At 47.0% G+C, this 69,097-nt stretch overlaps 2 protein-coding genes and 1 pseudogene across 2 annotated transcripts; 2 read left to right on the forward strand and 1 right to left on the reverse strand.

The window, feature by feature from the left end:
* Nucleotides 1–27,441: 27,441 nt before the first annotated feature.
* On the forward strand, nt 27,442–27,979 carry LOC129071068 (ADP-ribosylation factor 1-like; annotated as a pseudogene).
* A 5,977-nt stretch (nt 27,980–33,956) lies between these two features.
* Nucleotides 33,957–34,581, reverse strand: LOC129071098 (putative uncharacterized protein WWC2-AS2). Its single transcript, XM_054574229.1, has 2 exons — nt 34,143–34,581; nt 33,957–34,045 (listed from the first exon to the last, which is right to left on the reverse strand). The coding sequence occupies exons 1-2, from the start codon at nt 34,579–34,581 to the stop codon at nt 33,957–33,959; spliced, it is 528 nt and encodes a 175-aa protein (XP_054430204.1).
* A 127-nt stretch (nt 34,582–34,708) lies between these two features.
* NALF2 (NALCN channel auxiliary factor 2) lies at nt 34,709–60,604 on the forward strand. Its single transcript, XM_054574205.1, has 3 exons — nt 34,709–35,569; nt 59,602–59,773; nt 60,177–60,604. Exons 1-3 carry the CDS (start codon nt 34,709–34,711, stop codon nt 60,560–60,562), a joined length of 1,419 nt encoding a protein of 472 aa, XP_054430180.1. The 3' UTR covers nt 60,563–60,604.
* The last annotated feature ends 8,493 nt before the right edge of the window (nt 60,605–69,097 follow it).

Consider the following 69,097-nt stretch of genomic DNA (forward strand, 5'->3'; position numbering starts at 1 on the left):
GATAGGCCCTGACTGAAGTAACTTGGGAAATGAGTTGTATGCACATACACTTGCAATCTAGTTGATAAAGTTTGTTTCCCATGGGGGGATGGGTTAATGGTTCTGATGGAGCTATACATGAATACTGGAATTAAACAATTAAATAAATAGATGGCAGATGGTGGGAAGCAGATTTCTCACTGTTGGCATGGAAATTTACAGATAAAGAAGGGGAAGAAGCTAAAATGATCTATGTGGTAATAGATTAGAGTTGGAGGCATCATGCTCATGTTTTACTTAATATAGGTACAGATTGTTACCTATATCACATACAGTTACTATAGTTATATGTATACGAACAGGTTAATATACACACACATATACTGTTATTTCTTTGCTCTGTCAGCTAAGAGGACTTAGAAGCAATGAGACCACAGGAGCAAAGAACACAGCTAGCATCCAGATCTTGGTTTCTAATACCATTCTACAATAAAATGAATGAGGGCTCCTTGGATAAAAAGCTGATTCTAGGACTGGGGCAAGAAATATACAAGATAAGCCTGAAATCTTATAGTGCCAAAAAGTAAAAAAGTGATTAAACTCTCTCTCTCTTTCTTTCTTTCTCTCTCTCTCTCTCTCTCTCTCTCACTCTCTCTCTCTCTCTCTCTCTCTGTCTCTCTCTCTGATGGGAATATATCCAAAGGAGCACAGAAGCCAACTGAAAGTGCTCCTGGTGGACAAAGTTAGAACAATTTGAGCAACAAAATAAATTAGTATTGGATTATAAACCAAAGTATAAAATGAATTTCCATAAGTACATACTGATATAAATAAATAACTAAATAAATTAGCCTTGGATGGCGTGGCTCAATGGATTGAGCACTAGCCTGCAAATCAAAGGGTTGTCGGTTCGATTCCCCGTTGGGGCACATGCCTGGGTTGCGGGCCAGGTCCCCAGTGGAGGGCACGCAAGAGGCAACCACACATGATGTTTCTCTCTCTCCCTCTCTTTCTCCCTCCCTTCCCCTTTCTAAAAATAAAGAAATAAAATCTTTTAAAAAATTAATATATGGAGAAAAGAAATCTCTTGAGCAGAAAAATTCCAAGTAATTTATGTAGATACTCTGCCCTCAAGTGGAGCAAGCAAGTTTACACTGAGAGAGATCTGATAAATAAAGAGCACCTCAGCAAAGTCAACATCAACAGATATAAATCATATTGATAGTATGTATCCTTGATATGCTGTGATGAAAATGGCACTTAAATTCTGTTCTGCCCTGGCTGGTGTGATTCAGTGGATTGAGCGCCAGCCTACAAACTGAAAGGTCACCGGTTCAATTCCCAGTCAGGGCACATGCCTGGGTGGTGGGCCAGGTCCCCAGGAGCGGGCAAATGAAAGGTGGCCCATCAATGTTTCTCTCACACACTGATGCTTCTCTCCCTCTCTTTCTCCCTCTGTTACCTCTCTCTCTAAAAATAAATAAATAAAATCTTTAAAAAAAAATCTGTTCTTCCTCCCAATAATCCATAACTCCAGTATTATCTTATTGCTTCTCTAAGAAAAACATCTGACAATTTCCAATGGCAGGCCACCCTACAAAACCCCTGACCAGTCCTCCAAATTATCAAGGAAAGTATGAGAAACTACCAAAGCAAAAAGAAGCCAAAAGAGTCATGACAACTTCCTGTACTGTAGTGTCCTGAAAGGGATCCTGGAACAGAAAAAGGACATTAGATTAAACAAAGGGAATCCGAAGAAACTGTGGACTTCGGTTAATAACAATGTATCACTCTTGGTTCTTTAACTATAAAAAAATATGTACCATACTAATGGAATATGTTAATAATAATGGGAACTGGGTGCAGGGTATTTGGAAAATCTCTGTAATATCTTCTCAATTTTTCTGTAAGTTTAAACCTAAAGTCTTCAAAATCAAGTCTATTTTCCATTGCAATTCATCTTGAGGTGGTGAACACACAATACAGTGTACAGATAATGTGTGGTAAAATTGCGCATCTGAAGCCTGGATAATTTGGTTAACCAGTGTCATCCCAATAAATTCAATAAAAAGAAAATATATAAAGATGAATAAAGTCTTTTAAAGTATCAATAAATGCCCTGGCTGGTGGGGCTCAGTGGATTCAGTGCTAGCCTGTGAACCAAAGGGTCACCACTTTGATCCCCACTTTAGGGCACACGCCTGGGTTATGGGCCAGGTCCCAGGTTGGGCACGTGTGAAAGGCAACCCGATCCATATTTCTTTTGCACATTGATGTTTCTCTCCCTCTCTTTCTGCCTCCCTTACCCTCTCTAAAAATAAATAAATAAAATCTTTTAAAAATAATAAAATAGCCCTAGCTAGTGTTGCTCAGTGGATTGAGCACCAGCCTGCAAACCAAAGGGTCGCTGGTTCAATTCCCAGTGTAGGGCATATGCCTGGGTTGCAGGCCAGGTCCCCAGCTGGGGGCACGTGAAATGCAACCACACATTGATGTTTCTCTCCCTATCTTTCTCCCTCTCTTTCCCTCTCTAAAAATAAATAAATAAAATCTTTTTAAAATTAAAAAAAATTAAAATAGTAAAATAAAATAAAATATTTGATAAACCAAAAGGTGACAAAGTCCATCTTATCATGGTTTTTACTTGCATTTTTTTGATTAAAGGTGATGTTGAACAGCTTTTCATAAGTTTATTGTCCATGTATATTTTTCTTTCATGACTTTCCTGTTCTCATCCTTTGTCCATTTTGCTGCTGGAGCATTTTCTTTTTGTTAATAGGTTGTTAGATGAAGGAAATTAACCTTTGTCTGTCATATGTGCTCTTTTCCAGCTTCTCCTGTGTCTTTCAATCTTGTTTATGATATTTTCTGCTGTATAGAAATTTTTGGTTTTTATATAGTCAAACCTGTCAATCTTCTCTTTATGGTTTGTGCATTTCAGATGATGCTTAAAAAGGCCTCTGCTACTCTGAGATTATAACAATGTTCATTCATATTTCCTTCTACTGGTTTTATGGTTTTATTTTTTCACATTTTATATAATTATACCAAAAATATATATGGTATAAAAAGTAAGGCATTCATCCAGCTCTATTTCTTTTGTCCCAATAGCACTTTTTGAATACTTCTTTCTTTAGTAAATTGCAATGACTCTTTGATAACATAATAAATTCCATATTTGGGTTTATTTCTGGATTTTCTATTTTGATTTTACTGATCTATCTCTCCTAGGATAGTTCTACAGTGTTTTAATTATTGTAGCTTTGTAATCAATTTTAATATCTGTTAAGGAAAATCCTCTCTTGTTAATTTTTGTTTTCAGAATTCCCCTGCTATTCCTTAACATTTATTCTTCAAGAAAACTTTAGAATAATTTTTGTAAAGTTCCAAAAAATAAGAATAACTTTCTTATTTTTTAGAACTCCCAAAACTTTTGGAATTTTCACTGGGAATGTTTTTAACTTATAGGTGAATCATGTAAGAATGGGCAGCTTTTACAATATTGAGTCTTCCTATCGAAGAAAAAAGTATGTTTCTCTATTTGTCAAAATCTTTTATATTCTTCAGTAGAGTTTTATACTTTCCTTCATATGTGTCTCACTCATTTTTTGTTAAATTTACATTCCTAGGTATTTATAATTTTCTTCACATGAGTCTTGAAATTCTGTAAAATATATATTCCCAAATATTCTATGCCTGCTATTGTTATTGGCAATTAAGCATTTTTTCACCATTACATTTTTTAAATATTTACTAATGATATATGAATCTATTGAGGCACAAATAAATGCATGAGTTTGCATAAATATGTACATATGTATTAATACACACATACAGATACACACACACTCCAATGAAACAGAGGCCTCCAAGAGTTGGGGTGGGGGTGCTTTTTCCCTAGAGGATCAAAGCTCCTGTTTCTTTCTTCTCTGAGCATTTTTCTCCAGCTGAGGGCAATTATCTCAAGTAGGAGGGAGAACTATTAGTAATCAAGAGTACCAGTGTAGTGGTTAACAGAAAGGTCTCTGTGGTCAGACTGCCTGGAATCAAGTTCAAGCTCCACCACTTCTTAACTGCATGACATTGGATGAGTAACTTGATATCTCAGTGCTGCAGTTCTCCCATACATAAAATGACAATGATACTAATAGCACAGACTTCAGGGGATTGTTCAACATTAGGTGAATTAATATAGACAAAGTATTCAAAACAGTGACTTGGAATAGTAAATACTACATATTACTAAAATAACTGTGAGCATCCCCTTTCTCAGTCCTCCACCATTCATACCATAAAACATCGTTGTTTTTCTCAAATTTGTTGTATATAAGGTTTTTTTTTTGTATATAAGGTTTTAATATATTGAATACAGTCAGTGTGCATTGTAAGTTTATATTGAGTCAATTGATTCTACCTAAAATGTTACCTGCATATATAGCCCATGAAAATGGAAAACAAATGGATTTACAATAATCTTTGGCTGTTTTGTATTCTGAAAGTATACACCTACCCTTTTAAACCAAATGCATCTGGAAAAAAAAAAAACATTTCCAGAACATGTAGTTTAGATTTTACATATAATCTCACAATTTCATTACTAAAACATAATACTGAGATTTTTTTTAAAGGGAGGACTTCCATCTTTCTGCTGCATAGTATTCCATTGTGCAAATGTGCCACAGTTTTTTGATCCACTCATCTCCTGATGGGCACCTGGGCTGTTTCCAACATTTAGCTATTGTAAATAGTGCTACTACGAACACGTGGGTGCATAAGTTTTTTTGTATTGGTGTTTTGGGATTCTTAGGATACATTCCCAGAAGTGGAATCACTGGGTCATAAGGCAGTTCCATTTTTAATTTTTTGAGGAAATTTCATACTGCTTTCCAGAGTGGCTGCAATGGTCTGAATTCCCACCAACGGTGCACTAGGGTTCCCTTTTTTCTACATCCTCACCAGCACTTTTTTGTTGATCTACCTTTTGTGATAGCATGGATGGAACTGGAGACTATTATGCTAGGTGAAATAAGCAAGTTGGTGAAAGACAAATACCATGTGACCTCACTTGTAACTGGAATCTAATGAACAAAGTAAACCAACCAGAAAAATAAAACCAGAGACATGGAAATATGGAACAGACTAATAGCTGTAGGTGGGTGGGGGGAGGAAGAAGGGTAATGGTGAAAGGAAGGGGAACGGATTAGTCAAAGAACATGTATGAGTGACTCATGGACATGGACAACAGGGAGGGGATTGACTGTGGGCTAGAGGGGTGGGCTGGGTGGAGGGGAGGAAAGGGAAAAAAAGAAATTGGGCAACTGTAATAGAATAAACAACTTTTAAAAGTTCTAGAATAAGCAAAAGTCACCTATGCTGAAAAAAATCATAGTGGTGCCTCTGGTGGATGAATAAGGATTGAGTAGGACAGGACGCATGAGGAAACTTACTAGGGTGATAAAAATATTCTACACCTTGTTAGGAGTTTGGGTTATACAGGTCTATGCTTTTGTCAAAGTTCATTGAATGGTACTCTTAAGATGTGTGCATTATACCTTTTATAAGTTTTAACCTAAAGGAAAGAAACATGAGCAAATATTAAACCCTAGTTAAAAATGCATGCTGTAGTGCTTAGGGGTGAAATATACTGATGTTTGTAATTACTTTGAAATGCATCCAAAATGAGATAGGTTGATCAACAGAGATGTGATAAAGTAAACATAAAAAGATGTTTATTGCATAATATAGGTGATAAGTACAATGAACATTGTACTTATTCTTTCAAAATTTTGATATTTTTTAATAAAAATATTGGAGAAATTTCTGTAGACTAAAAACCTCTCTGCGCTATGAAATTTTTGGTGACATAAATACTTATTGGGTACTGGAAAAAATAAAATAAAATAAAATTTTTTTAAAAGGGGGAAAGGGAAGAAATAAAATGTATCTAACAAATTATTTAAAAGAGGGCTAATGGAATTCAGTGGGCCCCCCCCTTCCAATTTTTGTGTTCTAAACAATCATCCCATCAAGACATGTCATTAAAAAGTGCTAATTATATAACATAGTTTTTAAATCACAGCAATCTAAAATACCTAAGATAAAAAGAGTAATTGAGCTCATGCTAGGTGATGTATAATGTCTTTCTAGGCAACCAGACAACCAGAACCACTAAGCATAGAGTGAGAGTGTTGGGGAGGAAAGGGGTGGGGAGACATGTCCCCTCTCTCAAACCAGAGTTGTGGAGGCAATGTTACACATCCATCCTGGTGAATTCAATGACCGGAAAGTTTTAAGGCCTCGTTATGCTGGTTGCAGCTCATGCCAACAATCCATCATAGACATTAAGCTGAAGTCTATACCCAATCTTGCTCAGTAGAGGCCTAGGCGCCAACTCAGAGGGCTTCAAAATCTTTTTTTTTTGTTTTTGTTTTTGTTTTTTACATTTTTTAATTATATTTTATTGTTTGTGTTATTATAGTCATCCCCACTTTTTCCCCCTTTGCCCACCTCTACCCAGCAAACCCCCAGGCAATACCCATACATTGTCCATGTCCTTGAGTCATGTGTGTATGTTCTTTGCCTTATCCCTTCATCTCCTTTCATCCAGTTCCCCCTTCTGCCTCCCCTCCAGCAACTGTCAGTCTGTTCCATGTATCCGTGCCTCTGTTCTATTTTGTTCATTAGTTTATTTTGTTCATTAGATTCTACATATCAGTGAGATCATATGGTATTTGTCTTTCTCTGACTGGCTTATTTCACTTACCATAATATTTTCCAAGTCCATCCATGCTGTCCCAAAAGGTAAGATTCCTTTTTTTTTTTACTGCTGCCTAGTATTCCATTGTGTAAACGTACCTGTTCCACTAGGACAAGTTATATTTTTCACAATTTAGCAAAACAATGTGGCCCACGTAGGTTCATTTCTCCTCCCAGATGGAACAAGAGTCCCAATGACAACCCCTGATGACCACCGCAACACTGGTATGGGGGATCAATGGAAATCACCTCTGCCAATAAGTGGCCAGAGCAAGCCTCTCCTTCCACACCAGGTCCAAGACTCCTATCCCCCAAAGAGAGACAATAATAGGTGATGCAGACAGCATCAGCAGCAGGTCCCCCACCATAATGAATGACCTTAAAAAATCCCTAAAACCAAGTGACCTAGACTTGGAAACCTTTTTCCCCATGGCCCTGAGACTCCCCTGCCCCAGCCACAAACATGGGGCATGGCAGCTCAGGGGCACTAACAAGGAAAACCACAGTGTAACAAGCTGTCTGGTACTGAAGGTAATCTCAGTTTCCTTTAGAGAGGGTGGGGGAGGGCAGGTCCTGCCATAAGAAGTGTCTGACCAGAAAGCAATCCCCTTCTCCCAGAGAGCCAGAGACTTAACCTCCACAACAGGTGGCAGGCACCCCCAGTGGCAAGGGGGATCCTACAACAGCAAGCGGCTTGGGCTAGGAAGCAGCCTTCATCCTTGTGGGCAGAGTATCCCTTTCCCCATGTATAGTTGCACCAGGCAGCCAAGCATGAAAAAAGTGCTTCTGCCCCCTCAGAGGTCAGCAGAAACCCAAGCAGCACCAGATTAACCAAACAGATGAAAAGAGAATAGTGAAAGCTATGAAAATTAAATTATCATTGAAAGCAGAGCCTACAAAAGTAGGCCAGGACCTGTGTACTGTACCTAAACAGGATGATGGTCTGCTAAATAAAAGATTTAAATAGGACTCAGAGTCTCTTAACATAATAGCAAAAATGTCCAAGATACAATAAAAAAAAAAATCTGACTCTTCATAAGAAGAACCAGAGCCAGGAAAATCACATGAGTAAGAGAAAACAATCAAATAACACCAATACTGAGATAAATATGATGTAGGAACTATCTGTCAAGAATCATAAGACAGCCATCATAAAAGTGCTTCAACAGCAGTTACAAATTGATCAGAAACAAATGAAAAAATAGAAAATCACAACAAAGAAATGGAAGTTATTAAAATGGAGATTATAGAGCTAGGAAAATGTAATTAAGAAATGAAAAACTTGTCACATAGGCTCACTAGTAGAGTGGAGAAGACAGAGGATAAAATCAGTCCATTTGAGGACTAGTCAGTAGAATCTACTCTATCTGAAAAACAGAGACAAAAACAGTTTTAAAAAAATGAAGGGAGTCTCAGATGCCTGAGGGACAATAACAAAATCCAACATTCTTCTCAACAGAGTCCCAAAATGAGAGTGGAACTAAAAGAATATTTGAAGAAGTAATGTCTCAACAGTTATTAACATTGGTGAAATAAAAAATACCTAGACACAAGAAGCTGAGAGAAACCCATAAAAGATAAACTCAAGTAAATCCAAACCAAGGCACATCATAAGTAAACACCAAAGCACAGTCCATAAATGAAAAATTTGATAAATAAACTTCATCAGAGTTAAAAAAATTTTGCTCTGCATAACACTCTTTTAAGAAGGTAAAGAAACCAACTAAGGCTGAGAAAATTATTTGCAAACCACATATCTGGCAAAGAATTTGTATCTAGAATATGTGAAGAACTCTCAAAACTCAATAGGAAAAAAACAAACAATCCAATTAGAACATGTGCAAAAAATATGAATAGACATTTTACTACAGATTATATACAAGTGGCAAATAAGCACATCAAAATATGTTCAACATTATTAGTCATTAGGGAAATGCTAATAAAAACATATCTATCAGAATGGCTAAAATAAAAAATAATTACAACACCACATGCTGGCAAGGATGCAGAATAACTGAATCACTCATACATTGCTGGTAGGAATGTAAAATGGTAAAATTACTCTGGAGAGCAGATGGACAGTTTCTTTAAATACTAACATACAATCTTCTGGTCACAATGGCAGGGTAGGTAAAGGTGGCATTCAGAACCGCCCACAACCACATCAAAACTACAACTACACTAGAGAACAACCATGATTCAAAACTGCCTGAAATCTAGCTGAACAGAAGTCCTATAACTAAGGATGTAAATAAGTTACCTGGACTCTGGTAGGAGCGGCAGGGACATGGAATGGGTTGGTCCCAAGCCCACACGTGGCAGTTATCAATCAGGAGAGATATCTCAGCTGCAGAGGTCTCCCTTGAGGAGCATGAGGTCCCAGCCCCACACCAGGCCCCTCAGCCCAGGGTTCCAGAGCCAGGAAGAAAAGTCCCCATAACTTCTGGCTGTAAAAACAAGTGGGGATTGTGGCTCAGTGAGACAAAGAGCTCCTGTAATCCCAGGCATTCATCTTAAAGTACCTGCGCATGGACTTACTCAGACTTACTTCCTCTGAGCTCCAGCACTGGGGCAGCAGCTTAAAAGGCACCAGGAACATATAAGGAGGAACTAAATTGTCTGGCTTCAGGACAAGGGCTGAAGGGGCAGCTTTCTCCCAGACAGAAGTGCTGGCAAAGACCGTTGTTCCCTTGCTGAGCTCTCCCCTGACAGAGCCTAAAGGCAGGCACCATATCTAAGTCTCCAACAACCTGGCTATTACTGTTTGCCCCACCCTGGTGATTTCCTTAAACCCTGCCCCACCCAACTTGTGAGTTCAACCCAAGCTGTTTCCAGTGGTTTTTCCATACAAACTGCCTCTCTTGGATCATGCTTCAGACTTTCCTAAAATCTCTCAAACAAGCAACATCTGGCCTTTGCTTACTCCGTACCCCTTGTAAGTGGCCTCAGGCCAACACTAGTGGTAATTGGTCTCAGGTAATAGCTTGCCCTCTTCCAGATACCTACAAGCCCAGCACAAGTAGCAGCCATCTGCAGATCACTCTGTAGTTCATGCTGCATGGCCCTGGGCAGGACACAAGCAGTGGCTGACTTTGCCCTTTACCTCAGGGGAGGCCTAAGAGCCAGTGCACTGGTGGACACTTTCAGACCATGCCAAATACAACCCAACCACTCCACTGAAGGAGCAGACTCAGCTGGCACCAAAGACCCACTGAAGTGAGCCCTTCCCCATAGGGTTGGCCCTTGCACAGCAGCTCCTCCATTATAATCAGTCAATCCTTGCAGCCAATTAGCCTGGGGGTCAGTTCCTTCCAGGGACACCAACAGCAATCAAGGTTCAAGTACAACAGGATGGTGTAGAAAGCCCACATGGAGGGGTGCATCTGGAGTGCTCAGCTCAGGTGACTGGGGAGACTATGCCACTGGGCCCTACAGGGCACCTACTATATAAGGCTACTCTACCAAGACCGGGAGATGTAGCAGCTCTACTTAATACACATAAACAAACACAGGGAAGCAGCCAAAATAAGGAGACAAAGAACAGGACCCAAATAAAAGAACAGGAGAATTCCCCAGGAAAAGAACTAAATGAAATGGAGGAAAGCAGTCTACCAGATAAAAAGTTCAAAGCACTGGTTATAAGGCTGCTCAAGGAACTTAGCGAGAACTTCAACAACATAAAAAAGGGGCATGAAAAATGTAAAAAAGAACCAGTCAGAAATTTAAAAGAAAATACACTGACTGAAATGAAGAATACCTTACAGGGAATCAACACTAGAGTAGATGAAGCAAAGGATCAAATCAGTAATTTGGACAATAGGAAAGCAAAAAACACCGTATCAGAACTACAAAAAAAAAGAAACCAAACAAACCCAAAAGAGGATAGTGTAAGGAGCCTCTGGGACAACTTCAAGGGTACCAATATTTGCATCATGGGAGTGCTTGAAGGAGAAGAGGGTGAGCAAGGGATTGAGAACCTATTTAAAGAAACAACGACAGCAAACTTCCCTAACCTGGTGAAGGAATTAGATATACAAGTACAGGAAGTGCAGAGTCCCAAGCAAGATGAACCCAAGGAAGCCCACACCAAGACACATCATAATTAAAATGCCAAAGGTTAAAGAGAAGGGAATCTTAAAAGCAGCAAGAGAAAAGCAGTTAGGTATCTATAAGGGAGCTCTCATAAGACTGTCAGGTGATTTCTCAACAGAAACTGCAGGCTAGAAGGGATTGGCACAAAATATTCAAAGTGATGAAAAGCAACTAAGATTACTCTACCCAGCAAAGCTTACCACTTAGAATCAAAGGACAGATAAAGAGCTTCCCAGACAAGAAAAAGCTAAAGGAGTTCATCACCACCAAACCAGTATTACAAGAAATGTTAAAGAGCCTTCTTAAGAAGGAGGAGGAAAAGGAGAAAAAGGATGAGGAGGAGGAGGAGGAGGAAAAGGAGGAGGAAGAGAAGGAATAAAAAATATAAATAAACTGGCAATAAATACGTATCTATCAACAATTACTTTAAATGAAAATGGTTTAAAGCTCCAATCAAAACACATATGGTAGCTGAATGGATAACAAAACAAGACCTTTACATATGCTAGACAGGAGACTCACTTCAGATCAAAAGACATAGACTGAAAGTAAAGAAATGGGAAAAGATATGCCATGAAAGTAAAAATGGGGGAAAAGCTGGGGCAGCAATACTTATAACAGACAAAATAGACTTTAAATTAAGGCTATAAGAAGAGACAAAGAAGGACACAGCAATTCCACTTCTGGATATTTATCCAAAGAAACCCTAAACACTAAATCAAAAAGATATATACATCTGTATGTTCATTGCAGCTTTGTTTACAATAGCTAACATATGGAAGCAACCTAAGTGTCCATCAATAGATGAATGGATAAAGAACAAGTGGTGCATGTACTATACAATGGAATATGATTCAGCCATAAAAAAAGAATGAAATCTTGCCATCTGCAACAACATGGATGGACCCAGAGGGTCTTGCCAAGTGAAGTAAGTTATACAGAGACGAATGCCAGATGATTTCACTTATATGTGGAATTTAAAAAAAATAAATGAACAAGCAGAACAGAAACAGACTCATAGATAGAGACATTTTGATGGTTGTCAGAGGAGAGGGGGTTGGATGGGTGGGTGGAAAAGGTGAAGGGATTTAGAAGTACAAATTGGTAGTTGCAGAATTGTCATGGGGATGTAAAGTACAGCATAAGGAATATAGTCAATGATTTTGTATAACTATATATGGTTTCAGGTGGGTACTAGATTTATTGGGACAATCACTTAATAAGTTATATAATGTCTAATCATGGGGCTGTACACATGAAAGTGATATAGTATTGCACATTAACCATAATTTTAAAATAAAAATAAATAAATAGGCAAAGGAAAACCAAAAAAAAAAAAGCTAGTTAAATTCAAATAAGGTCTTGACTTTAGTTAACAGAGATATACCAGTGTTATTTTTATTTTTAGTTTTGACAATGTAGCACCATGGTGTAACATTAGGGGTAACAAATTGACTGATAGGTATATGGGAACTGTCTATACTATCTTTGCAATAGCCCCACTCTCCCCATTCCCTCTAGCCCCGCCTTGCTGAGCTCACACCCTTAGGAACAGCCACCTGCCTGGACACTTGGTGTAAAGGTCCAGGTAGACTTGGGGTATGAGAGACCGAGTTGTGTGGCTCTGCAGTGGTTAGGGGCATCCCTTCCACTTCCCATGAGCCTGAACAGCACACCTGCCTTGGGAGATCCACTAGCCCCACCCTTCCAAATCCCAGTGGCCATGCTCTGCTAAGCTAAGGCTCTCAAGAACATCCAGTAAAACTGGGGACACACTGATTTGTGTGGCTCTAGGGCTAGGACCATTTTTCCCTCACATGCCTGACTGGTACCACTGTTTGTGTGCAAAGCTCTTCCTTAACACAGCCAAATATTGGTCTGTTTGGGCATGATAAACTCTCCTGGCCTCACCCTGATGATTCCTGAGATCTCACCCACCACAAAGGTCCTAGGGCACCCTGAGAGTGGCAGCTGACCTTGGTATATGTACGCTGAGACTTTTGCTGGGTGGTCTCAGACACAACACTGGCACCAAGTTTGAACCTGTATCAGTCTGGGGAACACTACTCACCTCTACATGGTGACTCAATGAGAACCTACCTCATGCAACTCAAGTACCACCAAAGGCTTTTCCAGTGACTGAACCTAACATGCAGCCAGCAGGTGAAGGTGAATCTCAGGGTGCTCTGGTCTTTTTGCTGAACTGACTGCAAGTTCAGTGCTGGTGGAAGCCAGCCTTGGTGTGCATCTAGGCCCTCCCACGCACACCCTGCCCCAGCAGAGGCAGCCGCAAACTGTGGATCACTTTGTAGTTCCAGACAGGTAGCCAAAGGCCAGTCACAGGCAATGTCTGACATTGATATGCATAGGAGTCCCTCCCAAGAGGCTCCAGAACCAATATACCCAGTGGTGGGCTTCAGACAACATCAGAGCAGGGTCCAATTAGCTTCACAAGCAGCACATGGAAAGGGAGATAATGACCCTGCTGAGGTGAGTTTCACTTTGCATGGTCAGCACCTGCACAGCAGCTTGCACACTGTGATTGGAGTTGATCCTCACAGTCAGCTAGCCTGAGGGTAGACCCCATGCACAAAGGGGCCAACAGCAATCAAGACTCAACTACAACAGGAGGGCTCACATAATCCACACAAATAACATTCCTGGAACACCTTCATTTGGTCCTCAGGGAAACTGCTACTGAGCCCCACTGGACACCTACTACATAAGGACACCATATCAAGACTGAGAGACAGAGTAGATCTACCTAAAATACAGAAACAAATACAAGAAAGGACAGCCGCAATAAGTAGACAAAGAAACAAGCCCCAAATGAAAGAACAGGAGAAATCCCCAGAACAAGAACTAATGAAACAGAGGCAAGCAATCTACCAGATATAGAATTCCAAACATTGGCTATAAGGATGCTCAAGGAAATTAGGGGAGCAGGAGAATCAGTATCCAGGTTTGCCCTATTATCCAAAATATTCAGTTTTCTAAAAATATTACAGGATGTGCAAACCAAGGGGAAATGTGACCCATAAATTGTAAATAAAGCAGGCAAAACAAATGGCTCTAGGGAGGCCTAAATAACAGACTTAGCAGACAAACTTCAAAACAGCTATTGTAGATATGTTCAAAGAACTGAATTAAACTACAATTTAAAAGTAAAGTAAGCAGCCCAGGCTGGTGTGGCTCAGTGGATTGAGTGCTGGAGTGCAAAGAAAAGGGTTGCCAGTTTGATTCCCTGCCAGTGAGAGCACAGGCCTGGGTTGTGGGCCAGGTCCCCAGTAGGGGGTGCGCAAGAGGCAACCACATATTGATGTTTCTCTCCCTCTCTTTCTTCCTCCCTTCCCCTCTCTCTAAAAATAAATAAATAAAATATTTTTTAAACCCCAGGGAATTGTACATTTATATGGGTAAATTGTATGGTATACAAATTATATCTCAATAAAGCTGTTACTAAAAAAGGAATAAAGTTTCTGATATACTCAACAACATGTAGAGTATAAAAAAAACATTTTATGACCAAAAGAAGTAGAACCTAAAAGAGTATATACTGTGTTATTCCATTTATATGAGATTTTAGAACAGGAAAACTAATGTTTGGTAACAGAAAATATATTTATGGTTGTCTATGGGGGTGAAGGATTAACAGAAAATGGAAATGAGAGAACTTTCAAGTGTGATAGAAATGTTTTATATCTTGATTTAGAATTGTAGAAATACAGTGTACACATTCATGAAAACTCATTGAGTTGCACATTTAAGATACATGCATTTCACTGTATGTGAATTTTATTTCAATTAAGAGTGTACAGGAGACAGGAGAAAGTAAGAGAGGGAGGGAGAGAAAGGGGAAGGATCAGATAACAGCTATTTATAATGTAGAACCTAGAAATTTGGAATCTGATAAGATACAAAGGATCAGAAAGAGGAAGGGATCTAAAACAACAAAACGTGGTAGGGTGATATTCCATGAGTCCTGACTTTAGCCCTGGAAGATATGGCTCAGTTGGTTGGAGTGTAGTCACTGTCGTTCCCAGTCAGGGCACATACCCAGGATGCGGGTTCAGACTTTGAGGTGAGAGCTTGAGGATCTTAGGAGACTTCAAGCTGGTGATTTAGAGGCTGAGCACACTCAGAGAAATCATCCCATTCCCAGTGTCTTGAATGCCCTCTTTTCTCCATTCATTTCCCACATCCCTAGAAGAGATCTGACGTAGGTAATCTGGATACAGGCCAGTGGGCAGCAGCACCTCCTAGTCATGGCCTGAACCTCACCTGTCTCGGGACTTGGCTGAAAGTGTCCTGCCACTGTCCAGAGAAAGAGCCACGTTCCTGGCAACGCTGCAGAAAGGGTGGGGCTGGCTATAAGGAACATGGGGGTCTGCCTGCCTTTCTTCCAGAAGTCACCTAAGGTGAGGAAAAGTAACCTCAGTTACCATGGGGGGGCAGCAGAGGCCAATTTACAGCAGCCTTCGCTTAGACTCAGAACTCCTGGGTTAGAATCCGTTTGCATGTGTGCAGGAGTCACAGCCCAGCTCAGCTCAATCCCAGGCAGGGCAACAACACCACCCTGCAGGCCAGTCCAGACCTGACCCAATATAAGGCGGTGGGGACAGCCCAAAGAGTGACTAGAGAAGTCAGAAAAGAGGAAGGCCTCCAGGACAGAGGAGCAGCCTTGGGTCATCAAAATGCCACAATAGTGAAGTCCAAAACATGGCAAGGGAAGAAAACAATTATTTGCATATCATTTGCTTCAGTCCTTACTATGTAGTGCACAGAAATATCTTCCTCCCCAACTGATTCTCACATAGAACATTCTTCCCTCACTTTTGATATTCTAGCCTGAGCTCTCCCAGCTGAGAACTCCTGCTTAGGACAGCTGCCTTAACTTCTCCCCCAAATTGCTTTAGTAATGGCTTTTCTTTTCACGCCCACCATGCTGGTCTCTCAGGAAGAGACATCTTTTCACTGTTACGTTCCATAAATTTAGGGTACCAAGATTCTGTAAGAATGCAACTCAAGGATTGTAAGAACAGTTTCACACACCCCCACACACACACCAAAAGGGTGAGTCATCAGTTATCAAGGAAGAATGTGAGTCCAGTAACCAGTGCTAGCTTGATTAATTACTAAACTCAGAAGATACTGGAGCCCTGACCCATGTGGCTCAGCTGGCTGAGCATTGGCTTACAAACCAAAAGGTCGCTGGGTCTCTGATTCAATTCCTGGTCAGGGCATATGCCTGGGTTGCTGGTTTGGTCCCCAGTCAGGGCGCATTTAGATGTAACTGATCTATGTTTCTCTCCCTCTCTTTCTCCCTCTCTTTCCTTTTCTCTAAAAATAAATAAATAAAGTCTTTTCAAAAGAAGCAGCAGCCCTGGCTGGTGTGGCTCAGTGCATTGAGTGACGGCCTGTGAACCAAAAGGTCGCCTGTTCGATTCCTTGTCCGGGCACATGCCTGGGTTGCGGGCCAGGTCCCCAGTTGGGGGCATGGAGGAAGCAGCAGATCAATGTTTGTCTCTGTGTTTCTCTCCCTCACTTTCTCCCTCCCTTCCCCTCTCTCTGAAAATAAATAAATAAAACCTTTAAAAAACAAAAAGAGAAGACATTGGCCATTCACATCCTGCAAATGAACTAAAAGCCAGAAGCACACCTGAAAAACAGGTTTTTGCTGGGAGAATCCAGAAGCGGGCCCAGACCTCAGAACAAAAAGAGAAAGGCTGCTAACTGACATATCCAAGCCCAAGACAGCACTTACTCAGGAGAGCACAGAGCTGATAGAATAAACAGGCCCAGATACGAGTTTAGACCAACCGTGAAGGTGCTGAGCTTCCCTGAGGAAGCCTCACGTACTTGTCCTCCTGAGCTCCCAAACTATGCGTCAGGTTCAGGCCAACTCCAAGAATTCTACTGGCTTCCTTTCTGAAGGCCTAGGGATTCAGCCTCTTTTCCTTTCTTCTCTAATCTCTTTGAGTGGAGCGCAGCTCTCCTTTGGACTGGCTATAGAGTCCGCCTGGCTATAGACTCCCCTAAAGACAAATCTAAAGACCTCAGGTAAAGAGCTTTACCAACCATCACCAAGGCAAAACAGAACGGAGGTAACAAAAGCAGTACCTTACACATAGTAGGTTAGGTGAGTTATGGAAGAGAAATGAATATAAAATGACAAAGGCTCCATCTTCCCGAGTCCCCAGAGGAGACTGAGGTTGAAGAGGTTGAGCTCTGTCTCCTGACTCCCTTCCAAGATGGCAGCTGACACTCTGTGATGCCTTTTTCCCCCTCCACATTCCTTATCCTGAGTGTGGGGATCACTTCCCCCAATGCTCTCAACATGTTCCTCCCAACTCATTCCTGAGAAGTAAGGACATGTAGTCCCCCTTTCTCTGCATGGGTGATCAGTATCTCCAAGGATCAGCACCTCAGCCGGTGAAGACCAGCATCCCACACACAAGCCTCTGCTATACACAGAAATTGTCCCCTCTTGGAATTTCCTCCCCGCAGAGAACCAGACTTAATAATCTGCTGGTTTAGCCCTGGCTGACGTGACTGAGCTGGTTGGAGCTTCCTAACCAAAAGGTTGAAGATTCAATTCCCAGTCAGGGCACATACTTAGATTGTAGATTTGATCCCCAATGGGGTGTAGGTGCGTGTGACACCCAGTCCAGCCACATACGCTAGCCATGCCAGCGCCAATCCCCATTCTAGTTGTGTACAGAGGCAACCAATCAATGCTTCTCTCTCGCATCGATGTTTCTCTCTCTCTCTCTCTCTCCCTCTATTTCTAAAAAAGCAATGGAAAAAAAATGTCCTCAGGTGAGGATTAAAAAAATAAACCGCTGGTGTATGTGTCTTAAGCAACAGAACAGCATAGAAAGAATGAGAGGGGAAAAAAGGGAATGCATACTTTGTCACACAAAGAACACTTCACAGTGAACTCATTTACTGAGGGCCCTGTATGAGGCACTTTAAAATCATCATGACATTTTATCTTGACAACAACCTTATGAAGGAGCTCTTTTTCCTCTTTTACTGAGAAGAGAAAGTGGTAGGCTCTGACGGCTTGTACCCAGGCCTGCCTCACTCCAAAGTCTGTACTCTTTCCATTACCAATCTGCTGCTTCCTGAACAGGGTGGAACCATAGACTAGAACCCACAAGCCCAGCTGAAAGAGGTGACTTCTAGATCATGGTACCATGCCCCAAATCTTAGGAGGGGAACCACAGGCCATCCAGGGGAAAGGACAGCTACAGCGCCTAAGTGCAGGATATGCACATGCCAGGGTGTGCCTCCCCACCTACACACACCAGGCTGAAACAGTGCAGGAGCAGGTTATGGAAGGGACTGAGGGAAAAGCTGGAGTGTAGGCAACCGTGGCCTTTCTTGGGCTAAAGTCCCAGGTCATGCATGGACAATCTTATCCATGGTGACTAGGACTCTAGTGCTCAGCCCAATTCTGCTGCTTTAGGACCTCTACTCAGTTCCCTTTTATATCAGCAGAGGAGGAGGCAGACAATGAGTTGGCAATGAGTGGTGGAGATGGAGGCCCTTCCTGACCCCCTGGGCCTGCATTTCACCACTTCACCACTTTCACTGGGCAGCTCCCTATGGCACAATGAGGCAGGAAGCTTTCTGGGGATGAGAGGGGCTTTCTGGCCTTCACAAGCTATCTGCACCAGGTCCCAGACCAGGAACCTTTTGGCCAAGGCCTTGTCCAGCCTAGGGTGCTGGCTCCAGAAGGGATCTGAAGAGCAGTCCTGGAGGGGCCCCATCTGCCCACTGCCAGCTGGAAAATCTACCTCTGTCTGTACAGGTAGGTCTCTTCTGAGCCCATGAGAAAGTACCCAGTGAATAAAGAAACTGCTTCCCTTCTTAGGAGAAACCCACTGCACTGAAAAGAGAAGTTCCATGGGGAAGAGGCTGTGGTGGTCTCCCACCTCCGGCCCATTGAAACTCCCCTCTCCCCTGAGGGCCCTGGCTCTTCCTCTGACCTTACTCTAGCCACTTATACCCCTTTGGTAAAACAGAACACAGTCTCCCAGATTTGAGCAAAGAAGACTTTGGGAAGGAGGCACGCAGGAGGTAAGCTCTCACCCCCAGGACCCTCTTAGGGAGCCCCATGGCAGAGCCCTGCCGCTTTCCCATTGCCATCTCTGCCACATATGCAGCTCTAGACATGTGCCACTCTCTTTTTAACACTCTGGCCTAAGGGGGCCACAGAGCCCATCTTTAGTTTTCCCTGGGCCCAGTAGAGACAGCGGGAAGCACTTGCACAAAGAGCTTCCTGAAACACTCGGGAAAGCACAAGGCAATGGCAGAAATCCAAAGAGCCCAGTTCCACAGCACACGTCTCTGAGCCAGCCACGGTTAACTGTCCCCTGGGACGCACAGGCTCTGCCTGGACTACATCCAGGCTCCAAAGTGGCAGGGGCTTGGCTCCTTCCCTCTCTGCCCCTGGCCTGTGTTCACGGGACAGGCACCTCTTACCTTAAACCTCAGTGAGCAGGTATTTGAGGATGGGGTTCCCTCCGCAACCAATGCTAAAAAACAAACAAACAAAAAAACAAAACAAAACCCTGAGTTGCAGGGTTTTGCAACTCTAGAGGCCTCCTTCCTGGCCCTGGTTTCCTCTCTGATAAACACATTTCTTTCTCAGGTGATCCTCAGGACTTTGTTGGGATTGCTGCCCCTTATTATCTCATAGTGCAGGTAAGAGTGAACCACCAACTTTGAGAGGCATGGCTTTGACTTATACATGCCCTACAGTCTGACAACACTTCAGCTTTACAAGACCCTGAACATCCAAATAACAAGAATAACCCATAGAGCCCTGACTGGTGTAGCTCAGTGGGTTGGGCATCATCCTGTAAACGGAAAGGTTGCCAGTTCGATTCCCAGTCAGGGCACATGCCTGGGCTGCAGTCCAGGTCCCCAGCTGGAGGTGTGCAAGAGGCAACTGATCGGTGTTTGTCTCTCACATTGATGCTTCTCTCCCTTTCTCTTTCCTTTCCCCTCTTTCTAAAAATAAATAGATAAAATATTTTTTTAAAAGAGTAACCCATAGACAATATAACAAATGGCACCCCAATTTTCTATACTGTGGGATGTGGGGACTTGCACTCAGCCCAAAACAATACCCTTTATTTAAAAAATCTTTTTGGATACAGCTGGGGCAGTGCACCCCCAACGTTGCTATGGGAAGCATGAAGAAATAGCTTGAAATATATGAAGGAAAGATAAAAATTGGAAGCGAGATTGATAGTAAATGCTGAAACCAAGAGAGCCTTAGAAGTTGAAGACCCTCCACCCTATGGCCATCTTCAATGTAGGAAAAATAATGACCCTCCCAAATACAGACTAGCAGAGAGCTCCTTTGGGGAGGGAAGGAAATGAGTGAGGTAATCTCAGTGGGGCCAGGATCCAAGAGTAGTTTCTTCCATGTCTTTTCCATTTTCTGTCCCAGAGGGTGTCTGAATCCTCTTTGCTCAAGCCACCCTCTCATTATGTATCAAACCCGAGAATTGCAAAGCCTTGGATGGCAAAAACTTTAGACATCATCTATTCCTCTTGTGACTATTTAGCCACAAGCAGTCTTTCAACTTATGCTAAGATACCTGTTTGATGATCTCTTCACTGCGGGGAATTCACTGCCTTTGGAAGCAATTATGAGAGAAAGCCTCTCTGTTTCTACATGTTGCGGTTCATACTTTTTTAAAGATTTTATTTATTTATTTTTAGACAGAGGGGAATGAGGGAGAAAAAGAGGGAGAGAAACATCAGTGTGTGGTTGCCTCTCATGTGCCCCCCCACTGGGGACCTGGCCTGCAACCCAGGCATGTGCCCTGACTGGGAATCGAACCGGCAACCCCTTGGTTCACAGGCCAGTGCTCAGTCCACTGAGCCACACCAGCCAGGGCTGCGGTTCATACTTTTTATTAAAACAGTCATGCTAACAGATCTGTTGAGTAAAGTCACACCCTTGTGATGGGATGGGGATGGTCTCACTTGAAGTGCCTATTCACCCACTCACTCACTCATCCATTTATTCAACAAGTACTGAGCATCTATGTGTTAGGTACTATACTTGCTGCTTAAGGAGCAGGGAAAAACAAAAACAGACATGGCTCCTATTCTGATGGAGTTTGGAGTATAGTGGTTGAGACAATAATAAAACAAAGAATTACACAGATAACGGTGAAATGCAACTGAGATAAGTGATACGAAGAAAGGAAGACAGCTCTTAGAGAAATATAATGAAGGGACCTGATCTAGCCTAGAGGGACTGGTCTAGAAAACCTTCCCAGAGGAAGTATGGTGGAACAGACATCTGACTATTAAGCAGAATAATCCAAGCAAAGCAGATGGAGGTAGGATGTGGAGAGAGTGTTCCAGAAGAAGAGAGAGCATGTGCAAAAGTGCTGTGGCCACAAAGGAATGGTAGATTGGAATGGAAGAGGGACTGTGCAGATGCAGCATAGAACATGAGGAAGAAAGTGATGTGAGCTGAAGCTGGAGATGTAATTTTGGGCAAGACCGTACAGAACCTTGTAGGCCCCATTAACAATTCCTTCTTTTATGGCTCATAGGAAAATATCGGAGGGTTCTTATACAAAATAATAATACAATCATATTTAACTTCTGAAAACATCACTCTGGATACTGCATAGAAGATGGGTTGGAGAGACACCAGTGCGGATATGTATAGACCAGTCTGTTGTACTAGATAAAATGAAAGATGATGGTAATGTGGACAAGGGTGGTGGCTGGCTGTGTCACTGGAAAAATGAGAATGGACGACGCAACTTTTAAGAGGTAAGATAGACAGAACTTGGCAATGTCTAAATATGAGGGAAAGGCATTGCCAGAATGACTCCTAGGTTTCTGAATTGCATATAACTGGATACTTGGGGGTTCCATACACTGAAAAGGGAGGGAACTAGTAGAGAACCAGATCCCGAGGCAGAGACCATAGGTTTGGTCTTGACTTTACTGAATTTGAGTCGTGTTTCAGTAACCTCAGTAAAGATATACAGAGGGGGGAGGAGGGGTCAAAAAAGCCCGGAATTATCTTCTAGAGGCCGGCCCCTTGTAGTACAGTCTTCCCCAGCTAGGTGAGTGTTCGAGGAGCCCATCTGTATCAGTGTACCAGCTGGTGGTGTTGTGAGAGGCTGCATTTGGCTTCAGGGAAAATTTTTTTGAAGACTCTTTCAACGCATTTGCCCATTTCATGGTGGGCGATTTACAAGCACACCTGCCCACACACTGGGCTGAGTGTTCAGCAGTTTTTGCCCAAAAACAACATTACTCCGATGCCCCACCCTCCCCATTCACCCAACCTCACGCCCTGGTGACCTTTTTTTGTTTGTTTGTTTCCCCAGATGAAAAAAAGTCCTCAAAGGGAAATGTTTTGTGAATGTGGAAAACTTGAAAAAAAACTGTAGAAGTGCCAACAAGCATCCAAATCAACGAGTTCCAAAACTGTTTTGAGCAGTGGAAAAAATGTCTCAATAGATATGTCACATCAAATGGAGAATACTTTGAAGGTGACTGAAGTTTAAACATGTAAGAACAAATACACAATTTTTTAATAAATAAATTCCTGGGGTTTTGCCCCCCCCCCCACCACTGTAAATATGAGATCCATACTGTGGGCATGGATGCGATTTCCTAGTGAGAGAGTATAGAGTGAGAACATATTGCAGCTTTCAGGAACTCCAACATTTACAAGCTAGTTAGAGAAAATTGAGCCCCAGAGGAAACCAAGGAGTTCTCAGAGAAGGGGGGGGAATTAAAAAGAGGCAATGGAAGAAAGTGTCCCAGTACCAAAAGAAGTGGACAATTATGCCAAATGCCACTGAGGTCAACTGCATTATGACTTGAAAACATATTTTGGATTTAGCGGCATGAAAGTCATCAGCGACCAGAGTGGAAGCACTTTCAGGGCAGTGATGAGGCAGAAGCATGATTGGGGTCAGTTGAGGAGTGAATAACTGTCTTGAGCATTTTATTGGGAAGGGCGGAAGAGTGGATGATAATTGGAGGGGGGTGTAGAGTTGAGGGGGACATTATTTAAAGATGGAAAAGACTCTTTTACCTGCTGCTGAGAAGGGTCCAGTTGAGAGGAAGAGGTTGATTACATAGGAGAGAAAAGAAGATTGTCGGAAGTGTGAGAAGGTGGGCGGGGATAAACTACAAAACACCAGTGGAGGGAGTAGTCCTCTGAGAAGAAAGAACACATTCTGCTCTGTGACAGGGGGGATGTCCTACAGAGGGATGAGGTAACATGGGAAGCAGACGTCCTGCTTGGTGCTTTGATCTTCCCAGTGAAGTCAGTGATGAAGTTATATGTTATGAGAGAGTGTGAGAGGGTGGACGTAGCGGGTTGAGACTTAAGAAGAGAGCAAAGGAGATTTGAAATAGTCATCCTGGAGAGTAAGAAATCCTAAAACAATTTAATACCTAGTAGGATTGTGAAGCATTGTTGGGGGCTCAATTGAGATTGGTAATTCATAGCGGAGCAGGTCCAGTTTGTGACAATGTAGGTATTGGGTTGACCAAAAAGTCTGTTTAGTTTTTTCTGTAGAATAAAAGACACAGCTTTAATTTTCACCATTAACTTTATTGATTTGGATATTTTGAATATGTTGGCTATTTTCTGTGTGGTAGAACATTGCTCGTTCTCAATGAATGTCTCAATTTGATCGCTATCAACTTCAACTTGTCTACCCAACCGTGAAGCATCATCCAGTGAGAAATCACCAGCACAAAACTCGGCAAACCACTTTTGACGCATTCAATCAGTCACGGCAACTTCTCCATATACTTCACAAATCTTTTTTTTTTGTTTTGTTTTGTTTTTGCGTTTCAGTTGCATTTTTACCTTTCTTGGAAAAATAAAGCATAATATGTCAAAAATGTTGTGTATTTTCTTCCACCTTCAATATTAAAATAGCTACACAAAAATTCACCAATTTTGATAAGTTATTTTAAATGCATGCTGTTATGAAAGTGATTACAATACAATCTAACAAAATTGTTTCTAATGAAGTTAAAGACAACTAGGTGCTATTAGAACCAGCCTACAGAAAAAATCGAACAGACTTTTTCACCAACCCAATAGTTGGCTGAGGTGAAATGAAAAGATGAGGATGTTTAGGAACCAGGAGGTCCAAGCAATGGCTGAATCATCAACATGGACACTGAAGTCTCCTAGGATGATGGCAGGACTTGTAGTGGGCGGGGTGGGGTGGGGGAACACCGTCGAGACAGAAACCAAAGCCTTCATTGAGAAAGAGAGTATGTTCATTTCCTACAACTGCTGTAACAAATCACTACAAACTAGGCTTCTTAAAACAACAGAAATGTATACTCTAACAGTTCTGGAGGCCAGAAGTCCTAAATCAAGGTGTTGGAAAGCCTGGTTCATTCCAGGGGCTCTGAGGGAGGTCTATTCAGGCATCTTTACGAGCTTCTGGTGGTTGCCAACAATCCTTGGTATTCCTTGGCTTGGCTTGTCAGATGGAAGATGGTCATCACATGGTCATCTTCCCTCTGTGTGTGTCTCTGTGTCCAAATTTCTCTCTTTTTGTAAGGACACCAGTCAGGGGCCCACCCTAATCCAGGATGACCTCACCTTAATTTGATTACATCTGTGAAGACCCTATTTTCAAATAAGGTCACTTTCAAAGGTACTGGGGGATGGGACGTCAACATGTATTTTTGGGAGACACAATTCAACCCACTACAGGGCCTATGACTAGGAGGTCTATACTTGACAACAATGTGAAGGGGTGAGTGTTGTATCAAAATGATGTGAGCCTCAAAAGAGCTGTAGTCTTTGCAAGAGGGAGAAAAACAAATGGTCTGAAAGTAATGACAAGCCAAGAAAACACCCATCCCACCTCCTGACTCTATGGTAGTAGAAAAGACAACAAGCATCCTCACATAAGAAGGCAGCAGAGGGTGCCCTGACCAGTGTGGCTCAGTTGGCTGGGCATTGTCCTGCAAAGAGAAAGGTCACACATTCCACTCCCTATCAGGACACATGCCTGGTTGTGGGTTCAGTCCCAGTCGGGACATGTGTGAGAGGCAATTAATGGACATGGACACGTGTATGAGAGGCAACTGGTCGATGTTTTTCTCCCTCTCTTTCTACCTCTCTTCCCCTCTCTAAAAATAAACTAGCTAGTCCAGGGGCCTCTGGTGGAAGGCTTGTGGAGATGGAGCAAAACTGGAAACATGGCCCTGACTGGTGTGGTTCAGTGGATTCGGTATCACCCTGCAAACCAAAAGGTCACCAGTTTCATTTCTGGTCAGGGCACATGCTTGGGTTGTGGGCCAGGTCCCCATCTGGATGCATGCAAGATGCAACCAATCAATGTATCTCTTGCACATTGCTGTTTCTCTTCCTCTCTTCCCCTCTCTCTAAAAATAAATAAATAAAGTCTTTTTTTAAAAAAACTGGAAGGATGGATTGGGTCAAGAAAAAAGCAGGGCAATATGAAAATCAATGTGAGGGTAGAGGCGAGGCTTACAGTTGGAGGGTGGAAAAATGGCTTTAGGAGATGTGGGGCAGTGTGGATTTGGTCTTAGTATCTTTGAGAAGTTATCAGTCTCTGAGCCTTATGGTCCAAAAACTGTTCTGCCAGCCTGGGTTGGTGGCAGCTGCCAGAGATGCACTCTGAATACTATAAGCTCTAGAGTAATGGTGGCCCCAGAGGGGTCAACACTGTACCTTTGTGACCTAGAGTGGGATGGAATCTAGGGTGAGGTCACTATGTCAGTTACCCAGGGACGAGGCTGGATTCCTCATACTAGAAATTGGAAGTGAGAAGGAAAGCCCAAGATGGGCTCAACTATGGGCATTTACTTCTCTTGGTTTTGGCTGAGAAGGTATTGAAATACCTAAGAGGAATCCCATAGGTTGTAGGTCTTAAAATGGGCCTTCTATTTCTCTGCCCAATCTGTGCCAACTCACCCACCACAGCCAAACAATCAAGCAAGCTGCAAATGCTATCTGCCATCAATCCAGGCAATTATCCAGAATCACTAACCTCTTCTGAGTAGATATAAGGTAAGCATGAACTCTAGTGTTCAAATTCTGCCTCAGCCACCTGCTAACTTTGTGGCCTTAGACAAGTGACTTAACCTGTCTGTCCCTTACCTGCTTCATTTGGAAAATGGAGACAATAACAGTTCCTACCTTCCAGAATTGTTGTCATGGAGGATTAAGCGACTTGCTGTATATAAATGCTTAGAACAGTACCTGGTACCTACTAACAACCATATAAGTGTTTGTTTTTAGTGGTATTAATTCACCATCCTTCCACTTAATCACTGGAAATCTCCTGGGCTCTGAACCCTAACTTAAATAACTGCTTCAGATCCTTCCCCTGTGGGGGCTCTTCCCCGGGTCTGCTCACTTCTAGACCAAATCAGCCCAGATCCTTCAACTGTTCCTCGTATGATGTGGCTGCTTGTGTACCAGGCAAGTGACTCACATTTGGACACTGTGCACTCTGTCATTGTATCCCTGTTTACATGGGCTGTCCAGAATGGAGCGCGGTGCTCTCTGGGTGGGATGCGACAAGTGTAGAGAAGGGCAGAACCATCTTTTCTCTTGTTCTGGTTCTATATTCCTATTAATGCAGCCTAAAATCTAATTACCTCTTTTGGCAGCATCATCACTCTGTTGGCTCATACTGACTTTCCAATCAAATCAAGGTCTTTTTCACATGTGCTATTGTTAAACCAGGCAGTTCTCTCTATCCTGTGCTAGAAGAACAAACCAGCTAGTTGCTAGGAGAAAGTCAGTCTGGCAGTCAAAGCCCAGTATCTGAGGGGTTTAGTAAGAAAGGAAAAGTGGTCTAGGCAAGCAGTTCGTGGTTGGGGTTCACAGCAGATGCTACCAGGTGCTTGCCTCATAAGAACTTCCCTCTTCTCCCTTCCTTACAGAATCCCAACTTTGTTTAGAGCAATAAAGTGCCTGGCTAAAAGCACTAGATTTCCCAGTTTCCTTTGCATGTAGGAGTGTCCATATGACACAATTCCAGTCAGAGGGATGTAGGTGAATGACGCTGGGGAGAGTGTTGCATTCTGAATAAAAAAGCAAAGCCTCTCTAGAAGGTCCTTTGTTCTTAGCCTTCTTGCCTTGTCTGTAGCTGTTTCCCCTTCCTATCTATAATACAGGCATGAGGCCCGGAGCAGCAGCAGCTGTCTTGCAACCATGAGACCAAAGGCAAATAGATAAAAGCCTGCCCTAAGGACGATGGAGATGAAAAGCCAGGGTCTCATGGCATTGTTGAACTGCCTCATCAGGTCTGGACCATCCCAGGGAATTTTTGTTGCAAAAAACAAATAAACCTCTGCTTAAGCTACTAGGGTAGAGTTGTCTATTATTTGTGGCCAAAAGTATACATAATTGAAGTAGGGTTACACCATAGGAAAACTGGGCATCCATTTGGAAGGTAAACATGACTACAGGAATTTAGACATTAAGAGATACAAGTGGGAAGAGCAAAACGAATGGCCGGCTGGGTGCAGCAGCAGCAGCACCAGAGCCACCATCCCCAAGGGTGTCTCCAGCTGGTGTCCCTCCTTCCCATCTACAGCATGGGGAATATCTTTGCAAACCTCTTCCAGGGCCTTTTTGGCAAGAAAGAAATGTGCGTTCTCATGTTCTCATGATGGGCCTAGATGCTGTGGGGAAGAAAACCACCATCCTGTACAAACTGAAGCTGGGTGAGATCATGACCACCATCAGCTCCATAGGTTTCAACATGGAGACGGGGAGTATAAGAACATCTGCTTCATCGTGTAACACGTAGGCGGCCTGGACAAGATCCAGCCTCCATGGCACCACTACTTCCAGAACACACAAGGTCTCATCTTTGTGGTTGACAGTAATGACTGAGAGTACCCTGAACGAGGCCCAAGAAGGGCTTCTGTGGAGGCTGGCAGAGGGCAAGCTCAGGGACGCTGTTTGACTCCTGTTCGCAAACAAGCAGGGCCTCCCCAACGCCATGAACTGACCGGGATCACGGACAAGCTGGGCCTGCACTCTCTGTGCCATGGGAATTGGTACATTCAGGACACCTGTGCCACCAGAGGGGATGGACTCCACAAGGGACTGGACTGGCTGTCCAGCTAGCTCTGGAACCAGAAGTGAGCCGTGCTCCTCTCTCCCCGTTCACTCCCTCCTTCACTCTCACTTTCCCCTCATGTGGCAGCCATGCCCCTGCGGTGTACCAGAAGCTGTCCCCATGGTCGGTCTCAGTGTACCTCACCATGCTACACATGTGCAGACGCAGCCCGCACCAGGTTTTTATTTAATGTAAATACAGGGTCCGGCAGAGCTAACACCTGCTTGAGTGTGGTTGGTAGGGTAATAATATGGGTTAATAATTTGTAGTTTCAATTTGAACATTTTACTGAAAATGTTACAAGGTGTGCTTGAGTGTGGTATTGTTATGTTACAGAATTACAAGCTTATGATTTTATAATAGAAGATTTTGTAATAAAAAGGGGGCGTTATTTGTGTAGGACCCTGTAGTTCTTGTTTCCAATGAGGCAATTTCTGGTACTCCTGTACAAAATTACTTAGTTTTATTAATTGCAAAATGAGAATCAACCCACAGATTAGTACTGAGAGGGGATTTTATGAACCCAGGGCCTCCAGGAGTTGCTGTCAGATCAGCCCAATGTTCCTCCCTCTGGGCTCTAGATGTGTGTCGAGATCCATTGTGATGGTTGGTTTTTAACTCAAACTCATTTCTTTTTTTTCTGTCCTTGAAAAAGGAGAGGTTTATACAATTTCCTAGTATTCTTTTAATTAAACTATTATAACTTGTTAAAGTTATTTTTCATTCAGTTCAGTTTTTTAAAGATTGTATTTACTTATTTTCAGAGAGAAGGGAAGGGAGGGGGAAAGAGAGAGAGAAACATTGATCAGTTGCCTCTCATTTGTGCCCTGACCCAGGGATTTAACACAACCCAGGCATGTGTCCTGACCAGGAATCAAACCAGCAACTTTTCATTTGGCAGAACAATGCCCAACCAACTGAGCCACACCGGTCAGGGCCAAACTCAGAGCATTTTTAAAACAGTGACAAATACAAGGTAAGGAGACACATGAACACAGAAGGGAGAAATGTGGCTAATGTAGGTTCTACGGTAACGGCTTGAGTCCAGTCTACCCGTGGTTTGTCCCCCATCTGAAGCATGTGGTGGGCAGAACCAGCCACAACTCATTCTGCATGGTCACTTAGTCCCTGATTGGCTATCTCACTGGGTCATCTGCATCTCATAGTATTTGTGCTTGTACCTCTGCTTACACCACTGCCCAGGGGATGGGCTGCGGCCACCACTCAGGGATCTCTTGGAGGGACCGCAGCCTTCCCTCGGATGCTCTGATGGGACCACTCTGGCCAGAGCAGGAGCTCCGCATGATCCCCATGCACACTCTCTTGCTCCAGGTTGTCTGGGTCTCAGCATTAGGGGCGTGAACACGTGGCCAATCATCTTAGAGCCCCTGTGCACATGCGTTTTCACTCCCTCAGCCTGCACAGGTCAGATTTGACATCAAAAACAACAACCTCTACTTTTTTCTTTTGTATTTGGGTAAACACTGAAGAAGCTGGAGCTGCTAAACTTTACCATGGAACCGCTTATTGCTTTCAATACACAGTTAGTAATCAGCTGTTTTGTATACTTGTTTTCAGTTTTCATTTTGACAAATGAGCACTGTATAGCTATTAGAATTTTTTAAAAAGAAATACAAGTGGGCAGTTGAGATCAGAGGAATCCATCACTAGGCCATCAGGCCTCAGGCACCGGATGCGGCTCAGGGTCAGGACTCTCTCCCTAGAAGGTAGATTAAAAGACCATGGCTGGGCCTAAGCCTTGATGGGGGACTGGTGGTCAGGCAGGGTCTCTGAGTGCGGGACGCAGACACAGGACGTGAGACAGATGGCCAGGGATCAGAACTGAGCAATATGGTAGAGGCTAAGTGGAAACTTGAGGTCAGACTAGTAGGAAAAGAACTACTGGATGCAGAGTTTCAGTATGTAGGGTGGGGTTATCTCAATCTTTCCTGCCTTAGGACAGGTGTAGTCTGCAGGTGGGGGGAAATTCCTCCAACTATGCAGGGAGGAGGGAACCAGAAGGCAGGATCCAGGCAGAGCCCGAGGAGCTTCAGCTCAAGCTGTGCGTTAGGCATCCTAACACTCTTCTCACAGGTTCCTAGATTCACCCTTAATTTCTTGTTTCCATCTTTTGCCCGTGACCTTTTCATATCTGAGCTTAACAGAAAGTTAACAAATGTGTAACTACATCGATCTCTTTAAACGGCTCCCACTTTTTCTTCTTCCTAATTGTTAGAATTTCACCACGGAAAACCTTCCCCTCATCCCTCTACTCCAAAGGCTCTTCGCCCTCCCTGGATTGAGAGCACCCTATCACTCTTCTGGGCACTCTGGATGCCCTCAGAAGTAACGCACCTTTATCCTCTGGTTTAGGCCTCTGCGGACCTGAAAGTAAGTGGAGAGAAAGGGCTGGGAAGAAGGCTGGCCTGGACGCACCAGTTCTGGAGAGCATCAACCCCCTTCCCACCAGGTTATTTTGCTCCAGAGGCCTGAATAGAGGGCAATGCCTTCTCTTCCCCGTCCCAATTTCTTGTGTCATCTACAGCAAGAGAACGAGAGCTTCTTCTGAACACTGGTGTGCTACTTGTTCTCTTTTGTGCACAGTGGGTACTGTGTGGGTAAGTTATTGATATGTTGTGCTCCCGGGATAAATGGACCTTTGTGAGACACTTTTCGCCCCGTGTGTTCTGGGGGAGAGCCAGGGGGTCTTGCCTGAGTGACTTCTCACAGAAAGCTTCGGAGGTGCTCAGTGCTGATAGCCTAGGCCTGGCAGGCTGCTCTTTCATTGGCAGTCGGGAGTGTCAATCACTGTAGCCGTGCCAATCAGCTCTGAACTAGGTATCTGTAAGCGATTAGCCTTCTTTGTTAAACAGAACACTGAAACCTCCAAGGACTGAACAAAGAATGGCTCTGGAGAGAAGACAGTTGCTAGGTGGGCAAGAGCAATCATGCCAGGGCCCCTAACTCAAACCCTTTGGTTTCATCCTCTTTCTTCAGGCCCTGTCCCTAGTTTATTCGTTCTATTTAGGCTTGTCCTAGGTCCTTTCAATTTAACCTCTGTTATTTCCCTCCCTTGTGCATTTCCTCTCCCTATCGGAATGCTGCATTCTTTGTTCAACCCTTAACACCTCTCACCTGGACCAACCAGTTTCCCTGCCTCAAGTCTCCCCCCAACCACCACTCCAATCCAGCCTCCATCCTGCAGCCAAGTGAATCTTCTAAAAATACAAATCTGCTGAAAATCTTTCAACCTTTTCTGTGGCTCTTAGTACCCTTGGGATAAAGTCCAAACTACTTAGCATGGCACCCAGGGCCTTTCATGATTTGGTTCCTGCCAAATCCTCCGCCTCATTTTTGGAAGTGCTCCCGTTTCACACCTAGTCACAATGAACTACTTTGCGGGTTTCTGAACATGCCATTCTTGGCTTTGCTTCTGGGCCTTAACACATGACATTCCCTCTGTCTGGGACATCCTTCGCACACCACCTTCTCTCCTGTCTCCAATTCTTATTCATCCCTTAAGACTTCAACTAAAATCCTTCAGCCCTAAACATGTATCTTACTCATTTCTATACCTTGGGTGCCTAGTACAGCGTCTGTAACGTAACAGATCCATGATACACGTTTGCTGAATAAATAAAGGAACAAATGACCCCCAACTCAAATGACTCTGTGCAAAATCACCTCTGAGGGAAGCTGACAGAGTTGATCGGTGCTCCTCTCCCTAGGAGGGAGCCCTCTCCACCCTCCCAATCATATTCCTCTTATTCCACTGGGGTGCAATACCTGCTTTAAAATGTCGGGCTCCCCAATTCGCCTGTGAGCATGTTGAGGCAGGGCCATGTCTGATCCACCCGAGTCTCCTACCTAGTCTCCCGCATAGTGCTTGGGACATAATGAATGAACAGGCCTCCCAAATGCCTGATATTTTTGTTTCTTGTCTCATATCCCTCTACTCCCTTTCCCATAAGTTCTCACCACCGATACAGCCAAACTGTCACACTCATGGCTGTACCACCATGCAAGGCTCCTTCTCATCCCTGAAATGTGTCACCTGCACTCCTCTCACCTGGACTGCCCTTCCCACCCAGCCACCCAAATTCTGCTACTTCTTTAGGAACCAGTTCAAACTCTCCCTCTTCCAGAAACTCTTCCCTGCTTCCACCCCAGCCCACCCTGGCCCACTTCTTAATAGTGCCAATGATTCCCATGTATCTTATTTAGACCTTGGCATCCCCTCATGTTACCCAGAGGAAAAGCAAGACTCAGACAGAGAAAGGACTCTCTCAAGGGCACAAGACATGTTCAGTGGTAGAACCATAATCTGAAACCCAAGTCTCCAGTCTATGGATCCTCCCGCTAGTCAACATATCTGCCCTGTTTCCTCATATACACTATAATTTCCTATGAGGCAGGAAGGACTGGGATTTTCACGTGTTCATTTTCCCGGGCTTTACTGGAGTGTTAAGAGGGGTGTAGAGCCCTGACTGCTGTAGCTCAGTGGGTTGAACGCTGGCCTGGAAACTGAAAAGTCAGTGGTTCAATTCCCTTTCAGGACTGGGTTGTGGGCCAGGTCCGTGGTTGGGGGGTGGGGGCGTGTGAGAGACACGATTGGCACCTCAATTAATTCCCTCACTCTTTCTCTCCCCTCCTTCTACTCTGTTTGAAATAAATAAATTAATTAAAATCTTGGCTTCATTGGTTACTAGCTTTGTGATCTTAGGCATCTTAACCACTCTAAACCTCAGCTTCCTCATATGTAAATAAAGGTAACAGTAGTGCCTGCTTCATTAGAGTGTTGTGAAGACCAAATGAAGTAATGCTTGTAAAGTGCCTAGAACAGTAACTGAACACCTAGAATACATTCAATGGAAAGTATTTTCTTTATTGTTATTATTCTTCGTATTAACAAATCCTTATGGTAATGGTTAATTAAAAATTACAATGCGGGAGTTAGAGGGAATGGGAAGGGGTGAGAAAAGGAAGAAGACAACCGGGCCACTGAGAAATTTGGTGGAATCCAAACAAGGTTAGTGGCGTGGCAGGACGTTTGTTCGTCTGAGTTCCTAGTGCCATGTGATTGTGTGAGGGCCCCAAGCACATGGTTCCATCCGGGCGGCGCAGCTTCCCTAACTCTCACTCGGCTATTCTCAGCAGCCCTATAGGGGGAGCCAGGAAGCTAGGACGGGGGAGAGGCTGCTGGAAATCTTAGTAAGGGCAGAAACGACAGCCCATCACTACTAAACATCTTAGCCCACTTGTTTCGCCCCCTCCAGGACGCTCTCCAAGCTGTGTCCTGCACAGCTGTTAAGCTGGGAGCTGTCCTTCAGCACCAGGGGCCGCCTTGGCCTCGGGCAGGACGGTGAGGGCGACAGCGGAGTTAGGGGCAGGGGACTGGTCCGATCCGCAGCCGGCTCCAGCGTCGCCTAGTCACGGGGACGGGGGAGGCGACCCAGGAAGGCAGCGAGACGCTATGGAGATGCCTTCTGCTTCCAAGAATCACCCTCAGAAAGCCCCCTAGCCCTCGTGGGGAGTGAGCGGCCGCCCTGGGCAAGCAGGCGGGCTCCCGGGTTGGCGGGGGAGGGGGAGCGCCAGGGCCTGGGACTCAGCGTGTGGCGTGTGCACGCGGGGAGCGGGCGGACGAACGGAGGCGCTGAAGTGAATGGAGTTGGGGGTGGACTGGAAACATCCCCAAACAGCACAGGCTGCGGCCGGCGGGGGCTGGTGTCGCGGGGGGGGGGGGGGGGGGGAAGAGTCCTGAGGCGCAGGCGCAGTCGGGGCCCCAGTCCCGCTCCCTCCTCCTCTTCGTGCCTCTTTCTCCGCCCCGCTCCCCCCCAAACACACTCGCACACGGGCTCTCAAGGTGTTCTCCGCACAGCGGAAGATGGCGACAGACTGAGGGGGCATGGCCAGCGGGAACCACGGGGCCGTGCCGCTTGGCGGCCGCCACAGCGGTGCGGACGGGAGGCGGAAGCGAGAAGCGCACTAAGTAAAGCCCGGCGTCCGCGTCCGGCGCCTGTGGCGCCGCCGGGAGCCAGGTGGCCCGCCCGAGCCGGAACTCCGGGAGCAGCAGGCTAGGAGCCGGAGCGGAGCTGGCCCGGGACCGGCCCCGGCGAATAGCCAGAGCGCGAGTGAAGCCCGAAGGGCCGGGCAGCGGGCCGGCCGGCGGGCCTAGGAGGGCGCGAGTGAGGCAGGGACCGGCGCGGAGCGGGCAGCGGGCGGACGGGCGGGAGCGGCGCGGGGCGAGCGAGCGGAGCGGAGCGCGGCGGCCGGGCCCGCACGGCGGCGCTGAGGGGCGCAGAGCTGCGCCGAGCCGAGACGGCCGGAACGGAGTGCGACGAGGGCGGCCGCCGGCGCCGAGTGGAGTGTCGCGGAGCCGAGGGCAGCTGAGGGGCCCGACACTATGAGGAGCGCGGCGCTGCCGCCGCAGCCGCCACCGCCCCAGTGCCCCGCACCGCCCCCCGCCGGGACGCCGGGCAGCGCCTAGCGGGCCGGGCGGCCGCGCCCGGACTGCAAGCGAGGGAGCGCGGGAGGGGCGCGAGGACGGCACGAGAGCGCCCCACGACTCCGGCCTGAGTGGGGCCCCGGGCCGTCCGGCCTGCCTCACCATGCAGCCCCCGAGGTAGAGCCTGGACGGCGCCGAGGAGCGCGGAGCGGCGCGCAGCCCGCTCGCCCTCCCGAGACGGCCGTCCGGCCTCGCGCCTGCCTGCTCCCTCCAGCCCGGTCCCCCCTGAAATATGTTCAGGGGCGCTTGGATGTGGCCCGGGAAAGACGCCGCCGCGCTGACTATCTGCTGCTGCTGCTGCTGCTGGGCTCCCAGGCCGAGCGACAAACCTTGCGCCGACTCCGAGCGGGCGCAGCGATGGCGACTGTCCCTGGCGTCCCTGCTCTTCTTCACCGTGCTGCTCGCTGACCATCTGTGGCTGTGCGCGGGGGCCCGGCCCCGGGCCAGGGAGCTGAGCAGCGCCATGCGGCCGCCCTGGGGGACCGACCGTGAGCGGCAGCCGGCGCCTCCTCGTGCGGTGCTGCCACTGCCGCCGCCGCCGCCCGGCGAGCCTAGCGCGCCCCCGGGCACCTGCGGTCCCCGATACAGCAACCTGACCAAAGCCGCCCCCGCCGCCGGTCCCGGGCCGGACTGCGGCGGCGTCCCAGAGCCCACGGGGCTGGACGCAGCTTGCACCAAACTGCAATCTTTGCAGAGACTTTTCGAACCGACTACCCCAGCCCCCCCTCTGCGGCCCCCTGACTCTCCTTCCCGTGCCCCGGCCGAGTTCTCCTCCGCCAAAAAAAACTTGCTCAAAGGCCACTTTCGGAACTTCACTCTCTCCTTTTGCGACACCTACACGGTCTGGGACTTGCTGCTGGGCATGGACCGCCCCGACAGCCTGGACTGCAGCCTGGACACCCTGCTGGGGGACCTGCTGGCCGTGGTGGCCAGCCCGGGCTCCGGGGCCTGGGAGGTGTGTAGCAACTGTATCGAGGCGTACCAGCGGCTCGACCGACATGCTCAGGAAAAATATGACGAGTTCGACCTCGTGCTGCATAAATACTTACAGGCGGAAGAGTACTCAATCCGGTCCTGTACGAAAGGCTGTAAGGTAGGTTCTGGCGTCCGCGGCCACGCGGCGGGAGCGGTGGCTATGGGACCGGGGCGGGGGGAGGTGTCCCTCTCTGGCTACCACACCTCCTCCTATCACCCGCACTGTTCTCAGTGCTGCACTACGCGTGCTACTTTGGGACCCGCCCCAGAGAAGGGGCCTCAGGGATTCAGGTCAGGTCACCGCCTGGCCAACTTCTATTAATTCCGGGGTTGGGCAGGTCTGACTGGGGCCTCCTGGCGCCCCGCCCCGCCTGAGCAGGGAGGGGTCACGGGGCCCCGGGCTAGCAAAGGGGTGGAAAGAGGGATCTGTCTCTCCCAGCCTCCATCTTCAGCCAGCGGTGCCCTCTTCCTTTCCTGGGCTGGAATTCAAAGTCTTGGGACTGGTTGGTGCAGGGGGAAGGCCAAAGGGGCAAGGGAGAATATTGGCAACCTAGCCCTCACCCTTTGGCCCCTGCGAATGAATGGGCTGGAGGAGGGGCGCCTTGCTGGTGGGACACACCACAGTGTTGACCTTATATGACCTGAGGTGGCCGGTCAGAGCCTAGGCAGGTGGAGCCCAGGGGTGCCTGCCTGTCTTCTCTCAAGGAGAAGCTCCTTGCCAGCTCCTCCCTGTGACAAAAGAAGAAGCTGGGAACAGACCACAGCGACTTGTGGGAGGGCCACTGAAGGTTGGTGCATTACCAAACTCCCAGTGCCCTCCCAGTGCCCTGGGGTGGCAGTGGGAGGACAGCTGGCTTTCTGGTTGCTGGGAACAGGGATCCAGAGAAGAGGCAAGGCCGCTGCAGAATGGGCCTGCCTAGGGCAGGGATGAGTTGAGAAACTTCTTGACCCTCAGCAGGGTCACTCTGGACGGTAGGTGTGTGGGGGCTATAAACATTTGGGACACGGTGCTACTGCCCTGTTGGCTCAGCCTGGCCAGGTGGCCTGGCTTTGGGAGGAAATAGAACAGCAAGGTCAAAGGGTCAAGTGACAAGGAGACAGGGTGGGGTAGTGGCCTCACCCATCTTCAAGTCGGGGGACTGAGAGCTGAAGAGGGAGATGATTGCCCCCTAGTCTAGCTTGTCTGCCACCAAGGCTTTAGGTAGGGGCATAAAGTGCCCCTTTCTGTCCGATGTGGCTCCTGAGGACTTCTGCAGGATTCCTTGTTCTTGGTGGGCTCCTTAGGGATTTAGGCAGGGGATTAGGGAGGAAAGGGGCAGCTCCTTGCTCCTGACTTCACTTTCTCCTTCTCCTTTTTCCTGTTCTCGTAACCTAGCTGTCTCCCTCCCGCCTCCCTCAGCCTCAGCTGACTCACTGCCTCACTCACACTACCAAATGAGATATTCCATTTCTTAAAGGTGTACAGACAGATACACACACAGACACACTGCCATACACCACCACCACTACCCCGGGCAAAGTCACATAGATACACAGAGAGGTTTTCATGCCAAGCAGTGCCATAGAAGCAGACGCCCTGTCACACATGTACATCTTCTCACGATGTCAGAGACACAAAGGCAGAGGTCCTGTCACATGAAGAAGGACACATTTTGTCATATAGAGATAGAGACACACAGCCTTGGTGTCAGACACAGATACACATACTCAGTGGGAACATACGAACATGGTCCACTAGTATAAGGAATAAAGAATGTGGGTCCTTTATGGCCCTCAGTTCAACCCCGCGGCCCCAACTTTCCTTTTCTTCAATAATCACCAGAATGAGCCCTGGCTTGTGTGGCTCAGGGGATTGGGTGCTGGATTGCGAGCTGAAGGGTCGCAGGTTCAATTCCATGTCAGGGAACATGCCTGGGTTGCAGGCTGGGTCCCCAGTTGGGGACCCGTGGGAGGCAACAGACTGATGTTTCTATCCCTCTCTTTCTCCCTCCTTACTCTGTCTCTAAAAATGAATAAATAAAATCTTTAAAAAAATAATCACCAGAATAAATGGGAAACCATGCCACAACTTTCCTATGGGGTTTTCCCCATGTTAGAGTTGGCTTCAAGCTGTGTCTGATCCTGCACTAAATAAATCACTTGTGTTGATGACTTTTACCAAGCAACTTGGTGTAGGAGAAAGACCACTGATCTCCAGGATTTAGGCCTTATCAGCCTCTACCACTTGTTAATAGCGTGACCTTGGCCATGTCACTTCACTTCTCTAAGCTTTCATTTGCTTGATTGTAAAACAGAGATAATAATCTTTGCTCCACTCACATCCTGAGTCTTTTGTGTGAGGGATTCAAATGAAAGCGGTAGCTGCCAGTATTTTGAAATAATAATATAACACCTGACATTGATGTCATGGCTAGGGTTTGAACCTCTCTCCCATATTTTATGAGATCACAACTGCCTGAGGAGACTGGTCATACCGGCATCATTATCCCCATTTTTACAGATGAAGAAACTGAGGTGCAATCAGATGGAGCAGTTTGCCCTAAGATCACTCAACTAGTGCCAGGCCTCCAACCCACATGTTCTCGTACTAAGTCCATGTTTTTTTTCCAGGGCCTCCCATCAAGTTCCCCGTGGCCAGGCCCACCTCCCCCCCCGCCCCCCCCCCGCCTTTGTCTCCTTGTCGCTGTTGCTCTCTCTCTCTCTCTCTCTCTCTCTCTCTCTCTCTCTCTCTCTCTCTCTCCCTCTCAGGCGAACTCCGCCTGCTCTCTTGCTGCCTGCTGTGCCAGGAGACAGGCAGTGCCAGCTCCATAGCTTTCCTCCTGTCTTTCCCACCCCTCTCCGATGCTCTCTCCCTCAGCTGAGGCCTAGACCTAAAGGGTGCTCGATTCCAGCTGTGCTGTGGGCACGAAGGGAAAAGACGTCCCTGCTCTCCTCTTTCCGGCAGCCCCCCTCTCTTCGCCCCATCACCCCACTTGCATTCCAGGCCTTCGCTGCCCCCGGACTCAGAAGCTGCCTGTTCAGTTCCAACCCCATTTCTTGGAGGTGGTAACCATCCTCAACGCTTCTCCTGGGTGGAGAGCCCACAGCCCAAGGCCAGGATGAGGGGGCTTCCTTTACTTCTGGAAACCAAGCCTGAACCTGCTTCAGGGCCAGGTGACCCCCATCCTTGGGACCCTGTCCTGAGCATCTCAGTCAGGTCCTTCCTGGGCAGCCCCAGAAATCCTATTCTCTCCCTTTGCAATGTCTGCCCCTGTTTTGGGCCACACAGGGCCCCACAAAGCATACCTGTCCTCACTGCCGCCTGCGACACCTCCCAATTTAGTACCAGTTGCAACATTTGCTTAATGTGCGACTGACTTCCTCTCGCACCGCAGGACACTGTTAACTTAGGCCATGCCCGTCCCCACCCTGGCCTCTCCCAACACACCCCCACCCCCAGGCACTCTCCACCCCTCTCTAATCTCCCTGTGCACACACCCCAAAATACTTTCCACCCCCTCCCTGTGGCCCTCCTGGCCCTGCCTGGAGTTGCTGGACAACCACCTGATTGCCCACAGCTCTCCATCCTCCCAGCCTGCCCTGCCCCTGCCTGGTTCAGACCGCCTCTCTCCTCGCCTCTGCCCTTCCCTCTTCTAACTCAGGCCTTTGGGATCTAGGGGAATGGTGGAAATGGGAACAAAGCCCTGGACCCTTCTCTCAGAGCTCTGATCCAAGACGGGCTAGAAGCCCAAGAGAAGGACAGGTCTCAGCTCTCTTACCAGCCATTGGGCCACAACAGTGAAGGTTAGTGTCAAGGAAAGATGTGACAGTTCTGCCCTACTCTGAACTGGCCCGAACCCCCATGGAAGCCCGTGTGTTGGGTTCGGGGTCTCTCACTGGGCAGGTCAGGAGGAGGCTGCCACGCAGGTTTTCCTGGACAGAGTTGAAGGAGCTGTTTAACCTGGAGAAGAGGCTTTGGTCTCTACTTTCTGACCTCGGAAGAGTTGTCATGGTGCAAGAGAAGAGGCATGTCCTGCTTAGCTCCAGGGGGACTTCGTAGTTACGAAGTCCTGGGCTCAAACCCAGCTTTTTCATTTATTATCTCTGTGACCTTGAGCTAGGGACTTTTTTCCCCTCAAAGCCTCACTTTTCTCATCTGTAAAATGAACCTCAGTCCTGTGAGGTCATTATTCATGAGAAGTCTGTACAATACCTAGGTCTGGCGCAACAGAGTCACTCAGTTAACAGTTGGGGGGTTTTTTTTCTTCCAGAGAGGGACCAGACTGCCTTAGGAGGAAGGGAGCTCCTTTTCCCGGAAACTGTCTGGCCTGATTCAGGCAGACCCCCTGGAGGAAATGCTGTGGAGAAAACTCTGATTTCAGATGATGGGCAAAGTCAGACCAGGTGACCTCTGAGGCCTGTTTCAGCCCAGAGTTTAGGCCCCTGAGCACAGCCTGCTCCCTGAACAGCAGCACGGAACTGGGGGAGGAGGCCTAACACCCACACAAGGGAGGGGGACTGCCAGAGCCAGCGCCTCGCCTTCTGCCCATACCCATTGGGGCCCTGCTCTTCCTCCACTCTGGCTGGCAGCTGTTTCTGCCTCACTGCCTTCCTCTCTCCTCCCACCTGCCACCGCTTTCCTGCCAAACAAGACTCCTGGACTAACACTGGGGCCAAGAGCAGGGAGCTCAGAGCGCTGGGCAAAGGGCAGGAGCCGCAAGTTAGGCAGAGGTCCCTGTCGTCACCCAAGCTCACAGGCGGGAGCAGTGCCCACAGTCAGCCTCCCTGACCCAGGGCTGGTGCGGGCAGAGAAGGTGCTCTGGTCCCTGTTTCGGGGTGGAGGAAGGGGGTGGCAATCAAGAAGCCGCCTCCTGGGAACCATGGCAAAGCCTTTTCTGGGGGAGGGGCCTCCGGATCCACAAAAGCTCACTGCCCAGGAGTTTGAGCGCTCCGTTTCCTAGAAGGGGCAGGAACAGAGAAGAGGCCATGTTTCTAGCTCAGACGAGGATACAGAGCGTTAAACGTGGTACTGGGAAAGTGGCCTCCTGCCATGCGCACCTCTCCAGACCCCCTGACCTCATCCTGACCCATCCCTGCTATTACCCCTCATATTCCTCCCAAGTTGTTGCCTACACTCAACATCCTCCATCCACATGCCAATGACCACACAGCCTCCCCAATCTTCTACTCGAAGATCAGCCTAGACCCTTTCCAAACCACAGGCCACACCTCACTGTCTAGTCCTTACCCCTACACATCCTACACCTCCACTTCTCCCAATAGTTACCCCCACCCCATCCCACTCTCCCCTCCCCCTCACTCCTGCCCTGCTTCTAACAGTTGACCCATTCCTTTCTTCCATCCCTCTCCACACCTCTCATCTCCCACCTCTTCCTCACACCCCTCCCTACCTTTACCCCAAGTCCTTAGCCCCAACCCCCTTGGCACTGCATCTCTTACCCTTGACACCCCTGTGCCTCCTCACCCCTTATACCCCTCCCACCCCACTCACACTTCACCTCCCTTTTCCCCATCCCCCCTCTGATCTCCTCTTTTCCTGCCCCCCTTTTTTAAGGGGGTTTTATTTTTTTATTTTTAGAGAGGGGAAGGGAGGGAGTAAGAGAGGGACAGAAATTTCAATGTTGGTTGCCTCTCACACACTCCCCACCAGGAACCTGGCCCACAACCCAGGCATGCGCCCTGACTGGGAATCGAACCAGTGACCTTTTGGTTCACAGATCGGCACTCAGCCCACTGAGCCACACCAGCCAGGGCTCCTGGCCTCTTCATCCCTCCCCTTCCCTCTCTGCTCTGTTTCTCCTCCCTCCTTTCTCCCCTCCACACTCAGGGTAGACATGTGCATGTGCACCCATGCGCACACTTAGACATATAGACTCACACGGACACAGCCTTCTTCATGGCTGGTTCCTGACTACTATAGTCACCATAGCAACGGGAACCTCCAAGAGGCATACACGGGTATCTCCTGAAGGTGGGGAGTAAGGGGAGTTAAATGGAGGAAGGGAACCTAGCAGTCTCCCACCCAGTCTCATGGTCTGGCTGGGAGAGTCTGCTGAACACAGTGGAGGTGTAGGGGCTGAGGAAAGGGAAAAAATAGTGGGTGGGGCTGAGATTAAAGGAGGCTCAAGGGTCTCCAATCACATCACAAGCATGAGAGGGTGCTTCTAAGCCATGTAGGTGCATGTTACTCTCCTCCCCAGGCATCGGGACCTCAGGGACCTCAGGGAAAGGACACCCGCAGCTTTTCCTGGTATGTGGGTGTGGAGGACAACACAGCAGGCTCAAGGGTGGGAGTCTGTGCTGGAACAACGTCTCCCTTGGGGCAGTTCCTTTGTGTTCCCACCATCTGAGGCTGTTTACCTGCTGTGTGCCCATGCCAACTGGGCATCAGACTTGCCCCTCCTCAGCTCTTGCCTGAGGCACATGCAAATTCCAGCTGCAGGCTGTTTGCTAGATAGCCAGGGGTAGCTTGTGAGGGGTCTAGACAAAGGTGGGCTTTCAGAAGCACCGTGCTCCAATGCTGCTGACCTGGGAGATCTCTGGGAGGTAGGCGTGTTGTATTCCTGTGGCCATGCAGAGCAAAGACGCTGGACTAGACTTTTTTCTATGAGCATAAGAGGAGGTTCAGAAAAGCCTGGATTTTTTGACACCTTTGAGCCAGACAGGTGCTTAGAAGAGAGAGCAGGGGCACCAGGTGAGCTGCAGCTGGTCCTGGAAAGGGAAGAAGTTGGTACAGAGTCATGGGCTGCCGGGGCCAAAGCACCCGCTTGGATGGATTCTGGAGAGAGGAGCTGAAATCTAAACCACAAGTCCCGGGGCCAGAAGGCTAGGCAGGCTGGCACCAAAGAACAAAGGACTAAGAAAGGGAAAGCTGAAAAGGAAACGGCAAGCTTTGGAGTGTTTGGGAGATGCCCGGGTCTTTGTATGCGTCCATCACCTCATTTTACTCTGACAATCACCTTAGCAGGCAGGTTCTATCATTATCCCCATTCTACAAGTGAGAAAACTGAGGCTCAGTGAGAAAAAGGGCCCTACCCAGACCACATAGCTAAAAGGTGGGAGGACTGTACTATAAACCCAGGTCTGTCTGTTATTTCCCTAATGCACATGTGTATAAAAATGTTAATAACCTCCTCCAGCTGCCCGAGGCAATCCATGCCCAGCTGGCTGCTGAGAGACGGGGGTGAGAAGCTGGACTGATGGCAGGTGAAGTCCAGCAGAGCCTTTTGGTAGCTTCTAGGAACCCCCTGGAGCATCTCAGATCCAGAGTGGGAACCCACCAACATCCTCTCTGTTCAATACCCTAGTCTCATGTCCTTGAGACCCAGTGCCCATCACCAGTATCCTCTTGGGACAGCGATGGGGGAGGGCATGAGGAAGAGAGATATTTACTCCCTCCTTTTTCTGCAGGCTCTGCAAATGAGATGGGAGGAGCCAGGCTCCTCTTGCCTGGGGAGAAGGTATCTGTTATAGTCTCAGCCTCCATCTGCTGAAAGGATCAGATGGGGAGGGAGAGAAGGTCTGCTAGACAGGCCTAGCACAGGCCCAGGCCCCGTCCAGCAACTGCTGGGAGAGCTGAAAGGGGAAACAGTGACACCTTGTGACCCCAGAACCTGCTTAGGCCTGGCATGGGCTTTGGACACCTACCATATTTTGCCCTGTATAATATGCACTTTTTTTGCCCAAATTTTTGAGGGAAAAATAAGGATGCGCATTATACATGAGTATAATGATTACATACCATGGGCATAATGATGGGCACAATAATCCCGTGTATAATGAGCACAAAACCGTGGATGCACATTATACGTGGCAAAATACAGTAGTTCGCATGCCAGGGTTTAGGTGAGCCCTGGCCTGGGACAGCTAGGCTTCCCTTGGGGGTAGAAGGAAGTGCCAACTCACCAAGTTTTGCCTGGAGAGAGACGTGTGGTAGTGGTGGAGGTAGTATTTCCTGTCTTTTTGTTTGGTTTTCAGTAGATAATATGGCTACCTGGCTGATTGTGAAAGGTGAGCTTATCTGCTTAGTATTGAACTCAACTAAAGCTTCCAAACATGTTAATCCTTTAGAATTATTATAGACTCAGAATCCTTTAAAAATCCCTTTTTTTACCGTTACAGAAAAGTGCTTTTTGAGAAATTTTGGAAAACAGAAGTATAACAGGAAAGAAGTTCATAGAAACACTCTTAATGTTATGGTGTATTTCCTCCCCATATGGCTTTATGTGTTGGATGGATAGATGGATGGATGGATGGATGGATGGATAGATATAGAAATAGATATATAACCTTTTTAGTTTTTTTAGTGTGGTAAAATATACATATAAAACTTACCATTTTATCCACTTTTAAGTGTGCAAATCCAGTGGCAGTAAGTACATTTGCAATGTTATACAATCATCACTGCTATCCATTTCTAAAACATTTTTGTTCTCCTAAACAGAAACACTATACCCATTAAGCAGGAACTCCCCTCCCTCTCTTCCCCCCAGCTCCTGGTAACCTCTATGCTACTTCCTATCTCTATAATGTTGACTATTCTAGGTAACTCATATAAGTAGAATCACACACTACTCGTCCTTTTGTGTCTGGCTTCTTTCATTTAATATAATGTTTTCAAGGGCCATCCATGTTATAGCATGGATTGGTACTTGATCAGTAGTACTTCATTCCTTTTTGTGGTTGAATAACATTACATTGTCTGGATATACCATGTTTATCCATTCATCTCTATAGACACTTGGGTTGTTTCCACTTTTGGACAATAATGAATAAGCTGCTATGAACATTCATGAACAAGTTTTGGTGTGAACATAGGTTTTCATTTCCTTCCACCTTTTGTCTATTGTGTGTGATGTTGTTATGAACATTGATGGACAAGTATTTGTTTGAATCCCTGCTTTTAAATTCTTCAGGATATATATCTAGATGTGCACTTTCTGGATCACATGGTAACTCCATGTTTAACTCTTTGAGAACCTACCGTACTGTTTTCCACAATGGCTAAATCATTATGCCGGTACATTCTTACCAGCAGTGCGCAAGGGTTCCAATGTGTCCACATCCTCAGCAACACTTGTTATTTTTCATTTTTTATAATAGCCATCCTAATAGGTGTGACTATATAGTTTTACATAGTTGAAAACATACAGGTTTTTTTACCCTGGTATTTTTAACATTTTATTAAAAGTTATACTGAGTATATTTCCATGTAATTAAATATTTGTAAACATCATTCTTAATGAGTGTGCAATATCTCATCACATGAATATAATGCAATTTATATATAGTGCAGTATAGTCCTCTGTTGTTAGATATTTACTTTATTGCCAATTGTACTATTATAAATAATGCTGTGATGAATATGTTTGTTCATAAATCTTTGTCTGACTCATGTTTCCTTTTTTAAGATAAATACTATCTCAATTATTTTTTTCTTATTTCTCTACTTGGCTGAGTTTCTTAAATCACAAAATAATGCATACTCATTGTACCAAATCTAACAGTACAGACACTTGTAAAGAAAACATTAGTAACCTCACCAGTCCCACTGCCCTGAGGTCACTAATGTTAACCATTTGTAGAACCTCTCTCTCAGAGCTGCAGAAATATCTGCACACAAAACGCCTCTTTCTTCCCTTTGTTTTGCATAGATAGGAGCGTAAACATGAATTCTGCAGGATGAACATTTGGGAATAGTCTTACAGGATCAGAGCATTAACCTTTTTAAGGCTTTTGACATGCAGATTTCTTTCTTACCAAATTGCTTTCCAGAAGGATTTTTCTAGTTTATACCCTCGCCAGAAATGTGGGACTAATTTACAACTCTTTTTCAGTGTTATCATGTTTTTGAAGCTTTACTAATTTGGAGTTGAAAATGGTATAGCGTTGGCTTTTAATTCACATTCCTTAGGTCAAGCATTCATTTTTCTTGTTTATAGTTCATTTGTATAGTCTGTTTTGTGAATTGTTTGTTCGTGTCTTGTGTTTTTCTTATTGATTTGTATGTACTCTTTTATATGTATTAACGGTTTAACCTTTTCTGATCACATTTGTAGCAGTTTATTTGAATCTTAGCGATGAAAGAGGAAGTGGAGGAAAAAAGAACTATCCCAGCCACCTTTTATATACTTTATCTCACTTAATTCTTATGTCTGCCTTGTGACATGTGTACATATTTATCTCCACTTGACATAGGAGAAGAAAGGCTCAGAGAGGTTAAGTAACTAGCTCAAGGTCATTCCACTATAAGACTTGGGGCTGGGATTTGAATCCAGGTCAAATCCAGGGATTTGATTGCCAGAAGGCAATGGTACTACCCAATCTGTGTCAGTGTAATTATACTATGGGTAAAGCATTGTGCTAGTTGCTCTGCTGACATCATTTACAGAAAGGTAAGGATAGGTGCTTTTATTATCTCCATTTTGGCAGATGAAGAAAGTGTGTATCAGGCAATTTAAGTAACTTGCTTGAGGTTTCATAGCTGGTAAGAGCAGGCCCAAGATTTGCCTGCAGGACTGTCTGAGTTTTTAAATGTTTGACACTGTCTTTTCCCCAGACATGCTGCCACCCTAGGGACCATTATTTTGGACCCAAATTGAGGCCCAGAGAGGGGAAGTACTTTGCTCACAGTCACACAGCAAATTAGAGGCCGAGTCCCTGCCTCTTTATAGGTGATTTGTCCAAGACCACAACCAGGTAGTGGCAGACCCAGAATCTGAGCCCAGCTCTGGCTAACTTTCCATCTTAACTGGATCAAAGGATTTGCAATGAAGAACATTTATGGGGCAAGCTCAGCAGAAGGAGCAATTAGGTAGGGTTGCACAGCTGCCGCGAGATCTTTCTGAACGGACTCCAGCATTGGAGTCTTCCAGAAAAAGGCAGTTCCAAAGGCCCCTAATTGATAGGACAGGAGAACTCATGTCCAAAGGCAAGAGAACCTTTCCCCAAGGAGACGGCTGCCCTCTCTTCACCATTTGCCAAGATTATAGCAGAAATAGCGAGCCCGGGGCTCTGAGTAGGAAGCCGGTGGGTTTGAAAGAAACAAAGCAGTGGTTGCCTCTTTTCAACACCTCTGTCTTCTGGCGGGGAGGCGCGCGCGCGGGCGCGCGGGCGTGCGTGCATGCGTGTGTGTGTGTGTGTGTGTGTGTGTGTGAGAGAGAGATGGGGAAAATGTTCCTTTGTAGCCCCTAGTACCCAGATGCTCTCCCCCTCACACACACACCCTTGCGAAGAAAATCTTACTCATACAGAGAATGGGCTGCATACACTGATTTTAGAAAAGTACCCTCCTGCCCAGTCCTAGAAATTTTTCCCCAACTTGACCTGCAACTCCATCAAAAAGATTCATTGGGGTAACAAGCTAATTATTTTCATGGTGATAGTGAAGTTGGAGGAACCATCTGAGGAGCAATGTGACCCCTAAGAAAGAGTTTGGGCAATGAAGTCCGGGTAAACCTGGCTTCCAATTTCAGTTTGAAATCCGTCTTCTCCATGAAATAGTGGTTGAAACCTTGAATATATTCTTTCATACCTTTTGAAACCTCCCTTTCTTTGTGTTTGAAACTAAGAAATGGGGCCATTAGGAGGCTTAAATGACATACAACATGCTAATCTCTTAAGATCACAGTGTCTGAAATCAAAATGCACTGTTGTTATTATTGGCTTTGTGGCCCTCAGCAACTTGATTTAAACCCTCTTGTCCTTCCTGTGCTCACCTGTAAATATGTCTCCACCTCCAGGGATGGTTGTGAGGATTCGGTGACTTGATAAATGTCAGTTGCTTAGAACAAAGTCTAGCATATAGTACACACTTAATAAATGGCACCTATTATTCTCACCTTAATTAGATCTGTTTAATCCAAATGACTGCTTAATACCCAGTTGAGATTGACAACACTGGGGTGGAGTGCTTAGGAAAAAGGAAAGGTAATATGGGAGCAGGAGCTGAAGTGTCTGATATGGGGGTCGGAGGTCAGGAGGCAGAAGGCAGCCGGAGAGATTCACATGTTGAAGGGGGCTAACGCTTTGACTTACCTAACCCCCAGACACCAAGCACAGCTGACAGGTCCTTTTATCAGGTCTCTGTTTTCTCCAGCCTCTCATCTGTCTAGCAAGGCACTGCATTTGGGGAAGGAGGAAAGGCAGGGGCAGGAAGCTGGTTTCACGAAGATCCCTGCAGAAGACTAGAGATGTCTTCCAGGAATTTGGCTCAGGACTAGCAACGCACAGCAGGCAGGCGTGCCTGGGAGGAGCAGTGGGATTTTATGCCACACACGTTTATGTGCAGCTCAAAGGAAGCAATGGTTGTCACTGTCACACTGGCACCATTCCTGTGGTGGCCTCCACAGCCATTGGACACAGAAGCTCCCAAAGCTCACCTCCTATCATATTAGTCCTCTCTGTGGCTGTAAAACCACTCATTCATTCTCTTGGTGTGTTAAGCTGAACTGGCCCAAGCCTGTGACCAGGACAGTGGTGATGGAGTACAGGGCCTGGAGCTTTGGGGCTTTGTGACTTTGGAGCTGAATCTGGTGAGGTTGGTCGGGTCAAGTCTTAAGGATTTTGCTTCATTGTTTTGGAGGTAAATCAGCTTATTTTTTTTATTTTATAAGAATAATATATTTCCCTAATTTTAAAAGATAGGTATACGATATATCTATATATTTATATATATGCATATGTATACACACACACACACACTCGCTCTTCAGAGTTAGCTATTTGTTTTGATATTTAGCTCCACATTTCTTTTTTTTTTTTAATATGTTTATTATTCGGGAGAGGAAGGGGGGGACAGAGAAACATCAATGTGAGAGAGAAACATCGATTGGTTGCCTCCCATATAGGCCCTGACCAGGGATCAAACCCGCAACCTAGGTATGTGTCCTGACTGAGATCGAACCCCTAACCTTTTTATGTATGGGACGATGCTCCAACCAACTGAGCCACCTGGCCAGGCTATCGCCACATTTCTAATGGCATGCCAATACTGCTATTTCTTGACTTTTCTGTTTTAAATATCTGTGTGTATACGTGTGGATGCGTATACATACATATATGTACGGGGCCTGGCAGAAGTACTTGCTGCTTGAGTGTGGCTATTCGGGTAATAATATGGGTATAATAATTTCTAGTTTTAATTTGAACATTTCACCTAAAATGTCATATGGTGTGCTTGAGTGTGATATTGTTATGGTACAGAATTGCATGCTTATGATTTTGTAACAGAAGATTTTGTAATAAAAAGGAATTATTTGTGCCAGATCCTATACATACATGTGTATATCTATCTTATATATATCCTTGTTAGCATATATATGTGCTAATAATATACATGTGATATATATGCTTGTAGCTTGTACCTGTCTTTCATGTAATAAATATAGATCTCAATGCTTATAACTAAAACAAAAGCCCTGTGTTCCAATCCCTAAGCCTCACTCTTCAGAGTTAAATACTTGCAAATCTCTTAGCTGTTTCTTCTGATATTTACCTCCACATCTCTAAATGGCATGTCAATACTGCTATTTTTTTTAATTTTTTCTGCTTTAAATATCTATTGACTTTTTATTTTATTAAAGGATTTAGCTGTCTTACTACAAGCAGCACCATGTGTGCACACATACTGCCCCTCCCTCCCCTCAGACATGCGATGTGGACATATCACCGTTGCAGACTTTAACAGTAGCCCGTGTTTACATTATTAAGATTATGACTATTGTTCACAGCCGAGTCATGTAGAATACTGTGATTACATTTTCTTCCTTGGTCAACTTGTTTTCCTGGAGTTAATAATTGCCTTTTTGTTTGTTTTCTATGACGTTTTTGCTAGTACATCCCCAATTTCTCCATCAGGGCTATAAAAATCCATGCAAACTCATTAAACCACCCATTACTTCCATCATTTAATTGGAGCTCTTCACCTTGCTCCAGTGTGGACTAGATCCTGGAGGCTTGGATTTCAAGTACTTAGCAAACACCTTTTCCTTATATCCAGCTCCATGTGAAACCCTGAAGACAATGCACAGATAAACAAAGTATAGCCTCTGTCTTCAGGGAGCCTACAGTCTCAAGGATGTTTAATTTATACAGATAGCTCACCAGAAGGCTTGGGCTCCTCGCGGGGACTTTTATCTGTGCCGTCTTTGATCCCACACTCCAGGGAGGCCTTCCCCTATCCATCGCCAATAAATCCGAGAAGCATACAGTACTGTCCCCCATAGAGCAAATGTGGTCTTAGGCTGCATTAACAGAAACAGAGCTTCTAAGACAGGAGGGCTGAAACTTCTACTTGATTCAGTTGATAAAATGTCTGTTGTGACTGTGTCCAGTTGCAAGGGACCCAGAAAAATAGGCACTCATCTGAATGAACAACCAGGATAGAAGAGAGAACTGGAAACCACAGCCCATGTAATAGTTGAAAAAAGTGGGAATCTTTGGCTTCTTGGGAGAGTAGTCTACACATAGCTATCTCCATTTTTCTTTCCTCTTGCTCCCTTTTAAATTGGCCACAGTCTGGTTCTTTCCCCCACTGCTCCACTGAAACTGCTCTCACTGTGGTGAGACTGCCAGCATGACTGTGTCTAAGTCCTTATCTGCTGACCACTCCCTATTCTTTGAAAGTCTCTCCTTCCCTAATTTACAGAATGTCACTCTCTTCTGTTTCTCCTCCAGTCTGTTAAACCACTCCTCCATCTTCATCAGACTCCCTTCCTCCATCTGCCCCTTAAATGTTAGTGTTTCCTAGGGATCCACTGTTGATCCTTTTTCTCTCTGTGCTCATTCTCCCTAGGCAATATCGCCCACTTCTTTGGCTTCCACTAGTGCTTTATCAGTCAGGGGGAGCCAGTTTATGCTCTGGTAACAAACAGCTCCCAAATAGCAGAGGCTTAACACACAACAAACAGTTACTGCTTGCTCACAATACATGTCCAAAACAGGTCAGCAGGGATCATGTGCTCATGACACCAAGAGACCCAGGCTAGTAAAGGATTCATTTCAACACTGCTTCCTTCCACAGTAAGCTGCATAGGGAGGAGAATGTGGCAAATCATATATACCAGCTCTTAAAGCTTCCCCCAAGAGAGATCCATGTCGTTTCAATTCACATTTCATTGTCGAAGCCTAATTTCAAAGAGTGTTGGAAAGTATAGTCCTATTGTGTTCCTGATGATTAACCCCTTAACTCTTTTTTTAAGACTTCACTTATTTTTAGAGGGAAGGGGAAGAGAGGGAGAGAAACATGGATATGTGAGAGATACATCAATTGGTTGCCTCTAGCGCACCCCCCGACAGGGATCTGGCCCATAACCTAGGCATGTGCCCTAGCCGGGACTCAAACTAGTGACCCAGTGACCCAGTGACCCTTCTGTTTGCAGGCTGGTGCTCAGTCTACTGAGCCACACCAGCCAGAGCTAACCCCTTAACTCTTGATGAGTTCCAAACCTTGATGTCTAGCCCCAGACCCTCCCTCAGAGCTCACACCTTTGTGTCCAACTGCCCCCTTGACATTTCTACCTAGCTAACCCACATTACTTCAAAATCAACATAACCAAAACTAAATTCATCTTCTTCACCTCCATATCTATTCCTCCTCCTGGCTTCCTTTCCTTAACCCCTGTGGAATTTGCAGCAGATATGAGAGATACAAACTATTTTCTCTTTTCTTAAATATTGTTACATATATTGGATGCATAGTTTCAAGGTCATGACTAGCTGCGCATTTTTATATGACTTACATTAAGCCATAACGACATAGGTATGGCTCCCTTCACAAGCAGAAAAAAGAAAAAGATGAGTTAGGTGCTATGCATCCAAAACGAGCCGCTTATCAAAATATTTTTGCAAGTGTTGCAAAAAGTATTTATGCCTTGAGCATAGCAATATTGTTTGCGATGACTGCTACAAACGTTTTGCAAAGCCAACTATTATGATTCTGATTAATTAATATTAAAGACTTTTTTATTGTAATTTTTTAGCAATATCCACATTTCTGTTACTTGAAAAGAATAACTTTTATTCTATATGTTTATATATTTCTTTGTTTAATAATTTCTAGGTCATGACTGAAAATAATAAATCATGTATTTTATTACATAAATATAAGTGCAAATTTGCAGTGTTTTTAATTTTTTTTCACATTTCAGTGCATACTAGTAATAAGTATATCTCTCAGATACACACGACCTATACTATGTGATTTTTTTTTAACTGTGACCTCTGCAAGGTTAATGAATAAAACTACTATTCATCCTGCCACTCAAGCCAGAAACCTGGTAGTCATCCTGGACCCCTCCTCCTCCCTCCTTCCCCACCTCCGTAAGTTATCCTGTTGATTCTCCCTCCTTGATATGTCTTCTCCCATCCACCCCCTTCTCTCCTTTTCTTAATTCTGCCGCTACTGCATTCGTTGAGGTCCCCATCATCTCTCCCTTGGATTGTTGCAGGAGTATCTTAACAGGTCTCTCTATCTCCAGTATTGAGGCCTACACTCCCCACATGGTCTGAAAAGTTAATCACAGAAGAGATAAGCAATTAAAAAAACAATTATTTAAAACTTGTTAAAGGCTCCCCCTCACCTGTAGGGAAGAAGCCCAGTTCCTCCTCAGCATCTAGAACATATCGTAATATGGGCATGGCCTTCCTCTGCCTGTCACTGTGACTTACAATGATTGCTTCACAAGGTTGTCCCTCCTCCTTGAAGACGGCAGTTTGTCTTACACACCTCTGTGATCGGTAGCTCCCCAGCCCAGTGCCCGGTACTCGGAAGGTGTTCAGGATGTGATCCTTGCACTGACAAATGGGCGGGAAGACCCAAATCAAGGATGTTTACAAATATCTGCAGGGCTGCCACGGCGGACAGGAAGCTGACTATTCCGTGTGACCCCAAAAGAGCTAGTAGGAACCGTGAGGAAAGCCACAGAGGCATTCTGTCAGCCCAGAAGGAGGAGGACCATCTTTAACTGCCAGAGTTGTCTGAAGGTATGAGCTGCCTGAGGAGGCAGTGAGTGTCCTGTGACAAGGGGGTCTCAATTATTACTGGCTGCATAGAGCTGGGCAGTGTTGTTGGCATGGAAATTTCAACAGCAGATAGGAAAGTGCCTCTCACATCCCCTTCCATTCCAAGGAGCTCATCAAGCTGCCTTCTCTGCTCGCCTGATTGATACGGATCACCAAGGCCCCTTACGAGCTGCCCCTGCATTAGGGACACTACTTCTCCACTCACCAGGCTGACCCGGGCCAGGCCAGGCCAGGCCCACCCATCATCTGCTCCATGAGTGGATGTCCTAAGAGGCTTGGAGGTACCAGGACCCTCTGGAACTGCACGTGCTCTAGGTCCTCACTCCCCTGTCCAGTCATCTCCCCCACTTTTCCTCCAAGCCGGGCCAGGCCACTTTGACTCATGACTGCTCATTCTCAGAAGCAGGAAAGCTATTGCCGATTGTTATAGCCACTTAAGTAAAGCCATGTCATCCACCTGGATTTGCCCTGTAAGGCCTGTAATCCCAGGATGACTCTGCCAATCCCAGCGAACTACTGCTGTCACCAGAGTTATGTCCATGGTCTCTTTCCCCTGGGCTGGAAACACTGACTTTGACCTTACCCTGCTCTGATCCAACTCTTCGAAAGCCCAGAATCAGGAATTGGAGCACAATTCTATGTCTGCTGATGGATGCAGTGCAAAAAGGCATCAGATTACTCATCAGTGCACCTCCCTTCTTTCTCATCCTGACTTTTCTGGGCCTCAGTTTCCCCCTAGCTAAAATCTGAGGGTTAGGTGGTTATTTCTGTGCTATAGATAGTAGCTTTCATTCCCAAGCCCAGCCCAGATTGCCTCTCTTCCTCCTCAGGCTCTGCAGCTGCAGCTCCTGGCCAAGGGTCCCAGGGGTACATTAAGAAAACAAGCAGCCCTGAAGAGAAGGTCTGTAGGGAGGATTTGGATGGGGAAGCACATCCTAAGGAGGGGAGCCCCGTTGGAATTCAAGAAGGAAACTGCCGACTTCCTGGTTGGCAAGAGCTGAAGCTCTCCTCTCTAGAGTGTTCTTGAGTCCCCAAACCAAGGACTCCAGGGCAGCCTCCTCTTCCTAAACCCTCTAGCCTTGACTCTTGGCTTTGGGATGTATGTATATGCATGCACTTGTGTGGCACTTGTGTGCATTCAGGCAGCAGCCTAGGGGCCAGAAGTGGGGCACTTCTTTCCAGAGGAGCCTAGGGATGAGAATGCCCTGGCCAGGGCTTCCAGCCAGGGAGCAGGAAGGTGAGGCTCTTCATGTCCTCCCTCTCCACCCTGAACTGGCAGCTGCAGAGCCCAGGAGGCGTGGGGATCCCCTTCATCTTGCCTGCTGGCATTTCAAGAGTGGCTTAGCGGCCCAGCTGGGAGGAGGGGTGGGACAGCCTTTCCAGCTTCCTTTTTGGGTTAATTGGTGTTCCCTCTAGTTACTCCCTGCTTCCTTCCCCTCCCAGTTCCCATAGCAACTTGGCTGTAGCAGCTAGAACTTGATTGAGCCCAGCGGTGGCCTGACTGAAGTGGGAAAGGGGGTTCTATGGTGAAAGGAGGGCACTGCCAGGCCAAGGCTTCCCACCCCACCCATCCTCTACCAGTACCTCAGGGGCCCAGGATGGGTAAGCTCAGAGGACAGGGTATGATGAAGAAGCCTTCTCTGCCTTGGCTGGAGTTGGAAGAGCCTGAAAGCCCAGAGCAGGCCTCGTTCTTCGCTGTCCTCCCCTACCCACATCCTTGTGTCCTGCCTGCCCCCTGAGTTTGGACCTCAAAGTCGCTGGTAGGATTACCCAGTTGGAAGAAGCCTGGAGTTGGAGTTGAGAAACCAGGTTTCAACTTCCTCCCTCTACCACTATTTTTTGTGGCTGTAGACAAGTCCTCTCCCTTTCCTAGGTCTCAGTTTCCTCATCTGCAAAATGATGTAGTACAGCTAAGCTGACAGTTCTCTGCATGTTAAAATTACCTGAGCTGTTTTGAGAAACTACAGATGTATGGGCTCCACCCACAGAGATTCTGACTTAGTTGGTCTGGAATGTGGTGTGAGCCAAGTAGGAGCCTTTTTTTTTTTTTAAGATTATTTATTTATTAATATATCTTCTTTTTTTTTAACAATTTTTATTTATTTATTTTAGAGAGAGGGGAAGGGAGGGAGAAAGAGAGGGAGAGATTACCTCTTGCACTCCCCCAACCGGGGACCTGGCCCACAATCCAGGCATGTGTCCTAACTGGGAATTGAACTGGCAACCCTTTGGTTCACAGGCCGGCGCTCAGTCCACTGAGCTACACCAGCCAGGGCTATTTATTTATTTTTAGAGAGGGAGGGCAATGGAGGGAGAAGGAGAGGGAGAGGAACATCTATGTGAGAGAGAAACATCTATTGGTTGCCTCTAATATGCGTCCTGACCAGGAATCGAACCGGCAACCTTTCACTTTGTGGAAATGGCCAACCAACTGATCCACACTGGTCAGGACAAGTAGGAGCATTTTTAAAAGACTCTCTGCCCTGGCTGGGTAGCCCAGTTGGTTGGAGCATCGTCCCATGCACCAAGAGGTTGCAAGTTTGATTCCTGGTCAGTGAACACACCTAGGTTGCGTGATTGATCTTTAGTCAGAGCAGGTATGGGAGGCAAGCAATTGATGGTTCTCTCTCACATCCATGTTTCTCTCTCTTTCTTTTTCTCTCCCCCTCTCTCTCTAAAATCAATAAATATATCCTCAGCTGAGGATTTAAAAAAATAATAAAAATAAAAGACTGAGTGATTCTAATATGCAGCCAGAGTCATGACACTAGAACAAAAGATCTCCAACCTTCTGGCCCTGCATGAGTCTTGGTGAATCTTGGCTCAGTGGATCTGTCAACTGACTGTTTGGTTTGAAGGCAATCCCTGTTCCCTGCATGCCCCAGCTCCAGCGAGCACCACCGCTCTCCTAACCTGGCTCTTGCTGTCCTTGTGGATGAGTGCCCAGGGCCCCCGTGCCTGCACAAACCAGACGGCTCCTTGTGGCTCACTCCTAACATTGATGAGACAGGGCAAGCTACTTAGGCCCGACTAGGGAAGAGGGCTGCAGGGACTGAGGTGGGCTTGCTGCCCAAGCGGTAGCACTGAGAGCCAGACTTTTCACCTGAGAAGGACCCCAGGCCACCCCTGGAGCAGGTGGGCCAGCAATTGCCTCAGCTGGCCGTCTGTGGGACCAAGGAATTGCATTACCTCTTGGCCCCTTGTCACTCTTCTTCCTCCATTTCCCTTCATTAGCTTCTTGCCTGTTCTGCCTCACCACCCACAAGCCTGGTGTCCTCCTCAGGCAATCTGCTCACCCACTTGTTGTCATGGTGACTCTGGCTGGGGGTGAGGTGGGGGTGGGGCTTGAGGGAGGGTCGCAGCTCTCCCACCATCAAGCCGCTCCTCTCCCCCTCTGCCTCCCTCTCTCCCTCCTTGGATCTCCTCCATCTTTCCTTGAGCGGACTAGGGGAGTGCGCAGCCACCACAGCCTGTCATTAGACTAATTGCAGTTGCCCAGAGGGAGGGCTAGAACTCCAGTGGAGCCTCCTCACCTAGGCGCAGAAATGATGACCTGGAAGCACTCAGGGAGAATCCCTGAGGGGCCACCGAACCCCTCTGGTGGAGGAGGGGGCGATTCCAAACAGTTTGGGGTGAAGCTTGAGGTGGACTCTGGGTCCAAAGTGCAGAGATTGTGGTGAGGCTGCAGACTGAGCCTCATCTTGACACTGCAGGGTCTCTGGGGCCCTCTGCTCTAGGGATTTCCTCTTTTTTCCTTACATTTACTTCTTTCTCTTACCCTCCTTCTGCTCTCGTATCTCTTTCTTACCCCTGCTTTCTTATACTACTCCCATCTTCCTCATCCCCCTTTCTCTCCCTGCTCACTCTCACCCTCATCTTTCTTACTCCATCTTTCTTGCCCCTCATTTTCACAGCCTCCTCCTACCCCCATCCCCTCACCCCCTGCTCTTTCTTACATTCATCCCCTTTCACCCCACCACACCTCTTTACTTCCTTTGCACCCTCCCTCTCTTATTCCCTGCTCTTTCTCCTTTACGCTCTTTTTTACCGCTGTTATCTGCACCATTTCCTGCCCTCCAACCTCCTACTCCTTCCTACACACATCCTCCCTTGTACCCCCTTTCCCCTCTGCCTCTCTCTCCTACCCCTCGGCCCCATCTCTGACCCTTCCAGCTGTCGTCCACCCTGCCCGTCACCTTCATGTGTTCTTTTCCACCTTCCTTTCACTCCTTTCTCATTCCTTTGCACATCCCTTTTATCCCAGTAATTTCACTTTTAGTTCAAATATATAAAATGTAATGCAGGCATCTAAGAGACATGTGTACAAAGATATTTCCTGAAGCATTGTTTGTAGTAGTGAAAACTTGGCAATAACTTAAATGTCCATCCACAGGAGATCGGTACCATTTCCAGTCCATTCATACAAAATCGTTCTCTGTTCTCTTAGCACACCATGAGTTCACTCACCTCCATAGCTTTGTTGAAGCTGTTGCAACAGCCTGGAATGCCGTTTTGTCTCATCTCTACCCAACAATCTAAAATCCTACTGTGAGTCCTCCCTCAGCTATTATCCTTTGCTGAAATCTTGCCCAGCTTTTCTATTTGTTCACCTCCAATGGCCAGTGGTTTAACCAGTCCTATGGTGGGGATCATACGGCACATATGGCAGGAATTCAAGTTCAATGTGTCTACCCATGAATCTGGAACTTCTCTGAGAGTAGGGACCTGTCCTCATTTATTCGTCCTGTTCATTCAATCAGCAGACAGTTTTCACATACATTGTGCTGGGTACACAGTGGTCCATAAGACAAACCTATATCTGTTTTCATGCAGAGAAGCATAAAACAAAGATGCAGCCAAAGTCATCCTTGTGGTGAACAGTTAAGAAAAAGAATGATGAGGGGCAGCCTCTGGCTAGAGTGGTTAGGGAAGACCCTCTCTGAGGAGCTGATATTTGAACTGAGGCTTGAGAGCTGAGAAGGACCCAGCTATGCCAAAAGCAGTGGGAAGAGCATTCCTGGCCAAGAGAACAGTATGTGCCAAGGCCCCGAGGTGGGAAGAAGTAGGTCATGTTCAAAGAAAAGAAAGAAAACCTCTGTGTGTGGACGCAGCATGATGAGCTTGAAGGGAGGGGTAGAAGAGGAGAATGAAGAGACAGAGGGGTCCAGTTATGCAGGGGCTTGAAGTCTGTGGTCGAAAGTTGGGGTTTTATCCTAAATGCTTTGAAGAGTTTGAAGCAAGGGAGTAACATGATGCTGTGGCGCGTTTGGGGGTTGCTGTTACTCCTGTGTGAACAGTGGGTTGGAAAGACAAAGGGTGGCGGTAGGAAGGCCAGATAGAAAAGTGTCATCCAGGTGACAAATGCCAGTGGCCTGCACGGAGCTGTGGCTGTGGAACGAGAATTGGCATGCCTTGTGGATGGACGGCCTGTGGGGATGCAGGGGAAACAAAGACTGAAGGCTTACACCTAGGATCCCAGCTTGGACACCCAGTTGGGTGGACATGGCCTGAAATGGCCAATACTTGGGGGTGAGAGCAATGATTTGGAGTTAAAAAAAACAATCAAGAACTTCATTTTAAGATTTAGAGCATGTTAAATATCATATGCCACTGAGATATCAAAAGTCCCAAGCAATGCTTTGTTCCTCGCAGGGCTGATTTGTTCCACAACCCACTACCACCCATCACTGATGGCTCTGGAAAATGCCAATATGGAATTATATTGCCAGAGTCTGTGTTCACAGTGGAGTTATTTGTATTTTAGTGTAAATATTTGAAGTCAGTGTAAGATGCTCTGACCATGTTGCTCAGAGTGTCGTTGAAAGGCCTTTGGCAGAATGACCTAGACTCTTGTTAAAAATGTGGATCTCTGAGTCCACCTCAGCCCCCTTAAAGCTGAATTGGAGGGGCTGCTGCATAGTTAGTAGGTGCCCCCTGGGGATTCTGAGGCAGGCAGAACTCTGAGAACCATTGCTGTGAGGAGCAACTATGAGAAGTCACCTGAAGAAATGGTGACTAGGTGTGAGCAGGGCTCTAACCCCAAGCGTGACAGTTGCCTGGGCATCCTGTTAAAATGCAGGTGCTGCCCTGACCAGTGTGGCTTAGTGGGTTGAGCGCCAGCCTGCAAACCAAAAGGTCACTGTTTTGATTCCCAGTCAGGGCACATGCCTGGGTTATGGGCCAGGCCCCCAGTTGGGTGCATGTGAGAGGCAACCTGATCGATGTTTCTCTCCCTCTCTCCCTCCCTGCCCTTCTCTCTAAAAGTAAATAAATAAAATGTTTTTTAAAAATGAAGGTGCTGGCCCTGACTGGTGTAATTCAGTGGGTTGAGCATTGTCCTGCAAAGTGAAAGGTCACAGTTTGATTCCCAGTCAGGGGCACATGCCTGGGACCCAGCACCTGACAGCAGTGGGCTAGATAAGGGACAGGAAATAAACCTGTGAGGTAATGCAGAGTTTCCAAATGAAACACTGTGTACCCCCCAACCTCCACCAGGGCTGAGCACAGATTAAGTAGAGCTTGAAATCACGTGTGGTGCCTGGTAAGGCAGATCCCTGTTTTTATTCAAAACAACCCCTCATGTTTGTATTGCGCTTTAGAGTTTACCACATATTTTCCTATGCATCATACTATTTGATCCACACAACACCCTAATGACGTGGGGCAAGGATTACTCGATCTCTTTCTTGAATTTCCGTCATCGGCCAAAAAAATGTTTGCTGAATTGAACAGAACTGAAATTGGCCCCATCATAGGTGACCTCGGACGAGTCAAGGAACCCCGTTGGGCCAACTGTAAAATGGTAGGGTTGCATGGGATGATTGGCAAGGTGCCATCCAGCTCAGACATAAGAGTAATTTTGCGATTTTACCAGCAAACACATTCTAACTCAGATGATTGCAACCTTGTGGACTCAGGAGTCCTGGCTATGAGCTGGGAGTCTTAAGGTGGGATCTAGTGGTCTTGATCCAAACCCTTCTTCTCCTCCTTTCCTGGATCCTGGGGTTGTGTTGGTGAGCCCACCCCCACCCCCACCCCCATAGGCTGCAAGTACATCCCTCCTCATCCCTTTCCTCTGAGGTAGGAAGGGGCTGACGCCTGGGCTGACGCTCTTTCCTTTTCCCACAGGCTGTCTACAAGGCCTGGCTGTGCTCAGAATACTTCAGCGTGACCCAGCAGGAATGCGAGCGCTGGGTGCCCTGCAAGCAGTACTGCCTGGAGGTGCAGACCCGGTGCCCCTTTATACTCCCCGACAATGAGGAAATGGTGTACGGAGGGCTCCCTGGCTTTATCTGTACAGGTAAAGGCAGGGCCCTGGGGAGGAGGGAGGAGGACAGGGCCCAGGGCAGGCAGCAGCCTGGGATGTGGTAGCAGGGAGGACAATGGGGAAGTCAGGTTAGAAGAAGGGTAGTGTCCGGAGGAGGAGCGGGCAGTGAGGTCCCCGGGCTGGGATAAGGGCAGGTGGAATAGGGGCAGCGAGCAGAGTGGCCCTCTCTAGGACATGCCCGGGAGTCATCCCAGAGCAACCATCTGCGGCCCTGGGAGAGGAGTCTGGACAAGGATGGCGGTGAGGGGCAGGGGGAAGGGAGTCTTGGCCGTGGCTCCCAGAGCAGTGGGTGCCAGCGGTGAAAAGCTCGTCTCTAGGAGAGGCACAGGCCTCAGCCCCTTGAGCACCCCTCCACACCTTCCTTATCCCTTGGCAGGGTTGCTGGATACTTCGCCAAAGCGGCCGGAAAGCAAGTGCTGTGACGTGCAGTGGGTCTCCTGTGAGTCGGAGAAGAAGAAATTCAAGGAGTCTGAGGCCCCCAAAACCCACCACCAGCAGTTTCACCACTCGTATTTCCACCACTACCACCAACAGTACCGCCACTACCACCCCCGCCATGAACCCCCAGGCCGCATCAGCCACAAGCCCTCCCTGCTGCCGGTCTCTGGGGGCTCCCGCCTCAGCCCCAGCAGGATCCGGTTCTATGTCCTTGTTCTCATGCTCCTCCATACCATGGTGTCCTTCTCCAGCAGCCAGAGTGGTGGAGGACTGGGGCTGGAGGCACTGCCTGCCCTAGATGAGGGCCTGACTCGGGAAGAGTGACGGCAGGGAGGGAGGACAGACCTCCACCACACACAGACATCAGCTCCGGCTCCCCCAGGGGGATGGGGAGGGGGCTCCTCCCATGGGAGATATAGGACCAGGTGGGGGGCGGGGGAAATGGGGGACTACACATCGTCCCCAACCTATCCCCACCCCAAAAGCAGCTCCACCAAAAGGGCCAGAGGGCCCCGGGGAGTGGCCAAACTCATCCAGGAGAAAAAGGCCGGAGCAGTGGGCACCCCCTCCTAGGTCCCTGTCCACAGGGCTTAGCAAACAAAAAGGGGAATAGCGGGGACTGGACATGCCCACCCCCGCTGAGAGCCCTGACCCCAGGGAAGGAGGCTGCTCACCCAGCCTTGGCCCTGCAGGGAATGTTGGGGGGCCCAGAGGGGAGAAGCTCTTTCCCCCCCTCCGCATTCCTTTTGTTGCCAAGATCCTTAATTCCCTTCTGCCCACACCCCTACAGGCGACGGCAGACGGTGCAGTGGCCCTCCTCCGGCGGGGAAGTGCCAGACTGGGAGGTGAGGTGCGCACAGGCACAGCTGGGTCAGGGCCCCAGTGCTACTGCTACTGCGCACCGCCGGCCCAGGCAGTGAGGGGTAGGAACGGGGTACCGAATGAGTGGTGAGAGAGTGAGATTGGGAAGGGCGAGAGGAGAGCTGTGGGCAGAGGGCTTAGAGAGATGGCTAAGCACCTCACTGCTGGCTTTGGGGATGTGACTGGCTGATCAGTGTCGAGGCAGGCTCAAGGACCGCTCCCCAAGTCCAAAAGGGTTGTATAAGGAGCCCTCTGGGGAAAGAGTGTGGGAACTGGGTCGTGGGGCCTCGAAACAGAATGTTGAGGGTACATGTCAGACTGCCGCTGTCCGAAGGGCCATATCTTACAGAAGGTGCACACACTCCCAAGGGCCGCTCTTGCCCCGGAGATCTTGGCCTTGGGGCCAAAGACAATTCCATTTCTGATCTCCATGGGGAGGAGGGACTTAAGCCCAAGTGGGTCAGGCCTGGCCTGGGTCCCCATACTCCCCTGTCTCTCCTAGCCCAGGCCTCCATGAAGGAGAACCTGGTGGCGCTGCCCCAGGGCTTTCCAGAGATGAGCCTCCCCTATCCCCATCCTGTCCTCTTCCCCAGCCTACCAAAGAGTATTCGTCCCTTCCCACCCCTGACCCCATGGGTTACTCTCCCAACTGTGGAACATCCAGATCCCTCCTCACCCTGTAGCGGGTCCCCTGATCCAGTTACCCCTGACCCTTCCTGGAGAACATCCAGAAACTGGCAAAAGGACCCACTGAATAGAGAGAATGTGCTGTCATCGTTGCCTGACAGACTTGAACTCTTTAGCCAGGTTAGAGGGTTGAGTGAGAGAAGAGGCATCGAGAGAGCTCTGGGGGCCATTAGCTTTGTGCGGATCCCTTCGGAGTGGGAGGCCACATTGCCTGAGGCGCCTCAAAACCGATAGGGAGCCAGAATGGTGTTCCTGGCACAGGCCAAGGGGCTTTGGTGCCAGAAGAGCCTATGTCCTAGGATGTGAAGGGGAAGGGTGGGCCAGGAGCCACATTAAGTCAAACCAAGAAGGGGATCGGGAGGGAACAGCTGAAATCCGTTGGCTTGGGGGACCAATGGGAGATTTCCCTTGTAGAGAGGGAATCATTCAAGGGCCTCAGCTGGGTCCCAAGCAGACTTCGTGAGGCTGCAGAGTCCTCCCCTGCCAGTTTTCTCATTTCTCACGGCGTGCCCCTCACCCCCGACCCACGTGCCCTGCGCACACACTCCCCTGTTTGGCCCTCAGCACTTCGGGCCTGGCCACATACCCAATCCCTAGAGTGCTCTTTTCAGCTGGGGAGGGAAAGAGGTGCTGGCTCCTTTCCAGAGATGCTTCTGTAGACATGAGAGACCCTAGGTACTGCCTTCTAACTCCTGCATCCTCAGGAGGGGAAAAGGGGACTGCGAAGGAAAGGGGGACCTTAGGGCCCTATAGGAAATGGACCCTTGGAGACTCCCATCCCCTCTTCCCCCTCACCAAGTGCCCAGGAGACCCCTGGCTCAGACCAGCCCAGGCCCTTGCCCGGTGGCAGGGGAAAAGGGGCACCTCACTCCACCTCAAAGTCATTTGACTGTCCCTATCCACCCCACCACCCAGATCTTACACCACCCCTCAAGCTGCCCTGCCCTCCGCTACAGGCAGCAGAGCCGGGCAGCTTTCTTACGCCATTTTCTACACTGTGCTTCATGAGTAGGACTTTCTTGCACTAGTTTCTATGACTGAGTCTCCAAGCTGGATTCCTAGTAGTCCCCTGTCCCTTCCTCCCTCACCCAGCTATGATTCAGTTGTCCCCCTTCCCCTGCCTCTGTGTTTCGGTGAGAGTCTTTGTACGTGTACTGCTTTCTGTTTTGTTGCATTGTGGGGCAGAGGCCTCTCTGCTCTTGTTTAACCCCATAAAGAAATAAATGGTAAGACTTGATGATAACCCTCCCTTCGTGGCTGTGTTCTGTGGGGTCAAGCACTGCTGCCCAAAGAAACAGTCCATGGTTGGGGGAGGAGGAGGGGCCAGAGGGTGCTGACCGTGTGCCTGGTCTCTTGATAGCTCAAGTGTCGGGAAGAACATGTTAGGGTGGGGGACTCTGTAGTAGGCCATTCTAGGCAGGGAGTCACAAACTCAACCTCCTGCAGGGATCAGGCCAGAAGGGAGTCGCTGGGCAGGTGTCAAGTGCAGAGTCTGGCGTTGTACGGGGTGAGGAGTACAGGGGGCTGCTCAAGCCCTAGGTTGTCTTCGGGAATGTGGGCCCAGCTTTGCCAGATCTTCTCATTTTTCAGGGGAAGTCAGGACTCAGGGTTTTGATACAAAGCCCCCTGGTTTCTCAATGTTGGCTCGAGTCAAAACCAAACAAATAAGCCAACCTCTGTATGGAGCAAACACATCAGCAGGCCCCACGTAGCCTGGGGATGAGCAGTTTTGCATGTTTGTCTCAGATTTTGGTTCCAATGTACCAGCCTCACCTCCTACACCAGGACGGTCTTCCCACCCCCAGAGGGAAAGGCACGCAGGAAGAACTGCTGCGGGGGAGGGGCAGCCAGCAGAGCCCTCCACAGTGTACCACCTTCTCACATAAAGGGCAGGAGGGAGAGCGGGAGTTAGGAGGGAACCTGTCCTCACTGAACTGCTAAGTTCCTTTGCCAAGACAACACAAGTCCCCCAACTCCTCAGAAGTCAGCACAGCATGGAAGTTAGGGAGTGGCGTCCAGAACCAGAGTGTATGAGTTCAAAGCCTAGTACCACCATCTTCCCCTTGTCTGACTTTGCACAATTTCTTTGACTTCCTGGAGCCTTGGTATCTTCATCTATCAAAAGGGTTATTGTGAGTATTAGGTGATGTGCACAAAGCACATTGCACAACGGTGGCACAAAGGAGCTGTTCAAATGCTGATGGTTATTGTCGTAATAACATATCTTCTCTTTCCTTCACTTCCACCTAAAATGGTCACCGAATTCTGTCAATTCCACCTCTGTAATATGGGTCAAATCCTTCCCGTTTCCACCCCCACTGCTACTCAGCCACTTCGGGCCCTCAGTAGCTCTTACCTGTACGACTGCAATAGCCTATCAAGTAATCTTTTATTCAGCCCCTCTGTTCCACTCCAACTTCCCCTAGCACAGTGTGCTTAGGCTCTTAGGAGACCCTCCAGAAATACTTTGTTGAAGAACTGCTCCCATAAAGTATCCATCTCATCCTCCTAAAGCAAACATCTTACACCCAGGATCAAGAACATCTGATAGCTCCACGTGGCCTGTAGGATCAAGTCCCAACTTCGTAGCACGACTTTCAAGGCTCTTTGCATTCTGACCATATCCTTCCGGTTTGCACTTCCCCCATGGTCTATCACATGCATGCGTTCCAGCCCCGCTTCACTGCCGCTTGTTCACAGAATGAGCTCTGTATGTTCTCATCTGCCCTTCGCTCACATTGTTTCTTCTGTCTGAAATGCCCTCTCTGCATTGCTGCCTATCACTGCCTTACCCAGTTGTCAAAGTCCCCCGCAGACCTTCCACGTTCCCCTTCTCCCAAGCTGAAAACAATCTCATCCTCTTCTGTACTTCTATGATACTTCGTGCCTTAATTGTGGTACCTATTACACTGTATCTGTATTGAACTTAGTCATTCATTCATTTAAAACATACCTACTGAGCCCTGGCCAGTGTGGTTCAGTTGGTTGGATTGTTGTCCCACAAGCTGAAAGAGTACCAGTTCAAATCCCAGTCAGGGCGCATGCCTAGGTTGTGGGTTCAATCCCAGGCCAGGGCACCTAAACATGTAAGGGAGGCAACCAATCGATGTTTCGCACACCAATGGCTCTCTCTCACATGGATGTCTCTCTCTCTCTCTCTTTCTCTCTCTCTCGTCATTCTCTCACCCTCTTTCCCCCAACACTCTCGCTAAAAAAAATAATAAATGAAACCATACCTATTGAGCAATTACTTAAATGTGAAACACCGCTGGGGGCTCAGAATACAGCAGTGAAAGACGGACACATTATGGATCCACAAGATAATATAATGTCATATGTTCAACAACCATAATATGCTTACTATAACATTCAAGTTTTTAATTTGCCACATGCCTATGAGGAGTCAAGCACTCTTGGTCTTGGGCATAGAAAAGAATCATAGGGGACTAGAGGAGGCTACATACCCATAGTGCTAAGGCAGTAAAGGGCCCAATGGCTGTGCCAGGGAAGTAGCCCTCCCAGCCGCACATTGTCCTTTGACCACTGCAGCCATTCCTCTGAGCGACCCCTTCGACCCAGGCCCAAGCCCTGGTGTTTTACCTTCGGTTCAGTCCAAAGGAAGGCAGCCTCAGTCTCTTCCAGCCTCAGCATTGCAAGGAGGGGGTTGGAAGTGGCTCACAACCCTAGAAGCGCCACAGAGTCACCTGGAGAGTTTTCACTTTGGCTTCAGCAGCAGAGATTTGGATTTAATTAATCTGGGTTGGAGTCCCAGCTTCAGCATTGTTTAACAAACTCCACAGTGATTCTAATGTGCAGCCAGGCTTGGCAATCATGCGATGAAGAGAAGGCTGGAACTACATGAACTTCCTGTTATTTGAGGATAAGTGGTGCTAGAAAAAGGCCACTTACCCTGAATCCACTTGAAGCAGAGACCAATATTTCACAGTAGAGTAGGGGAAAAGGGAGGAAAGTGTTGGACTGGCATTTTTCCTTGAGAAATAAAATTGAAAACATGAAAAATATTTTTGTTTAAATTTAAAATGTGTAAATAGCCCTGGCCACGTAGCTTAGTTGGTTAGGGCATCATCCCAATACAGCAAGGTTGTGGATTTGATCCTTGGTCAGGGCACATATAAGAATCAACCAATGGGTGCATAAATAAGTGGAACAACAAATTGATGTCTCTCTCTCTTCCTTCCCCTCTCTTTCCAAAATCAATAAATAAAATATAAAATAATAATACACCTTTAAAAAATAAAATGTGTAAATAATTGCAACTATCACTAATTCTTAGAATGAGCAAAAAAATGAATCAAGTACTGTGGAAATAACATAATTTCCCTGACCAAAGTGCATGAGAGCACAACATTGACTTTTGCCACACAATCATAATCACATAATCAGTATTTTTGAGTACTGCTTCAATTTCATTGCTCGTAATCCATCTGTTTTGATTTTTCTATTTCTTCCTGGATCCCTGGAAGGTTTTATGCTTCTAGAAGTTTATCCATTTCTTCTAGATTGTCAAATTTGTTGGCATATATTATTCATAGTATTCTTTAATGATTCTTTGTATTTCTGTGGTATCGGTTTTAACTCAATAATAAACAGCCTTGTTTTGTTTTTCCAAAATTAGAGAGTTTTTCCAATTATTGCAAGGACCTCTTGTTATCCTTTAAGAGCTGAATTATTCTCTTTGAAGCTTTGATCCTGCCATTACGCAGGTCAATTTTCTCTTCTGTCAGTGGTAACTGGTCTATCTCTGCCAAATCCCCATTTATCAAGGACATTACATGACATTAGAGATTGTCTTCTACATCACTTTCATTGACTCCATGAAACCCTAAATCTTTCTCAAGACCTGCAGTTTCATTCTGAAATGTGTTGCATTGCACAATGCTAACTAACAATTAACAAGAGGCTGAAGAAGACCTTAGATAGTCGGTATAGATAAATATTATCAGGGTGTGAAATGAAGGGAGGGACTTATGTAGTACTCAAAATAGTGAATATTTTGTGCTATGACAACTCCATCTTTCCTAAAGTCCCTTTTCCTTTATGGATTTTTAATCTGCTTATCTCTACAATGAAGGGATGGAATTAAATGTTGTTATAAGATTAAATAAATTAACTTCAATGAAATAATATATGTGCAGATGTTAAGTGCAGTTCCTAACACAGAGGAGGAACTCATAATTCCTGCTTTTACTTCTCTCCCAAAACATTTTAAGATTCTTTTAGAAGACACTAAGGACAAAGAAGGAAAAGGACAGAAGTGCATCAAGTAGCTAGAAGGAAGACCCAGAACTTCTGCCCTAGGCTAAAGTTTCTGTCTCATTGTCATTTCCTCTTGTCATATTCTCTGTGGAGGCACACAAAACACAGAGCACCTATTAGACAAACTGCATAGGGGTGTAGAATCCAAAGATCAGACAGGCAATCCGCCCTCACAAAGGTCCTGGGTTGGTTGGGAAGAAAACACATGAACAGAAATCGTTCACAATACCCCTATCATCTGACAATTTCTTCCAACTCTATTGCCACCACCTAGACCAGGCCACCATCAACTCGCTCCTAGACCACTGCAATGGCCTCCTAATTGGTCTCCCAGCTTCCAATCTTGCCATCACCACACACCCCCACAGAGCCACATTCCACCCAGACCAATCTTTTAAAAATGCAAATCAGATCATGTCTCTCCCCTGCTAATATTCTCCAATAACTTCTCAGCTCAGCTGGAATAAAATTCATCGCCCACACAGCCCTACACGACCTGTCACTTGCCTACCTCTCCTATCTCACCCAGTACATTTTTTTCACTCTCCTCTAGCCACCAGGTCTTATTACTTTTCCTCTGATATAGAAGGGCTTGGTTCCTGTCTGAAGACCTGTGTATGTGACCTTCCTCAGCCCGAAATGTTCCCCCAGATTTTTGCAAGGCTGGCTCCTTCTCATGATCAGATCTCAGCTCACATGTCACTTTCTCAGAAAGGCCTTTCCTGACTACTCTAGTTATGGTAGTGCCCTTCTTGACCCAGACGCTATCATATTGCTCAGATTTTCATACAATCTAGCGCTGGTAACTATTTGAAATGATTTGGTTTATACATTGGCTTTCTTGTTCATTGCCTCTCTCTTTATTTGAATGGAAGTTCTGAGAGGACAAGGATCTGTGTGTCCCCTGCCTCCCCAGTGCCTTAGTAAAGGTTCACCTAGTGAATGGATGGGGGTGCAGGGCAGCAGTGGTTTATTCGGGCAGAAGTGAGCGGTGGCCGGATGTGCAGAGTGGGTGACAAGAGACGAAGCTTGAAAGATGGCTTTGGGAAGGTCTTTAAAGTCAAACCAGGGATTTTGAGCTTTATGTAGAGACCTGCCAGGAGCCATGGAAGATTGTTGAGCTTAAGAGGAATATTCTCAGTTGACCTCGAGTAAGATTCATCTAATGCCATGTGCCGGGTGGACTGGCGGGTGAAATGAATGGCCGGTCTGGTTTAGGAGTCCGTCAACCTCTGTGGGCCCCATCTTCGCATTCGCTTGCCTCCAGGGCTTCCCCCGCAGCTCTGTGCCATTAGCTCCCCCACTCTTCTGGGGCCACACAAGACCCCTGACTGCCGTTCCCTGCCACCGGACGCTGGGTGGCGCTGTGGCTCCTCTTACCCGGGCTGGAGGCGCCAGGCAGGCGGAGGCGCGGCTGCCGAACCGGGCCTGGCGCGGAGGTCCGGCGCAGCCGGCCGAGCGGGCTATTTCTTGTCCTCCTCTTTCTCCCACTTCCTCACTGCCCTGCGTCCAGACCCGTTCCGTCCCCCTCCCGCATCCCAGACCTCCTTTGCCTGTTTCCCTCTCTGGCGGTCCTTGGCTTTCCGACCCTGCAGGCCAAAGTGGGGCCAGAGGCGCAGGGACCGGGCGGGATGCTGGAGCGGCTGGGGCCGCGTGGCTCCCTCTCTTTTCACCCCATCCAGCCCTCGGCCCTTCCCGGATTCCAAGGACGATGCAGAGCTTCCGCAACCGCCACCCTGGGCAACCCGCCGGCGGGTCAAGCCAGGCCCGAACTAAAGGGAGGTCAGGGGTGTAGGGACAGCCTTCTGATGAAAAGGCGCCGGAGCCATTAAGGGCCAACTCACCGTTTACGTTAATAGCCCTGCCTTTCTCCTTGGCCTCTAGAGCAAGAAGCAAGTCATCTGGAACTTCTTTGGTCCCTTCCACTCCCCTACGCTATGACCCAGATATCCTATCTCTCTCTCTGTGCATATTCTATATCCTAAAGGGATCCCTCCAGCCCCGCTGCTATTGTCTTCCCAAAGCCTCATTACG

The sequence above is a fragment of the Pteronotus mesoamericanus genome, unplaced genomic scaffold (genome assembly GCF_021234165.1).
Source record: "Pteronotus mesoamericanus isolate MK-2021 breed Mesoamerican mustached bat unplaced genomic scaffold, CSHL_Meso_final contig_256, whole genome shotgun sequence".
NCBI classification, from domain to species: Eukaryota; Metazoa; Chordata; class Mammalia; order Chiroptera; family Mormoopidae; genus Pteronotus; species Pteronotus mesoamericanus.

Excerpts from the sequence above, each read along its gene's own strand:
- LOC129071098 (XM_054574229.1), bottom strand. The coding sequence starts at position 34,581 with ATGGTGAGGCAGGCCGGACGGCCCGGGGCCCCACTCAGGCCGGAGTCG. Across the intron at positions 34,046-34,142 it reads CCTCACTCGCGCCCTCCTAG|CCTGCTGCTCCCGGAGTTCC; the intron begins GCCCGCCGGCCG and ends TCCGGCTCCTAG.
- NALF2 (XM_054574205.1), top strand. The coding sequence starts at position 34,709 with ATGTTCAGGGGCGCTTGGATGTGGCCCGGGAAAGACGCCGCCGCGCTG. Across the intron at positions 35,570-59,601 it reads CCTGTACGAAAGGCTGTAAG|GCTGTCTACAAGGCCTGGCT; the intron begins GTAGGTTCTGGC and ends CTTTTCCCACAG. Across the intron at positions 59,774-60,176 it reads CCCTGGCTTTATCTGTACAG|GGTTGCTGGATACTTCGCCA; the intron begins GTAAAGGCAGGG and ends ATCCCTTGGCAG.